At 35.3% G+C, this 72,089-nt stretch overlaps 2 pseudogenes; both read left to right on the forward strand.

Moving 5' to 3' along the window:
- Positions 1-28,939: 28,939 nt before the first annotated feature.
- Positions 28,940-30,580, forward strand: LOC131162753 (cytochrome P450 81C13-like; annotated as a pseudogene).
- Positions 30,581-35,476: 4,896 nt separating this feature from the next.
- LOC131162063 (cytochrome P450 81C13-like) lies at positions 35,477-37,196 on the forward strand (annotated as a pseudogene).
- The last annotated feature ends 34,893 nt before the right edge of the window (positions 37,197-72,089 follow it).

A 72,089-nucleotide genomic window follows, 5' to 3' on the forward strand; every position in this document is an offset into this window, starting at 1 on the left:
TATCCTAATTTAAGATTCAGTCCCACATTTTAGAAACACAACCCGACAATAGTTTACTATAACTTTCCTGAAATCATCATCTCAAGAAAGACACAAAAATCACCACAGAAGTCCTACCTCCAACTGCTAAACAAAACTTCAAATCCTTTTCCTATACTCAAGTATTATTTCCACTACACTCTAGAGTTCACAGAACCTGACAACCTAAGCTCTGATACCAAACTTTAACGACCTACCTAATTTACCATATATTTATTTTTTTTCCACATAAAGCTAATATTAATAATTCTATCATCCAACTAAACTGTCACAATCATGATCAACCTAAACTCATGCTACTGGGGATATATCTGTCATACAACTCTGATACCTAAGTAGTGGGAAACATAAAATCATATACATGTCATTAAACACCAGAAACCATAGCAGAGTTCTACTAAATCTGTAATATATATACAGTCATCCATCAAAAAGACCAAAAAGTATTCTTAGGGTCTCAATCCAAAAACCCACCATACCCTAGCTCATCCACTTGCCCTTCAGACAGGGTAACTCAGCCCACTTCTACTGCTACAGGGCTCTATCCACCACCCTACTTGGATTTCTTGAAATGTATGTAATGCTGGGGTGAGACACTTCTCAGTAAAAGAGAGAAATTAATATCAGTGTGTGGCAACGTGATTATTTTTCATGATATACTTATAAAAAGTACATAATTCATATCAGGTATAAACAGTTGTATCATATTTGAATAAAATATGATTTAACATAACATAGTTTAACATACTAAGTTCCTATACTGAAAATCATCATATATAAACATAACATACTTAAATTATTACCCAAGATAGATAGATAGTAAGCTATCGTCATATCTTACCCCCCCACCCAAATGACAGGGTTGTGCAGCCCGAAGGCTGGACCTAGCAATGGCTGGTCGACCTTGCTAAGTCAATATCGGTTCTAATGTTAGAACAATAGGCCTGTTCCACCTGTGCCGGACTACCAAGGGAACTAAGATACTCCCATGAAGCCACAGTGACTACCATCTCCCACACTCTACATAAGATGTGTGGTAACACTTAACATAAACGTAAACGTGAACATACAACTACAGCACCGTGCTTCGTGAAACTAAACTAAGCTATCCAGGTTGTGATAACATATAATATATTTCATGAAATTGAACATAGAAGTTTCATATATCAAAGTAAAACATAACATGATAATATTTTCTTGAAACTTGACATAATATGCATAATTACAACATTTTATGTCATTATATCATAACATAAAAATCATAATACCGGCGCTGGCATAACATGACGTACTTTTACATGAAATTTTTGCACTTGTTAGCAAAATATTCTTATAATCATAGTTCTTGTACTGTTTTTATGGTTTTCCAGAAAGCTGCTATAACATGCTTATTTTGGGAAAATCATAATATTTCAATATAACATAAATTTCATGGAAATATTATACTCATGCCACACAAATATTTATAGCCTCATAAACTCATAATTTATGCTAAAATTATATTTCCATATAAAATGTGTTAAAATCATTTCTCTGTTCAACAGCAATATTCCCAAACATAATTCTATATCACACATATTTTTCTGAAAATAAATGTTGTTTAATTCATAATAATTTCATCAAAAATACTGACATAATTTATCCTCTTACCTGGCTTACTAAAAATCCCACAAAATATTCCAAACCTACACCCGTGTCTTCCCCATCTCAACACCCTGAAATTGCATTTTCCCCAATAAAAGTTCAGTATTATTCTATCTAAAGTATTTTCCTCAGTTCAGAAACAGAAAAGAACTTATAAAGCCTAAAATAACAAACTTACCTAGATTTTGGGATAGTATCCAAGTTGGTCTAACCAACGAACTACTCCAGCAGATTTGAAGAGAATCTTACCAGGAGTAGCGTGGCGTCTTTCGATCGTCGAACTAGCGAATGATGAAACTAGAAACTTAGAGAGAAGGAGAGAGAAATGGGTTTAGAGAGAGAGAGAGAGAGAGAGAGAGAGAGAGAAGGATTTTGCATGAAAATCTCGCCGAAACCTGAATTTTGCATATTTATATAGGCGGCTTCATCGACGAGACACGTCACCTCGTTGACAAGTCTAGGAAGGAATTTCGTCAATGAACTCCTAACCTTTGTGAACGAATTTCAGGCTCTGCTATAACCTCATTCGGTATTTTCCCGTGGACGAGACATGTGGCTTTGTCGACGAAGTAAAGAAGGTGGTTCGTCGATGAAGAGAACAAATTCGTCGACGAACCCTGCTTAATCTCCTTTAAATTTATCCTTCTTCTCAATTATTTAATTATTAAAATTTTCAGGTCTTTACAATATATATTTATTATTATGATATTTTTTGTATTTTAATAAACATGGTATTATTTATTTTGGTCACTTTAGTATTTTGGTATTATGTTATTATATTATATTTTTATGGTATTTTATTATGTTTATATATGGTATTATTTGTTATAACATTTTTGGTATCTTAGCATATATAGTATTTATGGTGTTCTTCTTTACTTATTATGGTAGTTGTAATATTTTAGTAGATATTTATTATTATGAATATTGTGGTATTTTAGTATTACATCTATGTTTTAGCTTATTATTATTTTTTTATCTTTTATGTTTATTATTTTTAAAAACCCTAGAAAGTTTTGAAAGTATTATTTAATATTTAGAAAAATTCTATAAATTTTTTTGAAATAAATATGGGAGCTATTTTCATAAAATATATTCATGATATTTATCCCTATGATTTTAAAGAAAGGGTATGAGCTTTTTAAAGTTTCCCGTACCCAGTTCTAAGGGAATATATAATATGTACATTTTTGTGTGATTTATTTTTTTGGATGTGCATTTCATAAATTCACGAAAGGGAGTAATTTTAAAAACTTATCAAATTTAATTGTTGGAATAATTTTTAATTAATTAGGTACCGTTTGTAAGAACAGGCGCATAGGGGGCTGCTCATAACTTTCCCTCACATAACCGAACTCACAATCCCTACTTTGATAACATAGACCGATTCTACCCTTAATTGGGTAGTAATCAAGTGTTTTAACTATACTAAAAGGTTAGTGGCGACTCCAACCATTCCTATTTTTTTCGTAAATAATTAAACCATTTTTATTTCACCACCTCAGGGCACCATTGTGCCTAAGATGTCACGACAGCTTGGCGACTCAACTGGGGAAGTTAGAGAGTTGAGCTAGTATTCAATTAGAAATTATCTCAAATTCAAATTTAATAAATCTTTTAATTACTCCTTATTTTGTTAATTGTAAATATTTTGTGTCCATATTTTTTGAATAAGCATATTAATTGTAAATATTTTGTTTTAATATCTTTTGACTAAACATATTAATAGTAAATATTTTGTTTCCATATTTTGAATAAGCATGTTAATTGTGAATATTTTGTTTCCACATTTTTTGAATAAGCATGTTAATTGTAAATATTTTGTTTCCATATTTTTTGAATAAGTATATTAGTTGTAAATATTTTGTTTCCATATCTTTCGAATAAGCATATTAATTGTGAATATTTTATTTCTATATTTTTTGAATAAGCATATTAATTATGAATATTTTGTTTCCATATTTTCTTTGACTAAGCATGTTAATATTTTGTTTCTATATTTTTTTGAACAAACGTGTTAATTATAAGTATTTTGTTTCCATATTTTAAATAAACATGATAATTGTGAACATTTTGTGTCAACATTTTTTCAGATAAGCATGTTAATTGTAAATATTTTGTTTCCACATGTTGTTTGAATAAGTATGTAATCAATTGTGAATATTTTGTTTGAATAAACATGTGGATGAATGTGAGGTAAAGGGATTAGGCTGAGCTTGTAATAACTCGAAAAAAAATATTATTAATTAAAATTATTAATCAAATAATTAGTTAAACATTATTAAAATAATATATTACATAAACAAATAAAAAGGAATAGTATAAAAGAAAAAAAAATTTGAATAAGGATATATATATATATATATATATATATATATATATCAATTATGAAGCTTCTTCAGGAAGCTAAGTATCCAATAATCAATTATAAAGCTTCTTTAGGAAGCTAAGTATCCAATTTCAAATTGGATTTCATTCTGCTCTCATCTCTCCAGTACACTCTCACGCCTCAAGCCTCACACCTCCCTCCTCCGTCTTCCTTCCCTCTCTTCTCAATTTTTCGGCGAATATTCAGTCAATTAGAAAAGGGAAGGTGTCATTAGATTCCTAACTCCGCCACCGACATTTCTACTAGAACGGATTTGTCGTGGAAGCGGCGTAGGCACCATTTATGGGGAAAGGTATATTTGCTCTAAATCCATAGTTTCTCCTTAAATATGCCTTAAATTGACGATCAGGGACCACTAGGGGTCCTAGATGCGATCGTCATCTTTTTGGCATGAGTAAATTTTTAATTGGGGTTTTCTCCGCTCCATTCCAAATTGAGAGTGAGATTCGGGAAATTAAGTAAATTGGTTATATTTGGAGATATAACTATTTATTTATAATTTATGGGCCTAAGAAATGTTAAAATAGTATTTTATTTAGGGTTGATTTAATGGAATTAGGATTTTTTATTTAGGGTCCGGGTGAGCGCCGCAGGTATTTTTCAGGGTTCCTATTGGTATAGTTCAAGAAATTAGGTAAGGGAAAATTTTATATTAAATTAGGTTTTAAGAAATTAAAGATAATAAATTATGTTATACTTATGTATATGTTTTGGTATGGGTTTAAAAATGTCAACCATGCAAATTATGTTTTCTGAGCCTAGAACCATTTTTTTAGCTATGTATATGTGGAATTGAACTCATGAAAGTGAAAGGTATTTTTTGGGAAATTATGTAAGAAATGGAAATTATATTTTTAGTATTTAAATGCTAAATGTGGGTTGGCTTATTTTTAAAAGGAATATGTACGAATTTTATTACTAAATTGTGTGACATGAGTAAATTTAAATTTTGTGCAAATGTACGTTATATGTATGAGATGCAGGCTAAATAAGTAATGCATTGAGAATAAAATATGAAATGACTTATGATGCTTGTGTATGTTAATGCAACAACCATGTAAATATATGACAGCTGAAAGTCGTATTAGCAAATTCTAGCACATTTCTATGTGGACTAACTGATGATGGCTAAAAGGAACTATGTTAGCGGATTTTAGTGCATTTCTATGTGGACTAACTAATGACGGCTAAAGAGCGGTTGTAGTACGAATGGATGAAATGAAAATGGAATGAAATGGAAATGAAATGACAATGGAATGAAATGTGAAATGTGAACGATGTAAATAGGAAAGAGTCACTTAAAGTAAAATGTAATGCAATGTTTAAGCTATGAACATGAATAATTGTGAATAGTTGAATAATGATAGAAAGAATATTGTATTATCATATTATAAGTATCTATGCTCGTAGAACATTTTACAATTGGGTAGGGCATACTCTTTACTTGAGGGCTTGCTGAGAAAGGCGAGTGCACTAGTAACTTCAGATATGGCAGTAGCTGCATAACCTACTAGGGTAGAGGGAACCTACTTGTATGGGCAGGAAGATTTCCTTATCCTTGGGGCCTTCGCTTGTACACCTTTGTTTGAACTAAGTGAGTATAAGGTCAATCAAATACTTGAGGGCTTACTGAGTAAGGTGAGTGTCCTAGTATGCTTCAGTAGTGACCCTAGAGTTGCCTAAATATCAGAGCAGAGGGGTGCTACTTGTATGGGCGGGTAATCACCCCTATCCTTGGGTAATCTCGTGGGTTAAATCATTTGCATGTGTTTGGTTAGGCTCAGAGAATGATTTCAGTGTTTATGATAACGTTTTACGAATGTCATTAAAATGATATTTATATAATTATAAACCTCATATTAGCGATACGCTGTTTTAATATATTATCTCTTCCCTTACTGAGATGTGTCTCACCTGAATATGAATTCATCTTTTTCGAGTTTTTCACGTGATCGAGCTTAAAGAGCTCGAGGTTATTATAGCATTTTTTGAGTTATAGAAATAAAAGGTATAATGTTGATGAAATTTTTGGATGTATAAAATTTATAGTTTATGTTTTATGTCTTATGCTTTAAGTCTTCTGAGGAAATGGTTAGTTGTGAATACTGGTGTTTGTGAATACTGAATGTTTTTGGAGATATGTGTATATATGAGAATACAGGTGATGAATAGTTATTTTGGATTATAGATAGAAATAGTAAACCCTGGTATTATATGATTGAGGATTAGAATTATGTTTTCCACTGCGTACATGATATTAGAATGTGGATTATTAGGTAAATGAATGGATTAGTAGCACTCTGGGCCCACAGAGGGGGTCGGGGCGTTATAGATGGTATCAGAGCAATGTCCAAATGGAAGTGTGATTAATTTCACATCGCCTAAATATGGAAATATTAGAGTATTAGGTTAGGGATTGTTTATACCAAAGTATAGGATTGAGTTGCGATAAGGATAGGAATGGGTAGATTAAGATACCATTAGGAATTTTGAGTTTTGTTTCGTAAGCTTGGGGGCAGAAATCCCTTGATAGTCTTCTGTTTTTTTCTAAAGAAGAAGCTAGCTTCAGAAAATCATGGTAAATCCATCAATGGTGATGTTTTCGAGCAGAGAAATAAGAACTTAGGATTTGAACTCGAAGGTTAGGTTGGTTGAATGTGGGGAAAAAAAAAACCTTTGAAGGAGAATAATTTCGGTGATGTGATTAATTAGTTTGTGGTCAATTTGGGTGTTTGATATTTAAATTGGAGTATATGGAAATGTGTGATATGAGGTTAGCTAGTTGATTTCAGAGGTTATGGTATTGGGGGAATCCAGCAAATAGCTCTAGGTAGAGGTGGATCAGCACGAGTGTACTCGTTAATCCTGACTGAGCCAGATAATATCAGGGGCGCAAGTATAAGTTATGTTTAAGATAAATGATAGTTTTATTTAATTATGTATAATGTACAAATTTATATAATGATATGTACTAAATTGTGTGAGATAGTTAGTTGATAAAATTTAGAAATATGAATAATGACCAGGTAGTGAATTTCGAGGATGGGATTCTTTTAAGAAGGTAAGAATGTAATAACCCGGGAAAAAATTATTAGTTAAAATTATTAATCAATTAATTAGTTAAACATTATTAAATTAATATATTAAATAAACAAATAAAAAGGAATAGTATAAAATAAAAAAAGTTAGAATAAGGATATATATATCCATTAGAAAGCTTCTTCAGGAAGCTAAGTATCCAATTTCAAATTAGATTTCATTCTACTCTCATCTCTCCAGTACACTCTCACGCCTCAAGCCTCAAGCCTCATGCCTCCCTCCTCCATCTTCCTTCCCTCTCTTCTTAATTTCTCAGCGGATATTTAACCAATCGGAAAATGGAAGATGTCGTTGGATTCCTAGCTCATCCATCGACATTTCTATTGGAGCGGATTTGTCGTGGGAGCGGCATAGGCACCACTCCTGGGGAAAGATATTTCCTCTAAATCCTTAATTTTTCCTTAAATCTACATTAAATCGACGATCAGACACCACTATGGGGTTTTAGACACGATTGTAGTCATTTTGGCGTGAGTAAATTTTCAATTGGGGTTTTCTAGGCCTTACTCCAAAACAAGAGTGGGATTTGAAAAATTAGGTAAATTGGTTATATTTGAAGGTATAACTATTTATTTTTAATTTATGGGCCTAAGAATTGTTAAAATAGTATTTTATTTAGGGTTGATTTAATAAAATTAGGATTTTTGAATCAGGGTCAGGGTGAGCACCATAGGTATTTTTCAGGGTACCTGTTGGCGTAGTTCAAGAAACTAGGTAAGGGGAAATTGTATATTAAATCAGGTTTTATGAAATTAAAGGTAATAAATTATATTATACTTATGTATATGTTTTGGTATGGGTTAAAAATGCCAACCATGTAAATTATGTTTTCTGAGCCTAGGACCATTTATTTAGTTACGTATATGTGAAAATGAACTGATGAAAGTGAGAGGTTCTGGGAAATTATGTAACAAAAGGAAATTATATTTTCAGTATTTAAATGCTAAATGTGGGTTGGATTATTTTACAAGGAATATGTATGAATGTTATTGCTAAATTGTGTGGCATGAGTAAATGTAAATTCTATGCAAATAAACGTTATATGTATGAGATGCAAGCTAAGTAAGTAATGCATTTAGAATAAAATATGAAATGAACTATGTTGTTTGTGTATGTTAATGCAACCATTTAAATGTAAGACAGCTGAAAGTCGTGTTAGCAGATTCTAGCGCATTTCTATGTGGACAAACTGATGATAGCTAAAAGGAGCTGTGTTAGTAGATTTTAGTGCATTTTTATATGGACTAACTGATGACAGCTAAAAAGTGGCTGTAGTACGAATGAATGAAATGAAAATGGAATGAAATGACAATGGAATGAAATGTAAAATATGAATGATGTAAATGGGAAAGAGTCACTTAAAGTGAAATGCAATGCAATGTTTAAGTTATGAACATAAGCAGTTGTGAATGGTTGAATAATGATAGAAAGAATAATGTATTATGATATAAGAAGTATCTATGCTCGTAGAACATGTTATGATTGGGCGGGGCGTATTCTTTGCCTGAGGGCTTGCTGAGAAAGGCGAGTGTGCTAGTAAGTTCAGATACGACAGTAGCTGCATAATCTACTAAGGTAGAGGAAACCTACTTGTATGAGTGGGTTGATTTCCTTATCCTTGGGGCCTTCGCTGGTAAACCTTTGTCTGAACTGTGTGAGTATGAGATCAATCAAATACTTGGGGGCTTACTGAGTAAGGTGAGTGCCATGGTATGCTTCAGCAGCGACCCTAGTGTTTCCTAAGTATCCGAGCAGAGGAGTGCTACTTGTATGGGTAGGTAATCACCCCTATCCTTGGGTAATCTCGTGGGTTAAATCTTTTGCATGTGTTTGGTTAGGCTCAAAGAATGATTTTAGTGTTTATGATAACATTTTGCAAATGTTATTACAATGATATTTATAAACCTCTTGTTAGCCACCGCTATTTTAATATATTCCTTCTTCCCTTAGTGAGATGTGTCTCACCTAAATATGAATTCATCTTTTTTAGCTCTTCCACGTGATCGAGCTTAGAGAGCTCGAGGTTATTATAGCATTTTTAAGTTATAGAAATAAAGGGTATAATGTTGATGAAATTTTGGGATGTATAAAATTTATGTTTTATGTTTTATGTCTTATGTTTTAAGTCTTCTGAGGAAATGGTTAGTTGTGAATACTGGTGTTTGTGAATACTGAATGTTTTTGGAGATATGTGTATATATGAGAATACAGGTGATGAATAGTTATTTTGGATTATAAATAGAAATAGTAAACTCCGGTATTATATTATTGAGGATTATAATTATGTTTTCCACTGCGTGCATGATATTAGAATGTGGATTATCAAGTAAATGAATGAATTAGTAGCACTCCGAGCCCACGTAAGGGGTCGGGGCGTTACAAAGCTTGTGAAATGACACACTCTCACATGCTATATACTTGGGCTTTACTTGCTGATAATAGAAAGGAGTCCAATACCATTTGTCCCCGCATGGCAGGGCTTTTGGGGACTCGAAAACCACTCCGCTCAGTTTGATCTTTGTCCAAACCCCTTTTATGCAAGGATGGTGGTAAGATTGGGAGCCTTATTGTCAATAGAGTTAGAGCCTACCCACATATACTTGTCTATAGTTTTCCCTAACTAGGATAGAGCCATGAAGAAACCCTGTAAAATAGGTGCATCTACCTTGGGTTGGTACACGATCATCATCCTTATCTATGTGATTTAATCCAGTCCTTTGTGTATATGTTTTTGAAATAATTTGTGTTATTTCATGCATTTTGCATTTATTTTGGACATGTATACTACTTATCCAATGTTTTGGAAAATCCTGATAGTGAGACGATGACCCATTTTTCAAAAATAAAGCACTTGGCCTAGTCATTTTAAAAGTGGATCAGTCCAATCCTTTTTGGGCCCAAGCCCATACCCATGTTTCGAAAAAGGGGGGGGGGGGGGGAACCCATATTTCAAAAGGGGGCTTCGGCCCTATTACCTAAAAATCCAGGCCAACATTTTTTAAGCAATCCAAGCCCAACTCTCTTTAAACTCGGGCCTCAACCCATCATAAAATAGCTTGAAGCCCATATTTTAAAGTACTCAAGGTCCAAGTGCACATTAAAATCCACAAGCCTGCATTGAATAAATCTAATGGGTCGACTGGCTTAGGTTAACCCCAAACTCGAATCATAATCTGATGCTTCGCAGGATCTAGGGTACATGGACCATTACTAGGGAAAGGAATTGAATTGAAAATGGCCATCGAATCTCGGTTTGATTTCAAAGTCTTGCATTAGTTGAAAAGGTTTTTTTTCAAGAATTCTTGCAAAGTGGTTGTTTAGGTTGCATGGCATTCATGCATAATCATGCTCACATATCCATGTAGGCATAATCATCTCCAATAAGTTAGTAATCACATCCCAAATTTTCTGTAAAACAAGTGTGCCAAGGTGGTGAAATCGAGATTTGGGACTCCAAAAGTAGGCAAAGCAAACAGTCTCTCTATATCCTTTTAAATTCCTGATGAAGGGTTAGAGTCATGTGGAAGCATCTAGAAGGTCACATAAGATCTCTTGAACAAAATCATTAGAATATCTATCAATATGTTTGAAAGATTGAGGATCAAATGGATAAGTTATTGGAGATAGCCCCCTCCTTGAGCAAAACTACGCAATCTCTAGAAACATGCGGTTGAAAGCAAGCCTTTGTTTTCACCACGACCGATGAAGTTGTTAGCTTATTTGGGTCCAAGCTTACACACATTTATCCTAATGACTTAGGACCTGGGATTTCAACTAAAGAAAAATGTCCAGGCACCGCTAGTCATCAATCTTGATATTTGAAAAGGGGAAATAGCTGAAGAAATGAATAAAGAATAGACACATAGTGTAGAAATGAATCATAAGAAGGAAGTATGGGAAGAACAGTTGCAAACTATGAAGGAAGCAAATATGTTTAGTTTTTTAGAGGCTTTCAATCCTTGTTTGGTGTCGAATTTTATCTTATCCCCAAAGCTCAAAATCCTGAATTTTAAGAAGTTTAGTGGGTCTGAATGTCCACTAGCTCACTTGGGGATGTATTTATAGAAGATGGTTGCACATTATGGCAATGATAATCTACTTATCCATTATTTTTGGATAGTTTGACTAGGGAAGCCCTAAGATGCTATGTTGACTCTATGAGTCCAATCCGGTTTTTGATAATGACAAATCACTTGATATTTGATCTGTGCATTGAGTTTGTGAACAGGACTTACACTGAGCATGCACGGAAAGATAACGAGTCATGGATGCCATAAAGTAAAGCTTATACATATTAGAAAGTACCATGGAACTCAAAGAGTATGAGAATCAAGATGCAAGCGGCAAAGTTCAAGAATGTCTTGGGAATGGGTATTTAGAACTCATGTATCTACATTTTCGTATGATTTATCTTGAGGCTTAATATAACTTAGAATGATTTTAGGATTCATGCATTTCATGTACATCATTATAGTACTTACATAGGCTTAGAAATGTGTTTAAAATCATGAAAACTTGTTTTGTAAAAGACCCAAGCAAAGAAGCAAAGTAAAATTTTAAACTGGAAATAAATATGTGTGAAAAAGGGGACTTCGGTAGCCTGAAGTTAACCTCAGGCGCCTGAAGAATTTCTTCGGTAGCCTGAAGATTAAGTTTGGTAGCTGAAGAATTAAATGGGAAAGACAGAGCCTAGCAAAGGTATCTTGGTCGCCTGACCTTGGAACCTTAGGCGCCTGAAGTTGACACTTCAGGAGCTTGAAGTCGAGTTTGGTTGCCTGAACTCGTGGGAAAGCCTAAAAATCAGTTCTTTATTAAAAAGACACGCGAGGTATCTTATTGATCCAATGGCTGAGATCAATTCTAAGGGTAATATACTATATATTATGAATATCTAAACCCTAGAAAAGAGAGACACACACAAAAAAAGAGAAGAACACACCTTGTTGCAAGTTTGTTGATTATCCACTCTTAGTGCTATTCGTTTGCCTATACATCAATCTCATATCTTCAAGCTTGGGAAAATCAATTCAGGTTTTCAAAGGGAACTTGTTTACTCTACTGTACTTCAATCTAGTATTGAGGTTTGATCTTTCAAGTTATTAGTCCTGTGATTTTTGCATATCATCTCATTGTTTGTTCTTGACTAGTATTGAGAAGTATTGATCTTGAGTGTGCCTTTCGTACAAAAATTAATTCTAAGAGATCATTACTTGAGAAAGTTTATCTAACTTGGTAGATTAAATTTTGGTTCAAGAGCATATAAATATACATATTTTGTCTCAAAGGGCTTCTTATTGAAAAACTTAGTTTTTGATTAAAAGAGTGATCTTGAAAGTATCTTTATATATACCAAGCTATTTTAAACAAGATCATTATTTGTTTTATGCTGTGTGACTCATTGAAAGGTTTGATTCAAGTGTGTGGTTTCTAAAAGGAACTATCTTTAGATACATTAGAACTTGATTTAATATCCTTGATACCTATAAATATAATTTTAATTGAGGGATATTTTTCTGCAATTTAATATATTCAGTTTTTTGGTTGAGTACTTGAAATAAAACTTTATGATTTTGATTAAGTGTATATTCAAGACAAAGTTTTTTCCAACAAGTTCACTTCAATTATATAAGTGTGCATTTTTGCAAAGTGAACCAAGAACCCTTGATTATTCCAAAACGTTTTGAATTTATCGTTACTTGAAAGTTTTTGTTAAAAATGGATTTGTACGTTGAGGCATATCATACATAAAACGATTTTATCATTTTCATTCATTCGTGAGCTTAAAGTTATATCATATGTCAATGTTTTAGGAATTTGAATTGTACTCACCAGATTTTGTTAGAAGCATTGTATTTGAGTGTATTTTCCAGATTCTATTGTATACACTGTTCAGTGTGTGAACCGGTGTGAGAGGAGAGAGCTGTATCTCTTGTAAGCAGCGGAGTAGGAGGAAGTCGTGCCTCTTGTAAGCAGCGGATTGTAAGGAAAGCTCCGTCCCACTTTAAGGAGCAGGGTTAGTGAATCCTTGAGTGGTTGCTCAAGGCAAGGACGTAAGCCAAGTAGGCTGAACCTCATAAAATCATGGTTGCATTCTCTCTTCCCTTATCCTTTTATTTTTCGCATCGTATTTCAATTTCCAACTTGCTTGTGTATGTTGAATAATTTCACACCAACTTGATAAGTGACTAGTTAAACTTAGATACAGGGATTGATTGGTAAATAGGTTTCAAAGAATTTTTAAAATACCCAAATCACCCCCCCCCCCTCTTGGGATTACACCTTATTCAACATGGTATAGTTGAATAAAGATTTGCACATTGATGGATTTAGCTCACGCTTTTATCACTCGGTACAACAACAATATAGCTTAGACAAGTTAACTTTACTGAATATGGGGAAGAAGGCGAGCATATACTTTTATCAAGAAAAAAATATGACAACACAAAGGTATCCTTAGGTTGGAAAAGGAAAAGCAGTTTATCCATTTGACAACTTTTTTAAAGATCTATGTGTTGACCCCTTTATTAGAGGTACTCCTTAGAAATTTTCTGATTTGGGAATCACCGAAAAGCAGGTTGAAGAAGCAGTCAAAATAAGAGATGTGTAGTATACAAAGCTAGAACAAAGTTCTTCGAAACATGTTGAAAAAAAGAAAGAAAAGTGGACAAGAAATGTAGCACAAGGGGGTGCATGACCACACGTGAATCCCTTTGGTCCTTCATGAACTTTGGAGCAACGTAACTTACAGATGCCAGCAACACATCCAATGGAAAAGAAAAAAAAAAAGGGAATTCAACCTATCCCAATGGCCTACGCAGAATTATTTCTACAATTGGTTGAAAGGAATTTAGTTGCACCTACGTTGGGAGTGTCGATGCAACCCCCTTACCTAAGGTGGTGCAACCCAAATTCTCGAAGTGAATATCATGCGGAGGCAATAGGCCATTCAATTGAAAAATGTTGGTTGGCTATCAATGATAAGCAGTCAAGAACCGAGAGCAATTCTCAACCCAATTATGGGGAGGGCGATTAGCATGTTGGGAGAATATTTGGAAGATGAGATTAGGCAGAGGGGCATATCAATTATAGATCTAGGAGATTCTATAAACAGCCCAAAGTAATGGGTTTACCTATCAACCGTAGGGGTCGAAATACTGAATTGGAAAACTTTTGACTATCCAATCCTCTTCATATGATGTTTTTGTTTCCTTTATTTTTATTTTCCTTTTGTAAATCCATTGATGCCTTTGTCTCAGAAGTTTTCTTTCATCAATAAAATGAATTATGCATTTCCTTACGTCACTTGTGTCATGAGTTTAGTTGCATGCCAAAAATTTTTTTGATGATGTGCAAAGATAAGGAAAATAACAATACCAATATTCATGAGCTAGAAATTTATGTTAAAAACCTAATCCGGGAGGCGAAAGTATAGGAAGATGAAACAATTTTCCTCATCGTATGAATTCAAATGTTGCGAAGAATCTCGAAGGAATTCAGTAAAATATCTATGATGTACCAAGAATTTCATGTCAATTTGCTATTTATGTTTTGATCAAATGATAGATGGTCATCTTTGGCCGATCAGTTTTCCCATAAAGAACCAAACATTGATTTATCACTTGTTAAACTCTTTGAGCCTAAGTCCTAAACCATTTTCTTCTGAAGTCATTTTCCAAAAGTCTAACCAGGTTCAGGATTTTAAGTGTTTGACAAATCTTATAAGGCAACAGTGAGCTATCAAAAGGATGACAGACCATTTTTCTACTACCCAAAAAAAAAAAAATCCCTTGCAAACCCTTTTGAGCTTAAATAATTTCAATTCTTAATTAACCCATCAATAGATCACTCCTCACACTGGGGCATTTTTAAAAAGATTAATTCCAAATGGAGTCCAAATCAAAATGGAGTTAAGATTCCTTCATGAAAAGAAAAGCAAAAGATGCAGAAAAAATAGGAAAAAGAAGGAAAAAGAAAGAAAGAAATAAGGGGCATACTTCATATGTTATCTTTGACCAATTTACCCTTGATAAGATCGATAATTTTAAGCCTTATTTAAACTTTTCTTTTTTAACCTATACCCCCAGCCTACATTACAGTCCAAATAAATTTCTTGACCAGATTGGTATATGTTGTTGTCGTTAAAGATTTTTCAGACTTGTTATTGAGTCTGAACTACGCAATGACCTGATCCTGAAAAGGTACTTAGGCATCTTGTTCAAATGACAAGTTCGGTCAATATATTGCACGCTCCTCAATGTAAACTGGGGCAGAAAATGTCATTATGGATGAGATTTTTAAGCATTAGTTTCCCTTCACTTCTGAAAACCGGTATCCCTAAGCCTATGTTTCGTCTCGATTTTTAAAGACCATCTTGAGATCAAAACATGGACTGAACTTGACTAAACTAAAGGCAACAGTCAAACAAGATATTTTCATTGGTTTCACAGTAGAATGAGACAAAAGAGGAGAATTGGCCCTCGATAAAAATGGGGCAAATGGTAAAAGAAAAAAAAAAAAATCATTCATTGAGTTTGATAAATTAACATCAATGTCATATGAATATCAAGTATTGGCATGTCATTAAGTTTGATAAATTAACATCAATGTCATATGAATTTCAAGTGCTGGCATAAATTTTCCTTATAACAGTATTGAAACATGGTAAAACATTTATTTTGTGCTGGTAATCATTTGACTTAGAAAATTGATGTCATAATTGCATGATCATTCCTTGGCAAAAAAAAAGGGGGGGGGAGATGAACAACAACTTACTCTTTGAAACTTCAAAATGGGATGGATGCTCAAAGGGTTTTAGAATCACCAGTATGCTTCCTGAAAAGAAGGTTCCCATTGGAAAGGAATGATACGAGTAGAATTAGTCACAAAATAATCTAATTGAGGCAAATGTCATGAAAAGTTTCAGGAGAATCGATTCAGAGACTTGTTTACTCAAGGGGAATTTAACAACATGACAGTAAGCAATTACGGATGCATTTAATTGGGGGCAGATTCCATGTTTAGGTGCTCTCATATCATAGTGTAAATTGAAAACATGAGCGTGATTGTATTTTGATTTATTGATTTCAAGCTCATTGGAGGGTTAACACGTCATCAAGAATTACATAAAAAATTCATACATATCCCAACATGCATACATATAGCAACATGCATACATATCATCTAACATGTATCATTATGCATACATATGTATAGCAACATAAATAACATCATTCATTCATACTTGTCTTACTTTTTTCATCCTTGTCGAAACAATCCATGTTTCGCTAATGTTTGAATATTGGGGCAGATGGCCCAAGACTAAGTCAATCCATTTACTCTGAAACTAGGGCAACTAACCCTGGTACAAATTGACTCATCTACTTTGAAACTAGGGCAACACGCCCAAGTTTGAGTCAAGTTGTCTACCCAAGAAACTAGAGCACTGACCTTTAGGTCATAGGAGACCTTTTTCAAAAATACTGGAGGTCCTAGGCCTTTTAAATTCAAATAATATTGTCTAAATTTGGATAGATACCTTCCGTGAACTATAGCTTGGGTTCCTATACCCAGTGCAAGTCACCCTCCATGAAATGTAGTTCGGGTTCCCACACCTAGTGCAAGTCACCCTTCGTGAACTATAGCTCGGGTTCCCACACCCAATACAAGTCACCCTCCGTGAACTATAGCTCGAGTTCCTACAACTAGTACAAGTCACCCTCTATGAACTATAACTCGGGTTCCTACACACGGTGCAAGTCACCCTCTGTGCACTATAGTTTGGTTTCACATACCCGGTGCAAGCCACCCTTCGTGAACTATATCTCGGGTTCCTACACTTGGTGCAAGTCACCCTCCGTGAACTATAGCTTCGGCTCCTGCACTTGGTGTAAGTCACCCTCCGTGAACTATATCTCGGGTTCGTACACCCGGTGCAAGTCACCCTCCGTGAACTATAGCTTGGGTTCCAACACTTAGTGCAAGTCACCCTTCGTGCACTATAGCTAGGGTTCACACACTTAGTGCAAGTCACCCTTCGTAAATTGTAGTTCAATTTCTTACCCCGACACAAGTCATCCTCTGCAGCTCTTATTGACCCTTTGCAATCCAACTCTAACCAAGCCTTTGGGATCCAAGTGGACACCTTTCCATTCACAATTTTTCTAAAACTCCCAAATTGTCATAGATTACTCTTCTATCATCCTTGATTAAGGGAAGGAAAGAAATACATGATTAATTTGAAAGCCGTAGGTAGTTGTGTGGCCTAGCTAAAATAAATGTCTTTTATGTTTATAAACTTTTTGCTAAAGATGATATAGAAGAGCTCCTACTGTTACCTTGAAGCAACAAAACTTATAAAGAGGGGCAGCTATAGACACCCCAATTTTATCCAGGCCAAGTTAGGAACACCCTTCTTAATAAAAGCCGACTTTGCATCCTAGGAATAGGAGGATCCGGTTTGAGTCCAATTATTTTAAAATTAAGTTAGAGTTTTTTTTAAATGAGTCCTAGTTATTTCAAAAATCAAGTCCTTTTGTCTTCAATTTTGAGTACCAGTTATTTTTAATCGGGTCCTTTAAGTTCAAAATTGATTTCTTTTATTTTTAAGAGATTGAGTCCTGGTCATTTTAAAAATCAAGTTCGGGTCATTTAAAAAATTAAGTTTTAGTCTTTAAAAAAATAAAAATAAAAACAAGTAAAATTTGAGTTTTAACTTCTTTGTTTTAAAAAAAAAACGAGTTCCGGTATTTTTAAATCAAGTACCATTATTTTTAAATGTGAGTCCTCGTCATTTTAAATAGAGTCCCGATTATTTTGAAATTGAGTCCTGGTCATTTAATTAATTTGAGTCTTTGTTATTTTAAAATTAAGTCCATTTTTTCCAAGTCTTTTAGTAAAATTTGAGTCTGGGTCCTCTTATTCCAGGTGTCAAGTTCCATTTTTATTGGGCCTATCCTTTATTAATTTTTTAGGAAGAATAAAATTAGGAAATTCAAAGCCCATGCAAATTAAAAGGAGGGGCTGTCGGCAATCTAAGGAAAAGAATTTTAGGGTTTTCTTAAGGTTTTAACAACTTATAAAAAGAGAAGAGAACACACACAAATTTCACAGCCGCTGGGGGGAATAGCATCGACGCACAATTTTTTTCTCTCCTCTCACGGTCGCACAAGGGAGTCTTCATACTCTCACGCATCTCCCTCATGACTCCTTTACTTTATCCATTACTCTCTATCTCCCCTATCCCAGAGCCTTCATTGTGGCCTCTCTACTCTCCCCATCTCTCTTACTAATCCCTCTACTCATCTCTTTTTTACCCTCATCTCCATCACCCTCCATCTTCCAGCCCCACCATTCCCTTATTCTCCACCGTCTCAGTAAGCCCATGCCAGACCAACAGTCGAGCACCCCCATCTTCAGCCATGCAAGCCACTTACCCAGCTTCCCAAACCCAACAGCTTTGACCACGAATCGTCAACCACCACAGCAACCTTTGCAGCTCTCACGTCTTTGACGACGACAACCATAGTCGCCTATGATTTCCACCTCCCATTGTCGTAGCTGGAGTCCATACGTAGAACCCCACACTTCATGTAGAACCTAGCTCGCTGCCTCCAACAGCAATGAGCACAAGCAATAGCTCCAGCCATAAGCAACCCTCACCATCACCGTCTGCCCTCGACCTCACAACAACCATCCTCAAGCACTGTCGTGGCCACCTTCTTCCCTGCAAGTTCATCCTCACGGCCACTCCAAACAACAATGGCAACATTGCTCAGTGTCACGATCCGACCATTTTCACAACGTTGTGAAGGGCTGTGCAGCACTAGCTAAAGCGCACTTGCTTAACTAGCCAGCTTATCGTTTACCAACATTCATCCACGAAGAACTTTCATTAACATTCATTCAGATAGCAGCGGAAACAGTAATAAATTCATGAAAGTCATGGTAAGCAAGCAATAAACATTGAAGCAAACGTAATTCATTAACAAATCCTCCGTTGACATGGTGTACTTAGCGAGGGAGGCAAGTAGGCTAAGCACATTGACAATTGCTACTGAGTTTTACAATGATTGATGAACCCTCATCCTCCCCTAAAAAGGTTTTTATGTAATTATCATCCTGACACTAGGAAACATCAAAGTGACCGAGGAGTCATACTGCCTTATTTGGCTTACAAAGACTCTACTAGCAGAAAATAATCGTACACTAGTATTTACATGATGGAAACTCATCCCAAGCACACGAGATAAGTGGTCACACGCAAGCATAATGCCCTGAACAAGCTTAACTCGTTACACTCAGGGACACTCCAGATAGTAGCAGCAACATCACTCACGACCACTCCAGACAACAGCGACAACACCACTCACAACCACACCAACACACATAGTTAAACACACTACACACACAACAAAACACACACCTTAAACACACAATACATATGCATAAACGCACACTGCACACACAACACACAACAAAAACATACGCTTTAAACACACACACTACACGCAAACAAACACACGCTGCACACACACACTCCACTGGTTTTATGATATATATATTTTTTTCTTTTTTCTTCTCAATAACTTTCAATATGTTGGTTGTTGTATATTGTGTTTTGTTGGATTTTGTCGTTTCTGTTGAGACTCTCATTTTTTCCATTTACAAACATGCAAGAATTCAATGAGAAACCTCTTAATGAGAGGTGTCTCCTTCTTCCTAAGTTCATCAGTTCCAGAGCACTCCAGGGAGTACACAACTACTGCTCTTTATTATTATCTTTATTTCGTTTATCTTTTCCCAAAAGCCTCTTTCGATAGTTAATCAGAATCTATTGTTATTTATTATTTAACATACGATTATGCAAATTAATAATGCAAGAATGCAATAAAACCCTCTATTTTTAATGCTATGTAGGTTCGTACAAGTCTTTCAATCTCTATATTTACCTACGCTAAATTATTCAAGATCTATCCTATAATCCTCCATTTCGGTAGTAAATTACAAGATTAAAATCATTTAATTAATGACTAGTAAATTAAAAGTATTAGACACAGAATAACTCAAACAAACATTAATGAAAACTAATTTATTTATGCATCAAAGAGCAAGCATAGTTTAAAACTGGGTTACATCGTTTTTCTACGATACAAAAAATTAGTTCATTCCGAAAATTAAATCCAATAATAAAAACTTCACCATGTGCTCTTGTATTTGGAGAGTAGAGGAAAAATCAACACTCGCAGCTCTGCCGTCGCTCGCCGCAAACACCTCGAGCGCCACCGTTGTTCGCCATCTTCCAATTCCGAAAATATTTCAATTTGCTACGCACCGCCATCTCTTCTTTGCTGGTCGTGTATGTGTCTTTGCAGCACCCCAAAAGAAAACCACAAGAAAGCTCCTAAAAAAATAATTTTTCAAAAAAACTTTGCGTGGTGCGGCCTCTCATCTTCAGCGGGCGCATGCCTCCTTCCGTCTTCGCACCTTACACCCGGCTCCCCACCAAAGAAACCATACTCTCCACCTCTTCTTCGCACGGCCTCCCACACAAGCAGGCCCTCTCCTCCTACCCGTGTGCGTCACTTGAGCCCAGCGCATGCATGCGGGCCTTGTTATTTCATCACCCATTTAATTCCAAAGCCTAGCTCGCCCGAGGCCCTTCTCTTCACGTTGGCTTGCCGCAGGTGCTTCCACTTCTTTCTTTGATATCTTTACTTCACAACTCACGCACCCACACCCCACAAATTTGGACTTTTCAATGTTGCCAAGCCACCAATTTTGACTTTTCCAATTTCATATATATATATATATATATATATATATATATATATATATTTCAAAGCCCACTATCTTTGACTTTTTCAATCGCATCTTTCCAAACTATTCAACACACACACACACACACACACACACACACACACACATATATATATATATATATATATATATATATACATATTTATTTTTCTCTTTTGATTTTTCTTTAAATGTCCAAGAGAGCCTTTGGTGCATACTTTTGGTGCTCATGTACACGACACCTCTTCATGCTTACGGCCCTCATAGTACATGTGACGATCTTGATTCGGACTCCAACTCACATACACACGTGCATTTTTATTTTCGGCTTTAAGATCCAAAAATTGTCTTACAATAATAAAACATGAACATCCGTAAATTATCGACAAAATAGGATAATTATCTCAAATGAACTCAATGTTGAAATACCGAATATGATTAGGCATTTTAATTAAAATAGTAATCTTTAATGCATGACATTAAAGTCATAATTAAGCAACTGTGGCGCGTAATCACACCCTCCAATCAGCGTTTTACTAGTCCTTAGTAAATAACGTGAATGCAATTTAGGGCGATATCTACAAATTTCAATGAATTAATGCACATGCAACACAACCATCCATTTCACATAAAGGAATATCACCAAAGTACACAAGTTCATTCATACACAATTCATACAACTTTAACGCTAGTCACTCATGTAGTTTCATCGTTATATAGCCATTAAGAAAAGTATACTCATATAAAACTAACCAGCAATCACAATTGAGAATTAATGTAGTCATATAAATTCGAGTATAAATAGGCAAACTCTCTAGACATGTGTAATGTGTATGACTCATTACACCTAAGATATCCGTGGACACCTAAAGGACTATCGCTTTGACTTGGTCTAACTGGTATACTCTCAAAAACACTCAAAAAGGATGAGTTCACTCGTCATATGTGAGGAAGAGTGTTATGATCAAACATCCCACATATTGTAAGGAATAAACGCTAAATGTACAGAGTTGACTAGTCTGAAAAGGATCCAGCCTATTTACAAGGTGTCGGATCCTTCACCCTAACATCTTCTCACCTACTCGTCATATCCAACCAAGACCACCCTAGATCAACTTATTCACAAACTAGGCGTGAATACATATGAGGCATTCGGCGGGTGAAGAGTCTTCATATGTGGAAAACATATGTCTTGTCCTTGACTTTTGTTGTAGTTGTGTGGAGTAGGTATTAATCTTTCACCTCTGCTGGGGTATTTCTATTTCTATTTTTCTTTCTTCTGTTCATTTTTCAAATTCTTTCTTTTCATGGTCTATTAGGACAATCATAACACTTCTTTTATTATTTTCATACCACTCATGTGCATTAAGCTCGAACAAGAGTCCATGAAATAAGTATATTTCTATGGGTGGCTCAGCTTTCACATCTTGAGTAAGTTACAAGACTTAAGTTTCTATCTCCCCACTAGATATCACCTATAGGCTAGCAATTCAAAAACCAAGACTAGTGTACAAAGAATATCCAGAAAAAATTGGGAAAGTTGAGTTTCATGAACTTTGAGTTGACATCAAAAACTCAAAAGAACGATAAATGGCTCAATAGTACCTCACAAGGTGTAATAACCCCAAAAAGGGCTATAAAAGATTAGTGGAGTGATTCTCAAAAAAAATATATATATATATTAATTAATTAATTAAATTTATAAAAAATAATAATTATTAAAATTTATTTTATTTTTATTAATAAAATATATTATTATTAATATTAATTAAATATTATTATTATTATTATTATTATTATTATTATTATTATTATTATTATTATTATTATTATTATTATATAAATCCAACCATCCTGAAGCTTAAAGCTTCAGGATGTGTGTAGAATTGGCGCCCCCTCCAGTTCTCTCTGAACATTCTCTCTCTCTCCCCTCTCATTCTCTCTCCCTCTATCCTTAGTTACGTGGCGGATTCTCGCCCGATCGAGAATCAGAAGATACCGCTGAACCCCATTCTCCGCTACCGTCATTTCTACCGGAGCGAATCTGTGGTAGGAGCGGCGTAGATGTATCTCCTGAGGTAGGCTAATTTCCTTTTTTTTTTTTAATTTCTTGTAAATTATAAGGTTGGTTGACGAACGGACACCACCATGAGAATCTAAGGATGATTCTCTACAAGTCTAGCGGGACAAAATTCTCATGGGATCGTCGTGGGCATAACCCCAAATTTGGGGTACAGGGGTTATTAAGGGGCTTATTTTTAATTAATTAGGATTAATTTAGAAATGCTAAAATGTTGAGCATCTGGAATTGAAGTAGAATTTTCAGAATTTAGGGTCTGGGTGAGCGCCGCAAGTGTAATTTTGGGACCTGCGGGAAAAATTCAGAAAATTAAGTGAGGGTATCAAATATTGGTTTAAATGTTAATTTGGAGTACATGGGGCCTAGGGAAGGCTAGATGGGTATTATTTTGGAGAAATGAATTAATTAATCTGGGAAAAATGTAAATTGCATGAGTTGAATTTCGGGCACAAAGGGCGTAGGATCTATATTCTAACGAGACTCTCAGTAAGTCAGGTAAGTGGAATAAATTATAGCAGTATTTTTAGAATTACCTTTTGAATTAATATATATATATATATATATATATATATATATATATGAAAATGAGCATATTGTATTTTTCCTAAAAATTATCATGATATAAATATCAGATAAATTGTGTGGCATTTGAGTAATATTAATTTGTGATGCTTTGGAGTTTGAAATTAATATATTATGAATATTAGATGAAAATTGTGTGGCAAATGACATGTGTTGAAAAATGTGAAATATAACGATGTGTATTTTATGAGAAAATATTGAAATGAAAATGATTGATGTGATATTTATACGTGAGTAAAAATTATTTGCATGAAAAATGAGTTTGTACAAATTATTGATATGAGTATTTTGGAAAATGTGGAAATACGTGAAATATGATATATATATTATTATGAGATGATAAAAGTGCACAGAAAATGATGAGAATATTTATATTGAACTGAATTGAGATATACTGAAATATGATTGATGATATGCTAATACCGCACAATAATTGCAGGTGAGTGGTTTTTCTTTCCTACTGATGTCGTTGGGGGGGTATGCTCAGTATGGAGATTGTGTGTGTGTAGTTCTTATTGATGCCGTTGGGGAGGTATGCTTAGTAGGGAGATTGTGTGTGTAACATTCCTACTGATGCTATTGGGGAGGTATGCTCAGTATGGAAATTGTGTGTGGAATTCCTACTGATGCCGTTAGGGAGGTATGCTCAGTATGGAAATTGTGTGTGTGAAATTCCTACTGATGCCGTTGGGGATGTATGCTCATTATGGAGATTGAGTGTGTGAAATTTCTACTGATGCCGTTAGGGAGGTATGCTCAGTACGGAGATTGTGTGTGTAAAATTCCTACTGATGCCGTTAGGAAGGTATACTGAGTATGGAGATTGTGTGTGTGAAATTCCTACTGATGTCGTTGGGGAGGTATGCTCAGTATAGAGATTGTGTGTGTGAAATTCCTACTAATGCTGTTGGGGAGGTATGCTTAGTATGAAATTGTGTGCGTGAAATTCCTACTGATGTCATTGGAAAGGTATGCTCAGTATGGAAATTGAGTGGTGAAGTTCCTACTGATGTCATTGGGGAGGTATGCTTAGGATGAAAATCGTGAATGGGTTGAGAGTTGGAATTATGTGATCTATTGTATTATGTAAAGTACATAAATGTGAATTTATGTGTACATAAATATGTAATGAGTTAGAATATGAAATGATTATGTGATATGAAAGAGTGTGTGTTGTATAACAGAAATAATGGAAGCAAAGTAAAACTCTCCGCCTGAGGACTTACTGAGTAAGGTGAGTACCCTGATAGGTATCAAATGTAGCCATTCCTGACTGCATAACATGTTAGGGTAGAGCTTTCTTGAAGCCCATGTGCATGCACCATATGATACTTCCGATTGGTCCTGCACACAAACTCATCAACCATTAAATATCAGAGTATTTATCATAATCAAAATGGGATATGACTTATAAGGTCAACACGATTACTTGACTACTAAGTTGGAGATTTAGGTGTGGGAGAATAGGGAACCATTTCGCTTAGGACAAATTGCAAAAAAAAAAAAAAAAAAAAAAAAAAAGAAGAAGAAAAAAAGAAAAGGTTGATTGAGGGAGATCAAAACTCTAATTTTTTCCATATAGTTATCAATCAAAGGTAGAATAAGGGTCGTTTAGACCGTATGGTTTTGAACGATGGGAGGATATTGGATCATGTGGAAGTAATACACAATGAAGTCGCTGCATTTTTTTTTTTTTTTTAGAATTTTCTCTTAGAGTCTTCAGTGGTTAAACCTTGTGATCTCTCCGAGTTAATTCAAAAGTAGATTTCAGATGGTGGTAATAATTTTCTCTGCGCTGATCCAATGGAAAAAGAAGTTAAAAGAGCAGTGTTCTCTGCTCCCAAAGAATGCAGTCCGGGTCCAGATGGATTTGGCTCTGAATTTTATATATCTTGCTTGGAAATTGTAAAAAAAGATGTCTTAGATGTGGCAAAGAATTTTTTTCAAGGCACTCCTCTTTCTAGGTTCTTTACCTATTCGTTTATTGGTTTAATTCTGAAGGTGGACAATCCTTCTAGTTTTAATAAATTCTGGCCTATTAGTTTGTGCTCTGTGACTTACAAAATTTTTTCCAAGATTATTGCTTTTAGGCTAACTAAGATTGTTGATAAGTTGGTCTCGCATGAGCAAGATGCTTTTATTCCCGGGCGTAGTATTTTTGAGAATGTTACACTTGCACATAAAATAGTTCATTCTTTGCACAAAAAAAATGGCTAGAGGCAATGCGATGGTAAAATTGGATATGGCTAAGGCTTATGATAGAGAAAATTGGAAATTTCTTCTGAAGATTCTTAAGGCTTTTGGCTTCTCTTAGAGATTTTGCAAGCTCATAAAAAATTCTATGGAGTCCTCGTGGCTTTTCGTTATGATGAACGGAACATTTAAAGGGTTTTTTCAATCAACTAGAGGCTTGAGGGAAGGGGATCCACTTTCTCCTTATTTATTCATCATAATGGATGAGGTTTTGACAAAGTTGCCTAGGAAAAACTATGAGACATGTCGTATTGGACAATTTAATCATCCCATTGGGGCCCCTATGGTTTCGCATTTGCTTTATCCGGATGACATTCAAATTTTTGTAAATGGTGGGAAAATGTCTATTAGAAATTTGGTTTACACTCTCGAGATATATGAGAAGTGGTCGGGTAAAAAATCAACAAGACAAAGTATGTGTTATTCCTTTCGAAATACATTACTCCTGCTCGGAAACATGGTTTATTGAGAATCATGGGTTTCATGAAAGGTAAATTCCCAGTTATGTATTTGGGTGCGCCTTTGGTTTCTGAAAAATTGTCTTCCATGATCTTGGAGCCTCTTGTGGAGAAGATTAGGAAGAAAATTGTAAGGTGGAAATTTAAGTTGCTCTCGCAAAGTCGAAGATTGATTTTATTAAGACATGTGTTGTCTAGCATGCCAATACATTTGATGTCGGTTATTAATGTTTCTTGCATCAACTCTCTTGTTGCTAATGTTTTATGGGGAGAGGTGAAAGGTAAAAGGAAGATCCATTGGTGCTCTTGGGAAAAAATTTGTAAACCAACCTCGGAAGGGGGTATAGGCTTTAGAGATCCTAAAGAAGTCCAAAAAACTTTTCTCATGAAATTTGCCTTCAGAATGCTCACTTCTAACAATCTATGGTCAGGTATTTTCAAGGCTAAATATTGCATAAATGATCATTTATTAATAAGGAATGGGAGACCAAATGACACTCAGTTCTGGAAATTAATGATGGCCACTATTCTAGAAGTTATGGATGATGTTAAAATTTTTGTTTGAGCTGGGAACTCTTCTTTTTTTGTTCTATAGGTGGCTTACATTAGGCTCGTTAGCAGTGCGCACTGAGGATATTTCAAACAAAAAACTATGTATTAAGGATTGCTGGCTGAATAACGACTGAAACTCTGATTTATTAATGGAATTGGTTAGGGCCGACAAAACAATGGAAATATTGCATAATGTGCCGACTGGTAAAAGAGGTCAGGATATATTCATCTGGAAGTCTACCCCTGATGGCAAGTTCTCTACAAAAACGACATGGGAGGAAGTGAGGAGCAAAAGTGATAATTTTGAGTGGAATGACTGGTTTTGATATTCTTTATTGCCTAGAAGAATCTCAATGTGTTTATGGAAAGCCTAGTTTAGATGCTTGACAGTAGATGATAGAATTCAGGCCAAAGGAATATCGATGGCTTCGGTTTGTGATTGCTATGTGCATTGAAGCTGGGAAAACACTAATCACATTCTTTTCTTAGGCGAGGTGGTTTTAGAGGTTTGGTGTCGGGCTAGTGGGGTGTTGGGGATTCCTTTCCAATGATTCCTTCCCTAGAAAAAAAGAATTGCAAACTAGTTCCACTATGCTCGAAAATCATCTATTAAAGGTATTTTAATCAGTCTGATTTCGTGTTTGATTACATGGTGCCTTTGGAATCGAAAATGCAAAGTGAGAATAGAAGGAGTTTATCAAAGTGCGGATTAGACGTGGAGAAGTGTTTGATATTGGGTTATTTCTTCAGCTGGGAGTTCTAATTCTTTTTGAAAATTGAAGATATCGGACATTACAATTTTGAAAAAGTTTCAAATTCAAGATCAGGGAGTTTGCACCAAGCCTAGAAAAAATATTTCATGGGTTAAATCTCCAATAGGGTGGATAAAACTTAAATGTGATGGGAGCTGTAGGGACAATCTGGGTATTTCAGGAAATGGAAGAATTATTCAGGACTGTCATGGCATAGTGAAAGCGGCTTTTTCAAGCTACTTTGGCAATGGTACAAACAATAGTGCGGACATAAAAGCAATTCTGGAAAGAATTCATTTATGCAAGCGACTTCATTATTTTAATGTGATTATTGAAAGTCACTCACGAATTGTTGTTGATTGGCTTCAAAAGGGTATATGTACCTTATGGTATCTTTGTGATTTTTGGGAGGACCTCGTGGTGGAGTTAGAAGGAGTGAACTTCATGGTGATCTATCAATATAGGGAAAGCAATAGTACGACTGATTTTCTCGTTAAAGAAGGAGAAATGAGAAATAATGTAATCTACGAAAAACATCTTTTACCACGTTCTCTGAAATGTATCATTTGGATGGATAGGTTGAGTCTCATTTCTTTTCGCCATTAGTTCAATGTCTCGATTTTTGTTTGGTAGATATAGATTTTTTGATTTTATTTTAATTTATTATTTTTGTTTTTGATAGGTCTGTTTAGATTTGTTTTTAATTTAACTTTCTTTAAATTTGTAGTCATGTTTTTGGTTGATTGTTGGTACTGTTTTTGGGAGGCTTTTAATATTTTTATCTGTAATCTCACAATGCTTATCTTGTAACCATGGTATTCTTCCGCCAAAAGTGAGTGCATATCAATAAATAAATGGGGACGCCGCCCTTCTTATCTAAAAAAAAAAAGGAAAAAAACTAATCACTTTTAATATTTTAATTTTTTTAATAAAAATTGACATTTTACTAGTGGATTATGTTCATTTTTACAAACATATCTATACCTACCATGTATTTATTGTATTTTATTTTAAATATTTCACTTGGGTACAAATGTTACACGTCTTCAAGTAGGTTTAGGCTTTTAGTTTCAACCATGTTGGATCACAATTGGTAGAGTATGACCCGGAAGCATTCGCAAGTCTCAACCTGCTCAAATGGAGGGATCCTTGATTTCTTGGCGATGTTTGAATAATACTTGTCAATATGCCTATATAACAACTCGCACCTCAATTGTTAGGACAACTCTCCTGGCCCCTTAGCTTCCTACTCCCACCACACACACTCTCTCAGGGCACTAACATCTTCTGCTACACCATGGATATCTTATACTGTTATCTTGCTCTCTTCTTGTCACTTCTCATTTTCCGACTTCAACTTCGTCCCCGCCGAATTTCACCACTGACCCCATTTGCTCTTCCAATAATTGGCCACCTTCACCTCATTAAGAACCCACTCTACGTAGCACTCGAGAGACTATCACTCCCATACGGTCCCATACTAAATCTCCGACTCGGTGTCCTGCCTATCGTCGTCGTGTCTTCTCCCTCTGCTGTTGAGGAGTGCTTCACCAAGAACGACATAATATTTGCAAACCGACCGCAATCTCTTGCTGGGGATGTACTTAGTTACGATTATACATCCCTCACATTTGCTTCATATGGTCACCTTTGGCGAAGTGTTCGTCGCCTAACAGCCAATGAAATGTTCTCCTCAAACAGCATCCAGAAAATTTCTGCCATCCGTAAAGAAGAAGTTCGTGACTTTCTTCGCCGACTTTATGAAGTCTCAAAGAGTGGAAGCCAAAAGGTGGAGCTGAAGTATTTTTTCTCCCTTCTAACGTTCAATGTTCTCATGAGGATATTTGCCGGAAAGCGCAGCATTGAAGGAGAGGCTGCAACCACCGTTATGGGAATCAGGCAGCATCTGCAAGAACTCAGAGAGATTTTCCTTCCGTCCCAGTCAATGAACATGTGTGACTTCCTGCCAATATTGAGGTGAGTTGGGTACAAAGGATTGGAGAAGAATATGGTCAAGATGTATAGGAAAAGAGATGAATTTCTGCAGAATTTGATAGATGAGGTTCGACAAAAGAAAGCTACTAATTCATTCAATTGCACTCCCAATATGGAAAGCGGAAAGAAGATGACAGTGATTGAAAATCTATTGTCCCTCCAAGAATCTAAACCTGAATTCTATTCAGACAAACTCATCAAAAGCATAATAGCGGTAAGAGCTATGTAACAAACACTTCGACGTTATTTTTTACACTTTGCTTGCACACTTACCAGGAAGGCGTTGATGTTTTCATTCTAGCATTGACTAGCATATGTGGTCCAGGTTATGTTTGTTGCAGGAACTGATACATCAGCCCTCACTTTAGAGTGGGCAATGTCTCTTCTACTGGATCACCTAAAGGTATTAGAGAAGGTGCGAGCGGAGATTGATAACCATGTCGAACATGAACGCTTAATTGACGAGTTGGACCTTTCCAAACTTCCTTATCTCCGTTGTGTAGTATATGAGGCTCTTAGATTATATCCTGCAGCGCCGCTATTACTTCCCCATTTTTCATCTGGTGATTGCACACTCGGAGGATACGACATACCGCGACGGACAGTCCTGTTGGTGAATGTTTGGGCTCTTAACAGAAATCCCAAAGTATGGGAGGAGCCCGAAAAGTTCAAGCCAGAGAGGTTTGAGGACACTGAGGGGGACAGAGAAGGGTTCAAATTTATTCCTTTTGGAGTGGGGCGGAGGGCGTGTCCGGGAGCTGGCATGGGCATGCGGACAGTTTCATTGGCATTGGGTGCAGTGATTCAGTGTTTCGAGTTGGAAAAGGTTGGGCAGGAGGTGAACATGAGCTGTAATTTTGCCACGACTATGGCCAGGGCTGAGCCTTTGGAGGCTGTGTGCGCCCCACGCCAGAATTTTTTGAAACTACTATCCCAACTATGAACTAAAATCGTGCTACCTTTATCTATTATTATTATTATTATTATTATATCTGGGGTTTGTATACTCTTATTTGTCTTACTTGCTGTCTCTGAGTGATAATAATAAATACTCTTTGTATTTGATGACTTTCAAGTTTGTGTACAAGATTATACTGACTGGATCACATTGATAGCATGCAGCAACTTAAAAAATTATGAAGACTCGACATGTATATATATCATTTGTTGTAATATTATTGGATCTATAATAATTTAATTTCAGGGATTTGTAATAATTAATGTCCTACTTGCATGGTAGGATAGATAAGTTCAAGACCATAGATGGACCTTAGGGGCACCATTTGGTCGACCGAAGGTCAACTAACGTCAGATTTTTAGGGTATATGCTCAAAAGCCTTAGATTGATCATAAAACCCATAATATTACATGAAAATGGCCCCCATAATCTTAGTATATCATATGAATAGGGGTAACTTTATAAAAAGAAAAATACCAAAATGCCTAAAGATTGCATGTTCGGTCAACCGAACTCAGTTACATTGACAGACTCTAGGTTGTGTAATACTGCAAATGTCTGGTAAAACCTAGAGAGAAATTTTAAATACTCAATTTACCCTCTCTCTTGGGATTGCACCAAAACTAACAAAATACTTCATTCTAATTGATTAAATAAGAGAAAGGAAACTCTTTCCCTTTAAATCACTTCTTTGAATTGTATTTTATAAAATAAACATATATATATATATATATATAGAGAGAGAGAGAGAGAGAGAGAGAGAGAGAGAGAGAGAGAGAAGAGTAGATCCTATCATATTCTTTTTGAATATCATTAAAAGTGGAGAAATAGACATTCAATTTTGACTGGATTGAAATTTTTAAAATTAATTGAAGAATATGAAAGGATAATTGATCAAATAAAGTTAATTGAGGCTTTCTCATCTTGCTCTAGTCCATATTATGTGCAATTTAAAATTGGAATACTCAATTTCACTTTTCGAAAGTACATTGGTTTTAATTGAGTAAATTGTGAAGTGATCTTAAATTGTGATAAGGTTGGACGAGAAGAAAACTTGTTTTCAAATATCCTTATAGGACAAAAAAAAAATTTCTTGCTCTAAAAGAGCATTTTTGAAAGTTGAAGGTTAAGGCAATATCACTTGTTTCTACATAAAAAGGAGGCTATAGCCCTTGGCCACACACACACATTCATTGAACCATGATTAAAGACCCACCTGATGCAATGCTGCTTTTTCTGCTCCTGAGTATGACAAAGGAGGATGACATAAGGATTCATGTTACCTGCTCATAAGCACCTAAGCTTATCAAAAGGGCAACAAAGGACACAAATATTAGACATAAATTTATTTAATTGGAGATTAGGGTAGAAGGACAGACTAACCACATGTCCTAAAAAATTAATCAACTATTTCAAAGGTCTTAAAAACCATCATAGAAAAAAATTATAAAATAATTTTAATGACTAAACATGCCTAAAAGACTTTAAACACTGTCACAAAAAAAAAAATTAAATAAATAAAACAACCTCCATAACTAAAGATGTCTCAATTTTAAGATAATAATTACATGTATGGTTAATGAACAATATCAAATTTTGGTTTTCTGTTTTGGGTCTTCTTGCACTTTTGTATCCTTGGGTCTCTAACTTGAGCTTTGTTTATTAATGAATTCACTCTGTTTTACCTTACAAAAAATTAAAAGGTAATTACACATAATATATATAAGTAGTTGTAAGTATAGTTGTGTGTGTATCTTCTCATGGTTATTCAAAGACCCTTTCATCCCTTCGACTTTATAGGCTACCTTTCAAGTGTGTAACTCAATGGAAATATGTGAACTCAGTGTTTAACTTTAAATACTGACATTATTTTTTTCATTAATTATTGATATTACTACCGTACAAATTGTATAATATTCATAATTATGAAATCTTTGCGAATTTGTTATATCACATAATTATTTTTCCTGATTATACTGAGCGCTAGCTCTCCATTTGTATATTAAATTTTTTTTTTTAATGACTCTTAATTTGTAGGGTTCGCAGCTGTCATAACATCAGCACAATGTCATGCATGCATGCACTACAGTTGTCAAATGCAACTTTTGATAATTTCTTTGTAATTTTTATTGTTATTTGAACAAATGGAATTTTTATATTTTAATTTGAATTTGTACTAGTATTTGTATTTGAATTTTGAATATTTTGAAAAAAAATTTGTTATCTGAACAAATGTTATTTCTTTATTTTAATTGAATTTGTATTTGAATTCAAAATTTTGAATGATTTACGAATTTTGTAGTAATTATGGTTTCAGGTTATGTATGCGAAAATGTAATTACAAATTTTTACATAAGAATTGATGATTAAAAAATATATTAGTATTAAAAGTTTTTTAATTTTTCTAATTATCAGCAAAATATTCAAATTTGTCACTAATACCTTACTATTATTGACGAATTTCAATCCTTCACTAATACCCTACTATTAGTGATGAATTTGTAATTTGTCACTAATACCCTACTATTAATGATGAATTTGAGTTGAACTATTTTATAATTTATAGTGACAGTAGTAGGGTTTTAGTGACGGTTATAATCTATCACTAATACTCCATTATTAGTGACAAAATTTTGAATTTGTCACTAAAAGTTAGTAGTAACATTAGATATAACAACTATTTTAAAACCGTCACTAATACTTATAAATTCATCACTAATAGTACCCTGATTTTTTGTAGTGATCAAAGCTGGGTGTTGGGCTTAGTGGGCTGGCTAGCAGAGTAGCAGAGCAGTAGACGAGTGAGAGTTTGAGAGACGATTTAGATGAGGCCGGATGGCGGACACTCGGCGCAATGGAGACGAGAGAGTGACGAGTGAGAGTCTGAGAGACAACTCAGACAAGGCCGGACGACGGACGCATGACACAACGGAGTCACAGACTCACAACGAGAGTGGAGAAGAGAAGAAGAGAAATGAGGAAGGAGGAGGCAGAGGCGGGCGGCACGCACGGCAGACAACACAATAGAGTTACAGACTTACAGTGAAGAAGAGACATGAGGATACAATCAGAGGGATGAAGAATGTGCCTAGAAACAATTGTATACTTCTCTTGGCATTTTGAGTTTTGAAGTAGTATGATGTAATTTTATTGTAATTTTGGATGCAGTTCCTTGATGGCTATGATGTAATTTTGGATGGGGTTCTTTAGTTCCCCTCTATCTGGGTATGCCCAGTGAATGTTGTACATATCCATTTTGGTCAATATAAGTTTTGCGCTTTATGATTAAAAAAAAAAAAGAAAAAAAGAGAGAGACATGAGGAAGAAGGAAGAGGAGGAGGTGGGAGGGGGGAGGCGGCATGAATTGAAAGTGAAAACTGAAAAAGGTGAAAACTAAAAAAATTAAACTAAAAAATTAAAAGTTAAAAACCTAATGCTGTAAGGCTGCAACCTGTGCCGATGTGCCTATGCCTATATGGCTATATTACATATTATATTTTTACAAGCCATATTTTATATATATATATATATATCTTATATAAATTGATTTTTTGATTTTTTTTGATTCGGTTTCAACATAAAATAGAAACCGAAACCAAAAACCAAAAAACCGAACCCTTTATGGTTTTGGTTCAGTTTCGGTCCGATTTTTGATTTTTTGGTAATTTTTGTACAATGCATTTATTGTATTTTATTTTAAATATTTCCCTAAAAAAACTCGGATATTCCATGTTTTGGTGGTCTATTTGGCTCTTTGCTGTCAGGCGAAAATATGTCTGACACAGTCTCAAAGCCAAACATGGGAGGGCGGTGGTATCATTTCACAAGCTTGCATTTTCCAATTCCCTCTTGAGTTTCAGCAGGAAATATTCCAGTAGTATACTCAGTAGGTGTTAACTTCAAAGTTTTTGTGGAGTCACTATTGCTCTGGTGCTATAGCCAGAGAGCTCGTCCTTAGCAATTTCACAATGTGGCAATCAATGCAAACGTTTAATTTTCATATTACTTAAAGTTGTTTCTGTCTTCAAGCAAAAGTTGTCTATTTCATTTCAGAAAATTGCATCCTACAAACCTAGAGAGATAGGCAGGACATTGAAATTTAAAATCAATGGTGACTAAGAGGGAGAGGGTGCGCACGCTGTGTCTGTGATAAACGCACTTGAGGTGTATATGGTAGAAGTCTAGATGATCGTCTTTGTTTATATTGCCGATCCACTTATTGCAATCCTACCCTCTACCCCATTCACCTTTCCCAGTAATCATTCGGCCAGGAAAAAAAATGATAGCGTGCACCTTAGCCTCTACCCTGCTCACCTCACCTAGTCATCAATCGGCCAGGAAAAAAAATGATAGCGTGCACCTTACCCTCTACCCTACTCACCTCACCTAGTCATCAATCGGCCAGGAAAAAACTGGATAGGGTGGGCTTTGATATTTCATTCACTTGGTTGGGATGTTCCGACATCTTCGAGTAGGTTTAGGCTTTTAGTTTCAACCATGTTAGATCACAGTTTCGTAGGCTGTGACCCCGAAGCCCATCTAATATCATTCGGGGTGGGCTTTGATATTTTATTCACTTGGTTGAGATGTTCCGACATCTTCGAGTAGGTTTAGGCTTTTAGTTTCAACCAGGTTAGATCACAGTTTCGTAGACTATGACCCCGAAGCCCATCTAATATCATTCGCAAGTCGCAACCTGCTCAAGTTGACGGAGCCTTAAAGATCCGTAAACAAAACTAGCTTGGCGATGTTTGAATAATACTTGTCAATATGCCTATATAACAACTCGCACCTCAATTGTTAGGACAACTCTCCTGGCCCCTTAGCTTCCTACTCCCACCACACACACTCTCTCAGGGCACTAACACCTTCTGCTACACCATGGATATCTTATACTGTTATCTTGCTCTCTTCTTGTCACTTCTCATTTTCCGACTTCAACTTCGTCCCCGCCGAATTTCACCACCGACCCCATTTGCTCTTCCAATAATTGGCCACCTTCACTCCGATACGGTCCCATACTAAATCTCCGACTCGGTGTCCTGCCTATCGTCGTCGTGTCTTCTCCCTCTGCTGTTGAGGAGTGCTTCACCAAGAACGACATAATATTTGCAAACCGACCGCAATCTCTTGCTGGGGATGTACTTAGTTACGATTATACATCCCTCACATTTGCTTCATATGGTCACCTTTGGCGAAGTGTTCGTCGCCTAACAGTCAATGAAATGTTCTCCTCAAACAGCATCCAGAAAATTTCTGCCATCCGTAAAGAAGAAGTTCGTGACTTTCTTCGCCGACTTTATGAAGTCTCAAAGAGTGGAAGCCAAAAGGTGGAGCTGAAGTATTTTTTCTCCCTTCTAACGTTCAATGTTCTCATGAGGATATTTGCCGGAAAGCGCAGCATTGAAGGAGAGGCTGCAACCACCGTTATGGGAATCAGGCAGCATCTGCAAGAACTCAGAGAGATTTTCCTTCCGTCCCAGTCAATGAACATGTGTGACTTCCTGCCAATATTGAGGTGGGTTGGGTACAAAGGATTGGAGAAGAATATGGTCAAGATGTATAGGAAAAGAGATGAATTTCTGCAGAATTTGATAGATGAGGTTCGACAAAAGAAAGCTACTAATTCATTCAATTGCACTCCCAATATGGAAAGCGGAAAGAAGATGACAGTGATTGAAAATCTATTGTCCCTCCAAGAATCTAAACCTGAATTCTATTCAGACAAACTCATCAAAAGCATAATAGCGGTAAGAGCTATGTAACAAACACTTCGACGTTATTTTTTACACTTTGCTTGCACACTTACCAGGAAGGCGTTGATGTTTTCATTCTAGCATTGACTAGCATATGTGGTCCAGGTTATGTTTGTTGCAGGAACTGATACATCAGCCCTCACTTTAGAGTGGGCAATGTCTCTTCTACTGGATCACCCAAAGGTATTAGAGAAGGTGCGAGCGGAGATTGATAACCATGTCGAACATGAACGCTTAATTGACGAGTTGGACCTTTCCAAACTTCCTTATCTCCGTTGTGTAGTATATGAGGCTCTTAGATTATATCCTGCAGCGCCGCTATTACTTCCCCATTTTTCATCTGGTGATTGCACACTCGGAGGATACGACATACCGCGACGGACAGTCCTGTTGGTGAATGTTTGGGCTCTTAACAGAAATCCCAAAGTATGGGAGGAGCCCGAAAAGTTCAAGCCAGAGAGGTTTGAGGACACTGAGGGGGACAGAGAAGGGTTCAAATTTATTCCTTTTGGAGTGGGGCGGAGGGCGTGTCCGGGAGCTGGCATGGGCATGCGGACAGTTTCATTGGCATTGGGTGCAGTGATTCAGTGTTTCGAGTTGGAAAAGGTTGGGCAGGAGGTGAACATGAGCTGTAATTTTGCCACGACTATGGCCAGGGCTGAGCCTTTGGAGGCTGTGTGCGCCCCACGCCAGAATTTTTTGAAACTACTATCCCAACTATGAACTAAAATCGTGTTACCTTTATCTATTATTATTATTATTATTATTATATCTGGGGTTTGTATACTCTTATTTGTCTTACTTGCTGTCTCTGAGTGATAATAATAAATACTCTTTGTATTTGATGACTTTCAAGTTTGTGTACAAGATTATACTGACTGGATCACATTGATAGCATGCAGCAACTTGAAAAATTATGAAGACTCGGCATGTATATATATCATTTGTTGTAATATTATTGGATCTATAATAATTTAATTTCAAGGGTTTGTCATAATTAATGTTCTACTTGCATGGTAGGATAGATAAGTTGAAGATCATAGATGGACCTTAGGGGCACCATTTGCTCGACCGAAGGTCAACCGACGTAAGATATTTAGGGTATATGCTCAAAAGCCTTAGATCGACCATAAGACTCATAATATTACATGAAAATGGCTCCCATAATCTTAGTGTATCATATGAATAGGGGTAACTTTATAAAAAGAAAAATACCGAAATGCCTAAAGATTGCATGTTCGGTCAACCGAACTCACTTACATTGACAGGCTCTAGGTTGTGTAATACTGCAAATGTCTAGTAAAATCTAGAGAGAAATTTTAAATACTCAATTCACCCTCTCTCTTGGGATTGCACCAAAACTAACAAAGTACTTCATTCTAATTGATTAAATAAGAGAAAGGAAACTCTTTCCCTTTAAATCACTTCTTTGAATTGTATTTTATGAAATAAACATATATATATATATATATATATATATAGAGAGAGAGAGAGAGAGAGAGAGAAAAGAGTAGATCCTATCATATTCTTTTTGAATATCATTAAAAGTGGAGAAATAGACATTCAATTTTGACTGGATTGAAATTTTTAAAATTAATTGAAGAATATGAAAGGATAATTGATTAAATAAAGTTAATTGAGGCTTTCTCATCTTGCTCTAGTCCATATTATGTGCAATTTAAAATTGGGATACTCAATTTCACTTTTCGAAAGTACATTGGTTTTAATTGAGTTAATTGTGAAGTTATCTTAAATTGGGATAAGGTTGGACGAGAAGAAAACTTGTTTTCAAATATCCTTATAGGACAAAAAAAATTTTCTTGCTCTAAAAGAGCATTTTTGAAAGTTGAAGGTTAATGCAATATCACTTGTTTCTACATAAAAAGGAGGCTATAGCCCTTGGCCACACACACACATTCATTGAACCATGAAAAGGAGCATCCATTCAATCCAAGAGGAGACTCCAAGGAAAAGCTTGTGTGTGTGTGTGTGCGCGCGCGCGCGTGCGTGAGAGAGAGAGAGAGAGCAAAGAGATTCCATTGGTAAAGGGAACTCAAAGCTTGAAGAAATAATATTCAAACTTAAAGAGGAGAATCAAAAATGGCTTTAGTTCTTGGAAGATTCAATTTTGTAAAGGAAAACGAGATAAAAAAAAAATCATCGTTGGTACGAGAATCTTTGTCGTAAAAAACTTTAACTATTCTATAAAATATTATTGTCGCTCGTCATTATAGGCCTCACTATAAAAAAAATTTAGTGTCGACTTTACAAAAATTGTCATTAATGTACAACAACAATTACTTTATTACACCTTAACAATGATGTTCTCACTATTATTTTTTGAATTTATTGTCGGTTCATTTACAATAACATTCATCATTTTCTCGTTGTTAAAAAGAATAATAATTCAAATATCTTTTAGCAACAAAATAATTTGTCGCTAAAAGCTTAAAAATTTGCAAGTAAAAGTTTTTATATAAATTCAAAACACAAATAGTTCTTGTAAGTCATATAACCTATCCAATTATATTATCAGCACATTCAAGAACTATGTATATGCTTATACAAATAAAGTAAACCAAAATTTTGATTTGTTGAATTAAAAGTATGTTATGTGGTCCAATGCAAGAATATCTATGATCAAAAAATAAATTAAATTAAACAAAAATTTAAAATAGTTTTATATATAAAGTTGATATAAAAAAATAAAATTGTACACTTCCTTGTATCAATATTTTTTATATATATTGTGCTCAAGCCAATGTATGACACTTTTCCAAATTTTGACACTCATTGTTTTTTGTCGATGCTAGATTTTGTCTGAAGGTGATGATGAAAAGGGATTGGCGGTCCCCAAATGAGAAAGAAATAATTTTGATGAAAAGGAGGTAAAAACATTTAAAACGAAGTTGGCACCTTATTTATTTATTTATTTTTAAATAGAGAAAAAATAAAGAAAAACCCTATAAGAGGTCAGAAAAAAAACCATATTTTGAGTTCAAGACTATACTTGTGCGGAGGGAAGGTAATCAACCTATCATCTTAGTAATGATTAGTCTCTCTGCACCCCTAACGACTGGCATTTGAAGAATAGTTACTGCAATTATGTATATGTTTCCTTCAAAAAAGAAACCAAAAATAAGAGATAAAAGACCATTTGTGGTCATCCAGTGATAGAAACATTGTCTGAACACTTTGACATAACCTCAAGGAGCTTAGAGCATTGCTCGATCTAAAAGGGGTTGGCCTCAGAACCCTAATTTTTGATGAAAATATTATGGTGATGGTGATTAATGACAAGAAATATGTTGGTTTGAAAAATGTCGAGCTTGTATTACAGGCATGAGAAACTAAAATTTAAGAAAATGGGACTGGGCTTGTATTATCATTATTTGAAAAGAGTGAGTTTGAAAATGAGAAAGAGTTTAGCTGAAATGTGGTGGTATGCATGAGTTTTGAAAATCTAGGGGTTCATGATCGATCTTATAGAAAATCGAAAAACAAAGGAATACACAATTTTTTTCTTGGAACTTTTTGAAAATATATTTGAGAAAAAGGAAGATTGTGACACCACGATTTTTCGTACAATTTTTTTTATAAGTAATCAATAAATATTCAAACATCGGCCACGTCAAAACTCTGATATCATTTAAAAATAACCCTACCCGACCCGAAGTGGGATACTAGGTAATCAATCATTCTTATATAACAACCCTATCAGTGGACATCAATATATACAAATCATCCTGAATACAAATAACCAGAGTACTATACTTCTATATATATATATAACACATTCCCAAAATCAATCAAAACTCTAGGGGAATCCTCTATTCGTAGCTCAAAACACTCACCCTTTCTAATCAGAGTATCAGCTCCCCTCTATCTCGGAGCTCTATCTCCAGGCCTGTCACGGTTCCTTGAAATATTTAGATAATTGGGTGACACATCCCAGTAAGATGAAATAAATTATTTACAGTGTAGCAGTATGAGTTTCATTATATCATAATATGCATGTTGGCCTTACAAGGTTTAAAATCTTGTTATCTTGTTTTGATGCTAACAAACAAGTGGAATTTAACATATTTGTGTGAGTAATGTTATTTCACGGCTCACATAAGAGAAAGTAAGGTCAAAGTGCTCACAAGGATCAAGTATGGATCAAGTGAAATTCAAGAAAAGATCAAGTGTGGGTCATCAAGGAACATTAACTAACCTATGATCCAAAGAGAAACTAAGGCATTTGCAGATAAAGCTAGCTCAAGCAAATATCCAAAGAATTTCAAGAGCAAAGAATGAGAATGATCTCAAGCATGACATATAAAGTCTTAGGAAACATATTGTACGTATTTCAAAGCTAAATATCGTTTGAAATATGTTTTGAAGCTTTTCCAAGAGATTGTGAGGACCTAAAGACCTATTTAGGATTATTAAAATAAGTCTTGTGAAAATCAGAATAAGAGACCAAATCATTTTTAATGGAAAATAATTTTAAAACAACTTTTTGTTTGTTCAGATGACTAAACTTTTAGTTCAGATGTCTGAAGAATTACTTCAAACGTCTGAAGAATAAGTGCACACATCTAAATATTTTTTGGGACAAAACTGAAACAGGCAGTAGCTGTTCAGACATCTGAACTCGACACTTCAGACATCTGAACCCGACACCTCAGACGTCTGAACCCACTCTTCAGTCATCTCACCCTGTGTCCAATTCATTTTTTAAGGGGTTTCAGGAACTTCAGATGACTGAACTCGACTCTTCAGCCATCTGAACACTATTCAACGGGAAAATTTTTTTAAAGCTAATATTTTAAATAATAACCGTTTTGAGCTCCAAATTTTCTAACAACTTGGGAAACTCTCTAAGGAAACTTTTCTAACAAGGAAACTTGTTTGAAAGTCTATAAATACATGGTTTTTGTAAATCAAAATCACACCAAGCATTGAAAATCTCTCATAAGCTCTCTTACTCTCAAAGCCTCAGCTTAATCATCTCTTGCAAACTGAAAGTGTTGTGATTTTGAGATTCTAGCTCATCAATTCCTAAAGTTAGATTATTGATTTCTCATGTGGAGAAAAGGAATTTGGTGAAATCCTTGTTAAGCTTCAAAAGTGTAGTTCTTTCTTGATATTTATCTTTTGAAGTACATAGTTTCAATTTGTATTAACCTGCTCTTTGTGTGAGCATCTCTTGTACATCAGCTTCTTATTATTTCTCTTGTAGATTTTGGACGATTCCAGACTGTTGGATCGTTGACCAAATGAGAGTATATTGTTTGGAGAAGACAGGCTCTAGCCTATGTAAGGAGTGATCGAACAAGGGGACATTGTTTGGAGAAGGCCGGCTCTAGCCTTAACCAAGGAGTGTTGTAAAGGTTTGTTCCACCCGTTAAAGGAATAGGTTTAGTGAATCCTTTGGTGGTTTACCAAAGGCGAGGACGTAGGCTGGATATAAGCCGAACCTCATAAAATCCCCGTCTCACTCTCTCTTTCCCTATTCTTTATTTTCAGTTCATATACAACTGCATAGATGTTTTAAATATCTAAATTATACATACTAAGTATATTTGGAAATCAAGTAAACTTAAAGTCCAATTTTGATTTGGGTTACGGAAACCGAAAGGGAGTACGTTGGTTACACCATATCTTGTGGAAACTATACGGGAGTACGTTACTTGGTTAACATCCCAAAGATAAATTTATCAAGAGTTTATTTGAGTTCTAAATATTTGGAAATAGTGGTTGGATTCATCTATACAAGGTTTTACATCAGTAAGCATAAATTTTCATTCATTACAGGGCTTGCTTCAAATTTCGCTAATATCAGCAAACAATCATTTTGAGTTTTTATATTACGTAAGTGCTGTGTATTGGCTTGGTTTTTTACTTTCTAATTATAGTTGACTGGTTTGATTGAATGATTTGATGTTTGTATAGTTAAGAATTAAATAAAGAAACTAAGTTCTTGAGTGCTTAACAAATTAAACAAATTAGTTTGAGAATTCTACAAAGAAATTAAAAGAAATTTTTAAAAAGACAATTCACCCCCCTCTTGGGAAGCTATTCCTAATCTCAATTGATATCAGAGCGGGGATATAACAAATTCTAACAAGTAGTTGTAAAAAGATCTTAATGGCTAACTTAGGCGTAGCTCCCTTTGGAGAGGGACAATCTTCAACCAGGCCTCCTATCTTTTGTGATTTGAACTACACTTTTTGGAAAAAGAGAATGCCAATCTATCTCCAAACGATGAATTGGAAAGTATAGGAAGTTGTTATAGATAGAGATCAAATTCCCACTAAGATAGTAGATAGAAAAAAAAATCCAAAAAGAGAAGAAAGATATGATCGATCAAGATTATAAAATGCTCCAACCAAATTCAAGCGCTATAAATGCTTTATATTGTGCCTTGGATGCTAATGAATTTAATCGAGTAATGGTTTGTAAATTAGTTAAGGAAATATGGAATAAGCTAGAAGTTACTTATGAAAAAACAATGGATGTTAGGGATAATAGGGTTGATATGCTCACAAGCGAGTATGTAGCCTTTAAGATGAACCTGGATGAATCAATTACAAATATGTTTACTAGGTTCACTCACATAATTAATTCCCTAAATGTACTAGGAAAAACCTACACTACTTATGAAATGATAAGAAAAATTCTTAGAGGGCTACCAACTGTATGGGAACCAAAAGCCACTACCATAACCGAAGGAAGAAATTTGAAAAACACTTCTTTAGATGAACTTATAGGTTCTCTCCTTACATATGAAATGGCAATAAATGAAAAGAAAGGAAAAACCAAAGCCCAAGAATCAATAGCCTTTAAAGCCTTAAAAGAAAACTCAAGTAGTGAAATAGATGAAGATAAAGAAGCCTTCATATCTAAAAAGCTTGCAAGGATACTAAGAAGGAGAAACAAATTCAAGAGAAGAAATCAAGACTCCAAATCAGAAGAAAAAGATATCAGCAAAAAGAAGTCAAAGAATAAAACTCCTAAATGCTACAATTGCAATAAAGCTGGACATTTAAAACCAGAATGTCCACTATTAAAGAAATAGTTTTAAAAGAAAAAACAAGAAAGCCATGAAAGCCACTACTTGGGATAGTAAAAGTAGTTCGGAGAATGAAATAAGTGACCAAGAGGTTGCTTACACGTGCTTTATGGCATGGGATAACGAAGAAAGCTCCTAAACTAAATCTTCAAATAATTCTTGTAATAATGAATCAAGTGATGAGGGTATGCCATCTTATGATGAACTTCAAAATGATCTATTCAAAGTACATAAGATGCTGATGAAAGAAAATAAGCAAAACACCTCATTGAAGAATAAGAATGAAAGTTTAATGAAAGAGTTAGAATTCCTAAAGAATGCTGAAAGAGATAAACACTCAGAATTCAAGCAATTAGAACATAAGTATAAATTAGCAATGAAAGAAATAGAATCTAAAAATCTTGCTGAAAAAGAAAACAACTTGAAAATTGAGAAACTAGAAAGCAAGAATGACCAAATGATAGAAGACCTTCGACCCCTATCCTCTACGGTATATGAAAAAGATATGTATATTTCTGGATTAGAGGATAGAATAAGAAAATTATCTCTAGAGCTATAGAAATCATTAAAGAAGGTTTATAACAAAAAAGACATAAAGTTAAATGATCTTAAGGATCAAATCAAAGATAAGGATAAAATTATTTACAACTTTACGAAAGGAAAGGAAAACCTTGATAAGATGATTGGCTTACAATTAATGTCTCTAAATAAAGAAGGCATTGGTTTCAATGGAATTGAAAATAAAAAGAAAAAGAATTCTTACATGGGATATTTCTCGAAAAAATCCAGAGACTATATTTGCACATCTTCTAATGCCTACACAAACACCATATGCTATCAATGCAAGAAAAATGGGCATATACAGTTTGAATGTCCGTTTAAGAGGCAAGGTGTTAAAATCAAACATGTATAGAAAATAAAAGAAACCTCCCTTGAAAAATCCTCCGGACCCAAGAAAATATGGGTACCAAAAATGAAATAATGACTTCACACATATATAAAATAGAAAATGGCATTGTTGGCCAAAATCATAGGATGACTTTTTACAAGGCTTAACTTAAGAAAATATAAAGAAAATATCAAATCTGAGCTTATTATATAAGCACCTTGATGTTACATGCTACATGCTTACTTGCCTACATGTGATGTGTTGATATGCTACATGTGTATTAATTAACTTGACTTGACTAATATTGAAAAGTATGGCTCACTATGTTGAAAATTGAGAATGAAATTATTAATCTTAAGCATAAATTTTTTATATAAGGATAATTCTTGAACATGCATGATTTTAAATGAATCACATGGATAAACATACTGGTCTTTATCTATGAGCTATGAAAGATATAGCAGCTATATTGGTATCAATGAACTATACATTATGTGATATTAAGCTTTGGTATCTATAAAGTATTTTTGGTATCATATGTCAAAAATTTCAATAGATATCAAATCTAAAAGCTCATTTGGTATCACAAAGTTAAATTATTTATGAGCATGATTATGTCTATGAGCATGATGTTACATTGATGATCTTAGCATGATATTGATATTTGATACATGATATGATTCAATATTTTACATGGGATGATAAAAGAAAAATTAATAACAAAACTAAATGTATTGAATTCAGGGGGAGTGTCATGAATCATTAATTAATTGATATCATGAATTAGATTTTAAATTTTAAATTGGTAAAATAAAAAACTATCAAATTAATTTCAGTTGGCATCTTAAATAAATGCTATGTGCTACACACTACCCTTGCTATATTGAAAAACAATAACTTGAGTGTGTACATATGTTTGGAATACATGGTTACTGATATGCTTAAAATGATTTGTATTTGAATTTAAATCATTTCTTTTCTTTTTGATTGATGTCAAAAGGGGGAGAAGTTGTGAAGCAAAAATTGAGCATAATTGAGCATGAACATTATATCTATTCAAAAGAAGTATTTAAGTATTTAATATTGATTGAAAAACCTTGTAAAACCAAAAGAAAGTGATGAGCATGATTGATGAAATTAATATTGATTTTATTAAGATGAAGATTATTGAAAGGGGTAGCCTTTTTAAGGCTTACTCATATTTTTGCTCCTTGTTTGTCATCATCAAAAAGGGGGAGATTGTTGGCCTTACAAGGTTTAAAATATTGTTATCTTTTTTTGATGCTAACAAACAAGTGGAATTTAACATATTTGTGTGAGTAATGTTATTTTAGGGTTCATAAGGATAAAGTATGGATCAAGTGAAGTTCATGAATGGATCAAGTGTGGGTCATCAAGGAAGACAAACTAACCTATGATCCAAAGAGAAACTAAGGCATTTGCAGATAAAGCTAGCTCAAGCAAATATCCAAAGAATTTCAAGAGCAAAGAATGAAAATGATCTCAAGCATGGCATATAAAGTCTTAGGAAACATATTGTAAGTATTTCAAAGCTAAATATCGTTTGAAATATGTTTTGAAGCTTTACCAAGAGATTATGAGGACCTAAAGACCTATTTAAGATTAGTGAAACAAGTCTTGTAAAAATCAAAATAAGAGAGCAAATCATTTTTAATGGAAAATAATTTTAAAATAGCTTTTTGTCTGTTCAGATGATTGAACTTTTAGTTTAGATGATTGAAGTGGTAACTTCAAATGGCTGAACTTCATGTTCAGATGTCTGAAGAATTAGTGCAAACATTTGAAGATTTTCTGGGACAAAACTGAAACAGGCAGTAGCTGTTCAGACGTCTGAACTCGACACTTCAGACATCTGAACCTGACACCTCAAACGTCTGAAATCACTCTTTAGTCATCTGACCCTGTGTCCAGTTCATTTTTTAAGGGGTTTCAGGAACTTCAGATGACTGAACTCGACTCTTCTGTCATCTGAACACTGTTCAACGGGTAAATTTTTTAAAAGCTAATATTTTAAATAATAGCTGCTTTGAGCTCCAAATTTTCTAACAAGTTGAGAAACTCTTTATGGAAACTTTTGTAACAAGGAAACTTGTTTGAAAGTCTATAAATACATGGTTTTTGTAAATCAAAATCACACCAAGCATTGAAAATCTCTCATAAGCTCTTTTGCTCTCCAAGCCTCATTTTTATTATCTCTTGCAAACTGAAAGTGCTGTGATTCTGAGATTCTAGCTCATCAAATCCTAAAGTTAGATTACTAAGAAAAGGAATTTGGTGAAATCCTTGTTAAGCTTCAAATTTGTATTTCTTTCTTGATATTTATCTTTTGAAGTACATAGTTTCAAATTGTACTAACCTGCTCTTTGTGTGAGCATCTCTTGTACACCAGCTTCTTATTATTTCTCTTGTAGATTTTGGACGATTCTAGACTGTTGGATCGTTGACTAAATGAGGGTATATTGTTTGGAGAAGGTGGGCTCTAGCCTATGTAAGGAGTGACCGAACAAGGGGACATTGTTTGGAGAAGGCCAGCTCTAGCCTTAACTAAGGAGTGTTGTAAAGGTTTGTTTCGCCTGTTAAAGGAACAGGTTTAGTGAATCCTTTCGTGGTTTACCAAAGGCGAGGACGTAGGCTAGATATAAGCCGAACCTCGTAAAACTCCCCGTCTCACTCTCTCTTTCCTTCTTTATTTTCAGTTCATATACAACTGCGTGGATGTTTTAAATATCTAAATTATAAATACTACATATATTTGGAAATCAAGTAAACTTAAAGTCCAATTTTGATTTGTGTTGCGGAAACCGAAAGGGAGTACGTTGGTTATACCATATCTTGCAGAAACCATATAGGAGTACGTTACTTGGTTAACATCCCAAGGATAAATTTATCAAGAGTTGTTAGAATTGGTGTATTCCCAAGAGGGGGAGGGTGAATTGGAAATTTAAAATTTTCTCCTAGGTTAATCTATCCAATAACAATATATATACAACCTACGGTCTGTCTATGTAATTTCCAAATGCGTAGATAAATATGATGTGGAAATTAAATCAAAAGCATCATTCACACCATAACATACATGTGCGGTAAATATAAAGTACAAAAATATAAACAAGGCACACGATATGTTATCGGGGTTCGGCCAACTGTGCCTACATCCCCTCCTCAAGCTCGCAAGCCCGAGGATTCCACTAATAGCTCACTTAAGGGCGGAGCGACACCGATTACAACCAGGTCAAATTAACACAAGGCTGACCTCAACCTTAACCAGGTCCATTAGCGGGGCTGGCCTCAACCTACACGCCTTAACAGGATGACGCACCTAGCTTTCCTAACCGGGTCTAAGCCAATCCGGGACTATTCTAGGGCTAGTCTCCCTCTTCAGGCCTGTGCCTGGAAATACAAAAAATGTGTATATAAACAGATGGTACAGTGATTGTACTTTTGTGTACAGCAAATATGTACCCAAATGCACGCAATAACATACACCACAACATGATTGAATATGTAAGTTTAATGTGGTCTAAATTGTTCAACTCTCAAAGGTATTTTCTATCTGTGTAATGTGTACGTGAGAGTGACAAACAAGCAATCTTTGTATCACAAGATATTCCGCAAATAAGTTCACACAAAGATGTCAAGTCTCAAGTATTTCAATCAGCAAGATATCTCAAGCATGTAAGTATCAAAAGATGTATATGCTTGGTTTGCAAAAGATGTGTAATCTTTGTATTCAGCAAATAATGTATGAGTGAGTGAATATTGCAACAAAGATCACTATCACAAACACAAATATATTTTCACAAATATATCAATATAAATCACACAAGATATTTGAGTATGTTTTAAAAATGATTTTGCAACCCAAAGACAAATACAAGTTTCCTAAGATTTTGCAACACAAATGCAATACTCAGAAGCTGAAGCAAGTCTTCTTAGGATAGGCTTATTAGCGAAAGCCCCCTAAGAACACTTAGGTTTAGCTCTCGTAAAAATCAAATCAATTAATCAAGAATGGGAGAGCAAACCTATTTAGACTAACACTCAATCAACTTACAGAGGGTTTAATTAGTGTGAGAAGGTAAGTATGACTGTAGGAGGCTCAAGAATGAGTAGTGCAGGCTTTTGGATTTTCAGAGAATCCTCCCTTAATCAAAGTAGCTAATTTGTTCTAATTTTCTCAAATGATCTCATATATATAGGCATTGGAGAAAATATGATCGTTGGGGACCTATTGAGTATTATTAGGGAAGTTTAATGATGTTTAAAACATTTAAACCCTATTTAAAAAATATTTAACTATATTAAAAATCAGGGCAACCCAAGAGTTCCGGTCGACCAGAACAAGTTCGGTCGACCAAGTCTCATATGGTTCGGTCGACCAGGGAACTTTTGAATTATGGGCTCGGTCGACTAGGAGAGGGCAATTTCTCAATTTTCTGAGGTTTGGTCGACCAGGCCATTTTGAACTGACTAGTTCGGTCAACCAGACCACTGGGATTTCTCCCGAGGACCCTCAGTCGACCAGGTAGTTGGAGAACAAAACTGGCTCGATCGACCAGATGGTCAAAGTATTGACCCAACAAGGTTTCGGTCGACCAGGGCAGAATGAACTGCCTAGTTCAGTCGACCGAAAGTGTACCAAGTGTACATTTTAGTCTCGTTTCGAATCAAACAAATCCTATTGAAGTGCCTAACAAACATATGTGCAAATATGTGTGTCCTAGGGTCACTTGGGGTCCAATTTGAAGACATCAAAAAAGTTCGGTGTCGGTCGACCGAAGGGAAAACCCTAAGGTCTTTCTAAGATCCTTTCTCATTCATGGTTTGTTTGAGCTTACGTATTATCATAGATGTGATGTGTGTGAGCTTATTACAAACCAGAGCCCTATTTACTATTACAGACCAATTTTCACAAATAAATTGTGTTACAATAGAGAACGATAATTGGTCTTCAGGCTTTGCTTGCTTTGTGCCCATCTTGATCTTAACATTTCTTAGTTCCTACACAAAAACTTAAACACCCATTAATTGCAATGAGTATTTGTCATAATCAAAACCGAGCATGACCTATAAGGTTAACAAGAGCTTATTTGAGTTCTAAATATTTGGAAAGAGTGATTGGATTCATCTATATAGAGCTTTACATCAGCAAGCATAAATTTTCATTCATTACAGGGCTTGGTTCAAATTTGGCTAATATCAGCAAACAATCATTTTGAGTTTTTATATTACATAAGTACTGTGTATTGGTTTGGTTGTTTGCTTTCTAATTATAGGTGATTGGTTTGATTGAGTGATTGGATATTTGTATGGTTAAGAATTAAATAAAGAAACTAAGTTCTTGAGTGCTTAACAAATTAAACAAATTAGTTTAAGAATTCTACAAAGGAATTAAAAGAAATTTTTAAAAAGCCAATTCACCTCCCCTTTTGGGAAGCTATTCCTAATTTCAATACATATACATTTCAATGATAAAACCTTACGAGGAAAATGTACCAATTCCACATTCATAATCGTATAGATATTAAACACAAGCTTTTATAAGCTTTATTCCATTTCTCAAATTCATTCACATGCAACCTATATTTATCAGCGAAGGTTCCCGTTGATAAGGGAGATTACATGCTCATACATGTAGCTCCTCTCTACTCTGATATCATTTGTAACCCTGTTCGAATAACTCAGGTACGGCTACAACCGATACTTATCAGAGCACTCACCTTACTCAGTAGGTCTTTAGTCGGAGAGTTTTACTTCGCCCTAATTATTTATATTTTTAAACTCACGCTATTTCATTTTTTTTATTTCCATGTTTCCATTTGCATTATCATTTCCATTTCACATCTAGCTCATGAGTGTCCTTAGTAACCATTACATGCGCGTCTGTAATTCATGGTTGCTTTGAGGATATTCTCCACGCCATGCTTCACCCCATGGTCGAGGTTGTGCTACTCTGAAAATATTCTCCATGCCATGCTTCCCCCCATTGTCGAGGGTTTGTGGCCCGAAAGCTGGATCTAACTGTTGTTGGCCTACCCGGTTACATCAAAATAGGAAATCCATCCATACGTCTGTAGTACGATTGACCTGCCATAACCATGGTGAGGACCTAGGGGGTAAAACTACCCTTCTCAATGGCTCAATCAACTGCTTACACCACACTCATCATGGGATTGTGTGGTTGCACTAACACCTCACTAACAATGGTACCGTGCTCAATATCAACAATCGTCCATCAGGGTTCTCATTTCCACATTTTATCATTCACATTTTACATTCACAGTTTAGTATTCATATTGCAGCATTCACATTACAATATTCACATTTTTATATTCTTATTTTAGTATTCACATTGCAGTATTCTCATTGCAATTTTCACATTTCCTGTATTCACATTTCTATATTCTCATTTCAGTTTTCACAATTCAGTATTCCCATCTCAATATTCACATTTCAATATTTACATTGCAGAATTCACATTACAATATTTTCATTTTCAGCATTCACAATTCATCTCATCATATCAATGATATTTTCATCTCAAAGCATTTCACTTTATTCAACATTTCTCAGTAGAGCCTTTCCATATTTCATCATTTATCAGAAGATACTCTTCAGTACATATTACTTTTCAATGTTTCTCAATAAAGAAATTCTCATATCTTTATAGTTTAGTATGTAAACATGATTAGTTTCTCTTATATTCATTACTATACAAAACATTTCCATATATGTTTTTATCGTATTCTCATTAATCTCCACGAACATTACACAAGCCAGTTTCTCTTATATTCATTACGCCAATTGTTAGCTTTACCGTGATCCTAAGAGGGGGAGGGGGGTGAATTGATACTTTTAAAATTAATCCCCTAGGTCAATAACCTAACAACAGTATATTCACAATCCTATGGTCAATCTAATGCAGGTAAAGTAAATCAATTATAATATGTACCAGAAAATAAATAACGTAATTTAATTAACTACGCATGCACCAGAAAGTAGCAAAGAGAAGTGACATGCAGAAATGTTATTGAGGTTCAACAAACTGCCTATGTCCCCACCTTGGCTAACAAGTTCAAGGATTACCACTATAATGCTCACTTAAATGGGTGGAGCGGCATCTAAACAAACCAAGTCAATTAGCACAAGGTTGACATCAACCTTTACAACCAATCCTTACTGGGCTGGATTATTGCCCCCTTAGGCCACACCTAGAAACACAACAGTATGTTCACAATAATGAAATTAGTATAGTGATTATGCTTTCATATAAAGCATATGTGTACCCAATCTAAGCAATCACAGACACTACCAAATGATATAATGAAGTAAGCTTAATGTGGTCTTAGATGTCTACTCTCAAATATTTATACAAGTGTTGCAAACAGTGTGCGAAAGTGCAAATATTATGATCTTTGTATCACACAATATATTCAATCACAATGCTCAAACAAAGAGATTAGCAACACTTCAGATATCTCAACGAATAGTTTTTCTCAACGTATAAAGCTCAAGAGATGTATACATTTTGTTTGCAAAAAGGATTTGATCTTTGTGTTCAACAAATAATATTACTCAAGGAATATTGCAACAAAAATTTTTAGCACATAAACAAATATCTTTGAAAGAAATTTTCTCAAAATGAAACACACGAGATATTTGAAAATGATTTGAAAGTATTTTAGCAACCAAACTCAAATAAGAACTTCTTAAGATATTGCAATGATAGTGCAATACTCAAAAGCTCAAGTGAAGTCTTCTTAGGAAAGACTTATTAATAAAGTCCCTTAAGAAAACTTGAGGTCTTGCTCTCCAAAAAAATAATATAAAACAAGCACAAACTTGAGAAAGCAAACCTTTAGAACAACAACACTCAATTCAAACTTACAAATGGATTTTTGGCAATATGGCAAGGTAAGTATGAGTGTAGGATACTTGGAAGCGAGAGAGACTGATTTTAGAATTGAGAGAAAAATCACTAATCAAGTTTTCTAATCTCATACTAATCATTCCAAATGAAGGGGTATATATATAGACTTCCCCTTTATTATGACCATCTAGGACACACAAGAAATTATTATAAATGTTTTAATATATTTTAAGCAAATTAACCCCGTCTAAATATTTTAACCATAGTAAAAAAAATGGGGCAACCTAAGAGCACCAATCGACCGAAGGAGGTTTAGTTGACCGAGTTGTGTAGAGTTCGGTCAACCGAATAAGAAATGAACTAGAAGTGCGATCAACTGGTCAAAGAGGGTCCGGGGCGTTTTGGTTTTTTAGTGTGATTCAGACGACCGGGAGCTTTTGAACTAACTAGTTTGGTCGACCAGACTATTGAGTTCTCACACATGGGAACTCGATCGACCAAGGCACTAGCATGCAATTTGGGCACAGTCGACCGTAACGTCAATTTGTTGACTCCTAGGGATTTTTGTCGACTGAGTGGAATATACTGAGCCGGGCTTGGTCGATCGGGCAGTGGTCAAAGTGTTGACTTGGTCTTGGTTTGGTCGATCGAGAGATATAGAACTAGAGTAGTACGATCGACCGAACATGCAACTTAAGTGCATTTCGATTCTATTTAATCATGCAACCACCCTATCCCCCATATATATATATATATATATATATATATGCATGTGTGAGTGTCCTAGGGTCATTCTAGGCTTTTTTTCTTTTTGAGTTTACCTATCATACCATGCAGATGATGCATATAATTATCATAGTCCAGACCTAAAATAAATGAAGAAATTAAATACAACATAAGTAGGGTCTTCAGGGCCTTCAACTCCTCCTTGTGCCATCATTTTGATCTGCCAAGTGTATACCTGTGCATAACCTCAAACACCCATCAAATACAACAAGTATTTGTCATTATCAAAATCGAGCGTGACCCATAAGGTCACCAAAGATTCTACCTCGTGGTCTTCGTGAGCCATCAGACACAAATTTCCAATTTCGTCATCACTATATTCAGATTCTGAACTACTGGTATTGTGAGTCTCCCAACTGAACTTTAGTGCCTTCTTCTTCTTCTTGGACGCTTTCCTCAGCTGGGGGCAGTCTAGCTTGATATGCCCAACTTCTTTACAGTTATAGCATATAGGAAGATCTTCCTTTTGCTTTGTTCTGCTTGTTTCTCCCTTTTATGTTTTTGAGCCCTTGAATTTTTTGGTGTATTTCTTGTTCTTTCTCATGAACTTTCCAAATTTCTTAGTGAGAAGAGTCATGTTATCATCTGATTCTGAATCACTTCCTTCACTGGAGCTGTTAGATGATGCCTTAAGTGCTGTAACTTTCCTTACTTTATCGGGCTCATTTTTCCTCTCATTTATTGCTAGCTTATAAGTGATGAGCGATCTGATCAGTTCATCAACTGACATCTCCTTCAGATTCCTTCCTTTATCTATTGCAGTAGCCTTAGCTTCCCAAACTGGCGGTAGTCCGCTGAGTACTTTCCTGATCAACTCATAAATAGGGTAAGCTTTACCAAGAACATTTAAAGAATTCGTGATGTGTGTGAATCTAGTGTACATGAATTGAATATTCATCAGCAGTCATTTTAAATGTCTCATATTCAATAGTAAGCATGTCTATCCTACTATATTTTACTTCCTTAGTACCTTCATATGTAACTTCTAATTTTTCCCAAATATCTTTAGTAGTGTTATAGGCCATCACCCTATTAAACTCATTTACATCTAGTGCACAGAATAACAAGTTCATTGTAGTAGCATTTATTTGCACATATTTCCAATCTTCTTAAGTATACTCATCTTCAGTTTTGGGTACATTTATCTTATCAACTACTTTCATAGGGACATGGGTTCCTTTTGAAACTATTTCCATACTTTCCAATCTACATTCAATAGATATATACTCATCCTTCATTTCCAGTAGGTGTAATTTACACTACAGAAAATTGGTGGTCTAGTGGACGAGTGTCCCTCACTGAATGGGGTTACACCGATGTGTGCCATGTGATCTTTTTACAACAATAATGGTTAAGTCTAAGTAAATCTGGCTTTCATACCAAATGTGAATTATGGTGTTATACCAAGAGGGGGTGAATTGGGTATTTTAAAAACTAGATCCTTTAGTTTCTAATTTTGTAAACGATAATTTCAAACTTGCATGCTACCAATTACTATTTCAATCAATTTTATTAATCAATCCAATGCGCAATTTTAAGTGTCTTTATCAAGCATACAATGTTACCCAATTATTCAAAAATACACCAATTGATCAACACATACACAATATGTAAAGACCCGGAAATTTAAAAGGATTAAAATAATTTGAAAAAAATAATAAATAAAATAACAGATAAATAAATAAAAGGAATGGCATGGGAAAAAAGAAAAAAAATTAATTAAGAAAAAAAATAAAATTAAATTAAGATAAATTAAATAATTAAATAATTAAATATTAAATTAAACATTTTTACATTGGTTTAAAAAAAACTAACTAATTGAAATAAGAGAAATATATATATACACTTATATAGTAAGTTAATATAATATAAAATATATATATATATATATATATATATATAGTGAAAGAAGAAAGAAGAAGAAGAAAGAAGAAGAAGAAAACGTCGTAACAGAATGCACCCCCCCCCCGTTGAACGTCAGTCGTGCCGCATGCTCCGCGTCCGTCTCCATCTCTTTCTCTCTCAATTTCTCGACGAGTTTGCAATGGATCGGAAATCGGAACGTGCTGTTGGATTCCTGGTTCCGCTATCGACATTTTTACTAGAGCAGAGGAACGACTTAGGAACTGCTCCTGAGGAAAGGTAATTTTTTCCCATTTTCTTAATTTCACTATTAATATGCGATTAAATCGATGATTGGACACCACCACGAGATCTTAATCATCGTCGTCGTCATTTTGGCATAGGTAATTTTTCAGTTAGGATTTTCTAGGCCCTACTCCAAAGTGAGAGTGGGATTTAGGAAATTTGGCTATATTTAAGGGTATTATTATTTATTTAGGAATTATAGCCCTAGGAAATATTTAAATAATATTTTATTTATGAATAATTTATTGGAACTAGAAATGTTATTTCAGGGTCCAGGTGAGTGCCGCAGGTATTTTTCAGAGACCTTGTTGGCGTAGTTCAAGAAACCAGGTAAGAGGAAAATATATATATTAAATCAGAATTTTTATGAATTTAATGAAAAAATAAATTGTGTTATATGTACGTGTATATTGATTACGCACCGAAACTGCGTAATTGGACGTTTAACCCGAGCTTTACGATTTATATGTTTAATTAAATGTCCAAAATTACCCAATATTTTAATAAAGTGCCAAAATTATCATTCTTGAATTTTATTGTGCAATTTATGAATTTTTGGTAATATTTTATCGCCGGAAAATTTCCGGGAATAAAAATCAACACCTGTTTGTATTTCATGCATAACTTTTCCGTTCGAACTTCGATCGAGACGATTTAAATTTTTGAAGAACAAGAAAAGGACTATCTACAACTTTTATGTTTTGAATTTTACAATAAATGGGCTCCAAGAGGGTCATATTTGGCTGAGAACACAAAGAGCAAAGTTGAAAAGAAGAAAAAAAAAAAATAAAAAAAAAAAAAAATAATAATAAAACCATGTTTTTGATGTGACCCGACCATGCATGGCCGGGTCGGGTTAGCTACCAGCGGGTCATAGGTTTTTTTTCCCTATCCTATTTATACCTTCTTTCCTTCCCCTGTTCGGTGTGCCTCCGCTGCACCCTCTATACTCCCTCTCGTTCCCTCACCCTCTCTTCTCTTCCACGGCCTCCCTCGGTTTCCTCTGCTGCAACTCCTACCCGCAGCCCCTGCTAGCCAACCAAACACCAACAGACACCTCTGCCGACATACTTGCTCCAGCCAGCACCAGCAGCCTCCTCTGCATCTCCACCTTCTCAGCCCTCTCTCGAACTCCCTGCATCTGCTGCGTAGCCACCAATCCTCTAGCTCCGCCCACCCTGCAACAAAGCACAACCAAATCTCCAGCAGTCCTCTTCAACGTCTCCAGTAGCCGAGACCCCCTGCTACAGCAGCAACCTGCTAGAACCTGACCACACCAGCAGACAGCTCCGGCTTCCTTCCCCACCACTCCTGCTCAACCTGTTGCAAGACCCGTGAAGCACCCTCGGCTCTTCTTCCAGACCAGCAGACCACTACTCTCGGCCAGTCCAACAAGTCCCACACTAGCACCACAACAAGCAAGCTGCCTCTGCACATCTTTCCGACCTGAAATTTCTCTGTTCTCTCTCTCTCTCTTATCTTTTCTTTTTCTTTTATTATTACTAATTAATTAGTTGAATATTGCTAACTTTTTATTTGAGCTTATTGTTATTTTTAGATTTTGAACATTATTTGGGGTGATTCATGATTAGTGAAGTTTAATTTTTTTCCTTTTTTATTATTCTCTTTCGGTTAAATTTTTTTTCCCGTAGATTAGTTTATTGTTCCAAGTTATTTAATTAATTTAGTTAGGGTCAGTTTCGTCAAACTTCAATTTTTTTTTTTTTCAGTTTTGTTAAAGTTCATATTTTTATTTTTTTGATATCATTCAGAGTTTAGATTTTTGATGTGTTTGCATTTTTGTTCGAGTTCTTGGTTTGAATTATTGATCCATATTAAAGGTTTGATTTTTAGTGTGTGTGTGTATGTTTGATTGAGTTTCCATAGCATGTTTTAATTCCTTATTTGTAGTTGCCATCTTTACTAATGCGTGTTTAGGTATTTCCTTAAGTAGACTAGGATTTCCATACTTGTTTTTTTATTGCAAGCATGAGTGGCTAAGTTCGGTAACTCAAATTGTGGGTCGATGTTGTTTGGGTTCCTTGGTTTATTTGTTTCCCTAAAATATTATTGCTAACCTTTTATTTGGTTGAAACTAAAAATTTAAGGCATCGTTGATAAATCGCTAGCTCTTATTTATTGTTTTGTTGTTGACGTTGGGCACATCAAAACCTTGATTTAATCTAGGATTTTCATCAACTAATTTACACGACATTCGGTTGATGCTTAATGAGAGTTTGTATTTTCTTCCATTTGGATGTGGCAAATTTACTCCAGCTTAGTAATAAAATTTCATCTTATTAATGCCTTGATTGGATTAACAAGAAGAGGAGTAAGGCCTAGGGAATTAGTAGATGATGGAAGCAAGCAGACATTGACCCGTAATCCGAGTATTTGGTAAATTGTTTCAGTTAATCTGTTTAATTTGATTGCATTAGTAGGTTTACATTTTTGGAGAATTAATAAAATTTCAGTTTCATTTTGATAGTTTACTCAAGCTTCTCTCACTTGGTTTACTGTTTTCAAAATTGTAAAAGATCAAAAAGATTTTCAAACCCTATTTGACAGCAACAGGAGTTCGCTAAACTTACATAAATACTTTGATACTCAGTGGTCCCTATGGAATACGATCCTGGACTCATCCTTGATACAACTTGACACTTCTGCACTTGGAAGCATAACTCAGAACGAGTCAAGTTTTTGGCGCCGTTGCTGGGGACTAGTTGGTGTCATCGAAGTGTTTCTTAGATTTCAGAGAGGTGTTTTAGGGCTGTGAAGGGTGATCTCTATTTCCTCTCCTTTGACTTGTTTGCTTTTATTGCATTTATACTAAGTTTGTATGACTGGTTGGGCTAGAGATAACACATTTAGACTAGTCAGGACAGACTCATCCATCTCATCATCGAGTGAACCTGTTTCACTTGAATCACTTGAGTCACCATCTAATATGTGTAGCATCATGGCTGAAAATGAACCTCACGATATGGAGAACCCTAATAGGACACTCAGAGAATATTTGCAACCTGTTAGGACCAACACCCCATCCTGCATTATTCTATCTTTGAATGCAAATGCTTTTAATTTTAAACCTGGGATGATTCCATTGTTACCTCATTTTCATGGCATTGAATCTGAAAACCCATATTTGCATATTAAAGAGTTTGAAGAAGTTTGTTCCACATTCATGGATAGAACATGCACTGAGGAGGTAATAAGATTGAAATTGTTCCCATTTTCTTTAAAAGGCAAAGCAAAAACCTGGTTGAATTCCTTAAGACCAAGGTCCATTAGGACTTGGCAAGAAATGCAAACAGAGTTTTTAAAGAAATTTTTTCCCATGCAAAGAACTAATGCTTTGAAAAGACAAATCATGAATTTTTGCCAAAAGGATGTGGAGACATTTTATCAGTGTTGGGAATGTTTCAAAGATCTCTTAAATGCATGTCCTCACCATGGGTATGAAAATTGGAGGGTCACCAGTTTTTACTATGAGGGATTGCAACGAAAGATGAGGCAATTTATAGAAATAATGTGCAATGGTGAGTTTTTCAATAAAGGGCCTGAAGAAGCTTTTGATTATTTTGATTACTTGGCTGAAAATGCCCAATCTTGGGATGTCTCGGATGTGTATGATAGATCTGGAAAGCAAAAATCCATTGGTGGGGGTGGTAAGTATCAATTGAAAGAAGTTGATGATTTGAATGCTAGGCTTGCATTGATGTCTAAAAGGTTAGAGTCCATTGAACTTAAGAAGGTAAATGAAATGCACGTTTTGCCATCATCTTCTGAAAAATGCAGCATATGTGGGGATCTAGGGCATGTGACTGATGCATGTCCAACTATTCCTGCTTTTAAGGAAGTTTTGCTTGATCAATCTAACCCAGTGCATATGGTGTCTAAGAATTTTTCTAGACCTTATTCTAATACATATAATGCAGGTTGGAGAAATCATCCTAATCTCAGTTGGAAAAATGACCAAGTGGGGCTATCTACGCAGGGACCAAGTCAGTATAATCCTTATGCAGCCGCTAGCCAAGGCTTGGGGCCACCTCATTTTCCAAATCAGCCACCCCAAATGCAAAGAAGAGGAGTGGAAGACTCCATACAACAGCTAACTGTTAGCTTGCAACAGTTTATGCAGAGTCAGAGCGCGATCAACAACCAAAACTCCCAGGCCATCAATGACATTAGAGGGACTCTCACTAAAGTAACCATCACTTTGAGTAACCAGGAGAAAGGAAAGTTTCCAGCTCAACCCCAGCACAATCCACAAGGGCACAGTCAATCATCTCAGCATTCAGGTGAAGGGAGCAATGTGAAATCGGTGAAAGCTATTACAACTTTGAGGAACGGTAAGGTTTTTGGTGACCCTGCCCATAGTACAGGAAGTTTAGGTAAAAATGCTAATCCTCCTCTTAACAGTGGTGAGTCGAGTACTTTAAATTCACATAATGATGCATGTTCCATACTTGCACCGTTTCCACAACGTTTGGTTTCTTGGCACAAGGATAAACAGCATGCTGAAATCTTGGAAATTTTTAAGCAAGTTAGGATTAACATTCCACTTCTAGATGCTATAAAACAAATTCCTGCTTATGCTAAATTTCTAAAGGATTTATGCACTGTAAAACGCAAATTGAATGTGCAGAAAAAGGCCTTCCTCACTGAGCAAGTTAGTGCTATTATTCAAAATCACACACCACCTAAGTACAAGGATCCTAGGTCACCTACTATTTCATGTGTCATTGGAAACTCTAAGATAGGGCAGGCCTTGCTAGACTTAGGTGCGAGGGTCAATTTGCTACCTTATAGTGTGTATGAACAATTGGGGCTAGGGGAATTGAAGACCACATCCATTATCTTGCAGCTTGCTGATAGATCCATAAAAATTCCTAAGGGTATCATTGAGGACGTCTTGGTCCAAGTGGATAAATTTTATTACCCTGTGGATTTTGTGGTCTTGGATATGAAAGTGTCATCCCGCGCAAATTCTTCACCACCTGTGATTTTGGGAAGACCATTTTTAGCAACTTCTAATGCCATAATCAATTGTAGGAGTGGTGTTTTAAAATTGATTTTTGGAAATATGACTTTAGAATTGAATATCTTCAATTTGTGCAGGCAACCTCCAGAACATGAAGAAATCCAAGAAGTCAATTCATTGGAATCTTTAATTGTAGACACTCCTTGGTTAAACTATGATTGTGATGAGCAGTGGGAGGAATTAGAAGATTCCCTTGATTTAACTGAGTCCACTGACCATTTTTCTTCGCTATGTGTTGCAGGTTGCAGGTGACTCAACTGAGATGCAATGGAAGCTTAAATTTGAACCATTACTGGCAATACAAACCCCAGCACAACCATCCGATGAGAAGGCACCAGTGTTAGAATTGAAGCCACTGCCGCCGGAACTAAAATATGCCTACCTTGGACCAGAGAACTCATTTCCAGTGGTGATTTCTGCATTGTTGACTCCTGACTAAGAAAGTAAGTTGTTGAGAATTTTGACATAACACAAATCAGCCATTGGTTGGTCCATTGTCGACATTAAAGGTATAAGTCCTCTCATTTGTACACATAGGATATATTTGGAAGAGGATTCGAAAACCTCTAGAGAGATGCAAAGGAGACTAAACCCCACAATGAAAGAAGTGGTAAAAAAGGAAGTTTTGAAATTGTTAGACATAGGGATCATATATCCAATTGCTAACAGTAAATGGGTTAGTCCAATACAAGTTGTCTCAAGAAAATCTGGTATAATCATTGTAGAAAATGATAAGGGAGAATTGGTGCCTACTAGAGAGACCACAGGTTGGAGGATGTGTGTAGATCATAGGAAATTGAATGCTGCCTCTAGGAAGGGTCATTTTCCTTTGCCTTTCCTTGACCAGGTTTTAGAAAAAGTGGCAGGGCATGAATATTACTGTTTTTTAGATGGATTCTCCGGTTATTATCAAATAGAAATAGCTCCAGAGGACCAAGAGAAGACTACCTTCACTTATCCCTTTGGAACTTTTGCCTTTAGGAGAATGCCATTTGGACTATGCAATGCCCCGGCTACTTTTCAAAAATGCATGTTAAGTATTTTTAGCAACTTGATTGAGGATAGTGTAGAGGTATTCATGGATGACTTTTCAGTTTTTTGAAAAACATTTGATGCATGTTTGTCCAATTTGCAAGTTGTTTTGAAAATATGTGAAGAAAAGCAATTGTTGTTAAATTGGGAAAAATGTCACTTTATGGTCCAATAAGGAATAGTTTTGGGGCACATTGTATCCTCTCGAGGCATAGAGGTGGATAAAGCTAAAATAGACTTGATTTCAAATTTGCCTGCACCTAAAAATGTGAAAGATGTTAGATCATTTTTAGGGCATGCTGGTTTTTATAGAAGATTCATAAAGAATTTTAGCTTTATTTCTAAACCTCTTTGCAAACTTTTGATGCATGATGTTAAATTTGAATGGATCCAAGAGTGTCAAAATGGTTTCGATGAATTGAAAACATGTCTCACCACTGCACCTATCATTCGATCTCCTGACTGGTCACTTCCTTTTGAATTAATGTGTGATGCAAGTGACTTCGCTATGGGGGCTGTTCTTGGACAACGAAGAGATAAACTGCCATATGTTATATACTATGCTAGTAAAACTTTAAATGCGGCACAAAAGAACTATTCCACCACAGAAAAAGAACTACTAGCTATAGTATTTGCATTGGATAAATTTAGATCTTATCTTCTGGGTTCTCCTGTCATAATATTCACTGACCATGCAGCTTTGAAATTTCTACTATCAAAAAAAGACACTAAGCCAAGACTGGTAAGATGGATACTTCTGCTTCAGGAATTTGATCTCACAATAAAAGATAAAAAAGGAGTGGAGAACGTAGTGGCAGATCACCTTTCTCGGCTTCAACCAGAAGTTTCTGAGAAGTTTTCTTTAATTTCTGATAAATTTCCTGATGAACAATTATTTGCCGTTGAATATTTACCATGGTATGCTGATATTGTAAATTTCTTGGTTGCAGGGAAAACTCCACCTCGTTGGAATGCTCAAGACATAAGAAGGTTGAAGACTGAAGCTAAGAATTTCTTTTACGATGATCCTTATCTCTTTAAATATTGTTCAGATCAGATCATTAGAAAGTGTGTGCCTAACAATGAAATTTCTAGTGTTTTAAATTTTTGCCACACCGAAGCTTGTGGTGGACATTTTTCCGCCCACAAAACAGTGGCTAAAGTTCTTCAAAGTAGGTTTTATTGGCCAAATATGTTTAAGGATGCTTTGAGTTTCTGTAAAGCTTGTGAACCTTGTCAAAAATTAGGGGGAATCACTAGGAGAAACATGATGCCTTTGCAACCTATACTAGTAATTGAAATTTTTGATTGTTGGGGTATAGATTTCATGGGACCATTTCCTTCTTTTTTTGGCTATTTATACATTTTGCTTGCCGTTGATTATGTTTCCAAGTGGGTTGAGGCAGTCCCTTGCAGAACTAATGACCATCAAGTGGTTATGAAATTTTTGAAAGAAAACATTTTTGCAAGGTTTGGCATGCCTAAAGCCATAATCAGTGATCAAGGCACGCACTTTTGCAACAAACATGTTTCAGCCTTATTGAAGAAGTATGGTATCCATCACAAAATCTCTACTGCCTACCATCCTCAAACCAACGGGCAAGCTGAATTAGCAAATAGGGAAATTAAACACATCCTTGAGAAAACTGTTAACCCAAATAAGAAGGATTGATCTTTGAGATTGTCTAATAGCTTGTGGGCCTATAGAACAGCTTTTAAAACCATTTTAGGCATGTCTCTATATAGATTAGTGTATGGTAAGGCTTGCCATTTTCCTGTAGAGTTGGAACATAAGGCGTATTGGGCAATTAAACAATGCAATTTTAACATTGATGAAGCTGGTTGCGTGAGAAAATTGCAGTTATCTGAATTGGACGAGCTGAGGATGGATGCCTACAATAATTCTAAATTGTCCAAGGAGAGAATGAAGAACTTTCATGATAAACACATTCAGCGTAAGACTTTTGAGCCCGACCAACAGATGCTATTGTACAACTCTCGCCTACACTTGTTTCCTGGTAAGTTAAGGTCTCGGTGGAGTGGACCTTTTGTGGTGAAGACTGTTTTTTCTCATGGTGCTGTAGAGATTCTGAATCCTCAAAATGGTAATGTTTTTAAGGTTAATGGTCAAAGGCTCAAGCCTTTTATTTCTAACTTTGCACCTGAGGAATCTACTCTACATTTGCTTGATCCCACTTAGTATAGTTCATTTTCTTTTCTTTTCTTTTCCCTTTTTTTTTGTGTTTTTTTTCTTCTCATTTATATTTTTATTTTTCTCATTGTTTCCCTTTGTTCTGTAGTTGTTATTTCTTATTCTCTAGCATTATATTCTTTTCAAAGCGGTTCAGGTACTTCTTCTTTTTCTCATTTATATTTTTAGAGTTGTTTTGCTTTACGTTTAAATACTCTCTTGGGTAAATTCTTTCAATTCTCCTGCATCATTGGGGACAATGCTACATTCTAGTTGGGGGGTGGAAGAGAATTTACCATGTGGTTTGCGTGCTTTAAACATATGTGGTTTGCCTTGGAAAAAAAGTGTTATATAAAAAAAAAAAACAAACAAACAAAAAAAAAAAATTCAAAAATCAAAAAGAAAGAGAGAAAGAAAGAGGAGCATTGAAGATTTACACTGCATTATCCCATTTTTAACATTGACTCGTACCCTTCACATACCTGCATATAACCTAAGAACTACACACTTGAGTCATTTATGCGCAGTTTCTCTTTATATGATTTATGACTACATGAATAATCGATTGGTAGTACATTTGTGTTAGTTTGACTATATAATTTCCTATATCTACATGCATCTCACGAGGCTAAATAAACACATTTATGTGATTCATTGCACTTAGGGTTCCTTGTGAGCACTGAGAGAACACCCATGGAGACTATGACACCTTGTGAGATATTCTTGAGCTATTATCGTCCTTTTGAGCGTTAATATCAAATCAGAGTTCATGGAACTTAATTCTCTTTTTTCTGGATGATTCCTTGTACACTAGTCTTTGTCTTTGATTTGTTAGCCTAGAGGTGACTTCTAGTGGGGAGATAGAAACCTAGGTCTTGTAGCCTACTCAAAATGTGAAGGTTGAGCCACCCCTAGAGATAGACTTAGTTCATAGACCACTATTCGAGCTCAATTTCCATTGATGGTATGAAGATTACAAAAGAAGTGTTAATATTGTCCTTATTGCTCAAGAAAAGACAGAAAATAAAGAATGAGTAGAAAAAAGAATAAGCAATACACATGCACATGAAATAAAATGTCAATGCCGGCCCAAATACATATCACAAAAAGTCAAGGACGACACATATTTTCCACGTATGAAGATGCTTCAACCAGTTAATGCCTCAGATGTGTTCACGACAAGTTTGTGAATAAGTTGACCTAGGGTGGTCTCAGTTGGATGTGGCGAGTAGGTGAGAAGATGCTAGGGTGAAGGACCCGACACCTCATTGTTAGGCTAGATCCTTTCTAGACTAGTTCACTCCATATACTTAGCGTTGTTCCTTATAATATGTGGGATGTTTGATCGCAACACTCCTCCTCACATATAATGAGCGAACCCATTTCTTTCTTTTTGAGTTTTTTTGAGGGTATACCAGTTAGGCTGAGTCAAAGCGACCATTCTGTAGGTGTCCACTGGCGTCCTAGGTGTACTGAGTCACAAACATCACACACACCTCGAGAGTTTACCTGTTTATACTCGAACTTATATGATTGCATTAACTCTGAATGTGCCTCTGATTAACTTCATGTGAGTATAATGCTCTTAAATCACATATAAACGATGAAACTTGCATGAGTGACGTGCATTGGAGTCGTGTGCATTGAATATGAACAAGCTTGTGTGAAATTCAGTTATGTTCTTGTATGTGAAGTGGTATAATTATGTCGCATGTGCATTGATTTCATGATTATTGGAGTTTGTAGTTGTAGGCACCATCCTGAAATTCATTCACATCATTTGCTAGAGACTAGCAAAACGTTAGTTGGGGGATGTGATTACGCACCGAAACTGCGTAATTGGACGTTTAACCTGAGTTTTACGGTTTATATTTTTAATTAAATGTCAAAAATTGCCCAATATTTTAATAAAGTACCAAAATTATCATTCTTGAGTTTTATTGTGCAATTTATGAAATTTTGGTAATATTTTATCGCAGGAAAATTTTCGGGAATAAAAATCAACACCTGTTCGTATTTTATGCATAACTTTTCTGTCCAAACTCCGATCGAGACGATTTAAATTTTTGGAGAATGAAGAAAGGACTATCTACAACTTATGTGTTTTGAGTTTTACATGAAATGGGCTCCAAGAGGGTCATATTTGGCTGAGAACGCAGAGAGCAAAGTTGAAAAGAAGAAAATAATAATAATAATAATAATAATAATAATAATAATAATAATAATAATAATAAAACCATGTTTTTGATGTGACCCGGCCATGAATGGCCGGGTCAGGTTAGCTACCAGCGGGTCATAGGTTTTTTTTCCCTATCCTGTTTATACCTTCTTTCCTTCCCTTGTTTGGTGTGCCTCCGCTGCACCCTCTACACTCCCTCTCGTTCCCTCACCCTCTCTTCTCTTCCACGGCCTCCCTCAGTTTCCTCTGCTGCAACTCCTACCCATAGCCTTTGCTAGCCAACCAAACACCAGCAGACACCTCTGCCGAGAGACTTGCTCCAGCCAGCACCAGCAGCCTCCTCTGCATCTCCACCTTCTCAGCCCTCTCTCGAACTCCCTGCATCTCCTGCGTAGCCACCAATCCTCCAGCTCCGCCCACCCTACAACAAAGCACAACCAAGTCTCCAGCAGTCCTCTTCAATGTCTCCAGCAGCCGAGACCCCCTGCTACAGCAGTAACCTGCTGGAACCCGACCACACCAGTAGACAGCTCCGGCCTCCTTCCCCACCACTCCTGCTCAACCTGCTGCAATACCCGTGAAGCACCCTTGGCTCTTCTTCCAGACCAGCAGGCCACTACTCTCGGCCAGTCCAGCAAGTCCCACACTAGCACCACAGCAAGCGAGCTGCCTCTGCACATTTTTCGACCTGAAATTCCTCTGTTCTCTCTCTCTCTCTTATCTTTTCTTTTTCTTTTATTATTACTAATTAATTAGTTGAATATTGTTAACTTTTTATTTGAGCTTATTGTTATTTTTAGATTTTGAACATTATTTGGGGTGATTCATGATTAGTGAAGTTTGATTTTTTTTCCTTTTTTATTATTCTCTTTCGGTTAAATTTTTTTTCCCGTAGATTAGTTTAATGTTCCAAGTTATTTAATTAATTTAGTTAGGGTCAGTTTCGTCAAAGTTCATATTTTTTTTTAGTTTTGTTAAAGTTCGTATTTTTATTTTTTCTGTATCATTCAAAGTTTAGATTTTTGATGTGTTTGCATTTTTGTTCGGGTTCTTGGTTTGAATTATTGATCCATATTAAAGGTTTGATTTTTAGTGTGTGTGTGTACGTTTGATTGAGTTTCCATAGCATGTTTTAATTCCTTATTTGTAGTTGCCATCTTTACTAATGCGTGTTTAGGTATTTCCTTAAGTAGACTAGGATTTCCATACTTGTTTTTTTATTATAAGCATGAGTGGCTAAGTTCGGTAAATCGGATTGTGGGTCGATGTCGTTTGCGTTCCTTGGTTTATTTGTTTCCCTAAAATACTATTGCTAACCTTTTATTTGGTTGAAACTGAAAATTTAAGGCATCGTTGATAAATCACTGGCTCTTATTTCTTGTTTTGTTGTTGACGTTGGGCACATCAAAACCTTGATTTAATCTAAGATTTTCATCAACTAATTTACACGACATTCAGTTGATGTTTAATGAGAGTTTGTATTTTCTTCCGTTTGGATGTGGCAAATTTACTCCAGCTTAGTAATAAAATTTCATCTTATTAATGCCTTGATTGGATTAACAAGAAGAGGAGTAAGGCCTAGGGAATTAGTAGATGATGGAAGCAAGCAGACATTGACCCGTAATCCGAGTATTTGGTAAATTGTTTCAATTAATCTGTTTAATTTGATTGCATTAGTAGGTTTACATTTTTGGAGAGTTAATAAAATTTCAGTTTCATTTTGATAGTTTACTCAAGCTTCTCTCACTTGGTTTACTGTTTTCAAAATCGTAAAAGACCAAAAAGATTTTCAAACCCTATTTGACAGCAACAGGAGTTCGCTAAACTTACATAAATACTTTGATACTCAGTGGTCCCTGTGGAATACGATCCTGGACTCATCCTTGATATAACTTGACACTCTGCACTTGGAAGCATAACTTAGAACGAGTCATATATGTTTCGGTATGGGTAAAATGCCAACTGTTTAAATTATATTTTTTTCGAGTTTAAGGTTGTTTATTAGATATGTATATGTGAAAATGAACTGATGAAAATGGAAAATATTTTTAGGATAATTATGTAAGAAATGAAAGGTATTTTCAGTATATAAACATTAAATGTTGGTTAGCTTATTTTACAGGCAGTGTATGAATTTTTTTGCTAAATTGTGTGGCATGAGTAAATAGAATGTTGTGTGGAAATATATGTTAAATGTATGAGATGCAGGTTAAGTAAGTAATGCATTGTGAATAAAACATGACATGGACTTTGTTGTTTGTGTGTGTTAATGCAACCATATAAATAGCTGAAAGATACTGGATAAAACAGCTGAAAGATGCTGCGTAAATATACAACAGATGAAAACCGAGTTAGTAGATTTAGCTCATTTCTATGTGGACTAACTGTTAGCAGATTCTAGTACATTTCTATGTGGACTAACTGATGACAACTATAGAGCGGTTGTAGTACAAAGGAATGAAATGAAAACGTTATGTAATGAAATGACAATGGAATGATAATGCAATGAAATGAAATGTGAAACGTGAATGATACGAATGGGAAAGAGTCACTTAAAGTGAAATGCAATGCAATGTTAAGTTATGAATATTAACAGATGTGTATGATTGAATAATGATAGAAAGAATGATGTATTATGATATTAGAAGTATGTATGTACGTAGAACATCTTATGATTGGGCGAGGAGTACCTTTCGCCTGAGGGCTTGTTGAGTAAGGCGAGTGTACTAGTAGCTACAGATGTGGCGGTAGCCACATAACGTACTAGGATAGAGGGAACCTACTTGTATGGGCGGGTAGATTTTCCTATCCTTAGGGATTTTTTCGGTAAACTTTTGTATGAACTATGTGAGTACGAGATCAATTTATCACTTGAGGGCTTACTGAATAAGGTGAGTGCCCTGGTATGCTTTAGTTGTGACCTTTGGGTTGTCAAATGTATCATAGCAGAGGGGTGCTATTTGTATGGGCGGGTAATCACCCCTATCCTTAGGTAATCTCGTGGGTAAAATATCTTGCATGTGTTTAAATAGGATAAAGGAATGATTTCATAAATTATGTTAATGATTTTCAAATGTTAAATAATATGTCATATTTAAACTCATGTTGGCCACACATTGTTTTAATATATTGTTTCTTCCTTTACTGAGATGTGTCTCACCCGAATATGAATGTATCTTTTTTTTTTCAAGATTTCCCCGAGATCGAACTTTAAGAGCTCGAGGTTTTTATAACATTATTGGGAAATAGAAAAAGAAAATGGTATATTTCTATGTTAATTTTGGGATGCAAATATTTATGTTTTACGTCCTTATATTTTAAGTCTGTGGAGAAAAGAAAGTTTGTGAACATACTAAAATGTTTTGGAGATATATGTATATATGGAAATGCAGGTGTTGGATGGATACTTTGGATTATAGATAGAAATTAGTAAACTCTGGTATTATGTTATATGGAGATTTTGTTTATATTTTCCGCTGTGTATGTTATGGATCATGATTTATCAGGGATATGATCAAGTATAATGCACCAGACCTGGGTTTAAGGGTTCGGGGCATTACACAATATGATTATGTGAAATTTAATTAGAGATAAGGGTAAGAGAGATGCAAACTCGATTTTACGAGGTTCGGCCTACCCCAGCCTATGTCCTCGCCTTAAGTAACCCACTCAAAGATTCCACTAAATAATCCGCTCCTTTAATTAGGACGGAGCTTCCCTTACAATCTGCTACTTACAAGAGGTACAATTTCCTCCTACTCCGCTGCTTACCAAATGCATAACTTCCTCCTCACGTGGTTCACAACCTGAACCGTGATTACAATATAGAATTAGAATTTTGCACAAACTCAATATTACTACTCCATAAGCAAGTGAGTACAATAGAAATCCTAACACATAATCATATGATAAATACTTGAAACTCAGCATGTATGTAAAAATATGACTTTTATAAGTCGAATGATATGCTTCACAAATATACCCTTCAAGCAATATCTCCCAAAAATTAGTTTTTTTTTTTTTTATAAATAAATACTTTAGAGATCTTGGATTTTGATTTTGAATCACTTTATGCAAGAATATCAAATAAGATCCTTAAAAAAATAGACTTGAATATTATGTAAATCTAAGTTTATGCTATCAAATAACTTGTAAGATTAAATCTTTGAGTAAACAATAAAACTTGATAGTTTTTCAAAGATTTGAACAATATTTCTCAAATACTTTTTGTACAAATAAAGTAGGTCTCTTTAAATAAAAATATACTTTTGAATATTATAGGGTTTCAACACTTTAGAATACTATTCCCAAAATATTTTTTTTCCCCAAATAATGATCTTCACAAAATGTATATATAATAAATCAAGATCAATCTCTCAAATACAAATATTCAAGAATACGTTTGTTAAAAAAAAAAACTTTGAGAATAAACCAACAAGAAGTTTGATCACCAAACCTCAATACCCATGTAGTTTGTGCAATATTTGCAGGAATGCCTTTTGAGAATCAATGTAACCCAAGCTTAGATTTGATGTGACTGCTTTGAAAACACAGGCAAGGGCTTAGCAATGTGTTCAATGCTTTCCAAAATGTGTATATGTTCAAGGCTCCCAATAATATGCAAAAAGTGAGGCACTGGGGTTCTTAGGTTAGTTTTATAAGTGTTCTCGACCCTAGATTTAATCCTTGTCATTGGATCAAGTCAAAAACAAGAGTTTTCTTCTGTGTCCATGCTGAAACGTGAATCAGCGTCCCGATCTTCGTCGCCTAGTGGGTAAGTTCGTCGATGAGTGTATAACACTTGTTCATCGACGAGGCCATGAGTTTGTTAATGAGATCACTGTATGAACTTTTTAGGCTCTTGGTATTTGTTCGTCGATGAGACAACACTATTGGTCACCAAGTGGCCTTCATACGTTCATCGACGAGGCCATTAAGTTCGTCAACGAGGCCTCTTAAATTTGCCTCAAAAAATTTATTCATCCTGGACTAATGTAAATGAATTTTTCATGAATGCATGAGTCCTAAGGTATATTTGAGCTTCAAAATATATCATATTACATGTAAATACATTTAATTCTAAATATCCATTCCCATTGACTATCTCAAACTTGAAGCTTGCTTCTCCATTCATTTATTCTTCTAAATCCATGGATTGAGCCAAGTCATGTGTATTTTAGGTTCCTCGTGGCTTCCACCTCAAGATCACCATTCGTGCATTCTAAATCATGATCTTGTTCACAAAATCAATTGCATAGGTCAAATACGAAGTGATTTGTCATTATCAAAATAGGATTGGACTTATAGAGTCAACAGGTCTCATACGCATGAAATGCTTAATCGTGGAGCTCCGCTCCCCTAAACCTCTAGCCCTTGTTGCCATCACTTGTTGGGTGACACTACGTAATACTGTATCAGGGTCTCTACCATCCATACTAGAAGGCCCAGCATTGTCACTTCCAGTATGTGCACTACTACTCCCTAGATCCATCCCTGTAAATAATATAAAACAACCTTAGAACTTTATCATTTCACATCACTTAATATACTCAACAAACAAAACTCATAAAATATTCCTCTATAATCATCCATCTCCAATATCCTAGATCCCAATTTAAAATTCAGTCCTACTACTCAAAAACAAGAACTGGTGATTGATAACTCGTACCCAGATGAACATGAGTACCATAGTGATTGATAACTCTTACTAGGATAAACTTAAGTACCCTAGTGATTAATAACTTGTACCAAGATGAACCCAAGTACCATAGTGATTGATAACTCGCACTAGGATGAACCTAAGTACCATAGTGATTGATAACTCATATCAGGATAAACCTCAGTACCATAATGATTGATAACTCGTATCGGGATGAACATAAGTACCATAGTGATTGATAACTCGTAGCAGGATGAACCTGAGTACCATAGTGATTGATAACTCGTAGCAGGATGAACCTGAGTACCATAGTGTTTGATAACTCGTACTAGGATGAACCTGAGTTCCATAGCAATTTGGAAAATTTTAGAAAAGATCATTGCAATGTTGAAGACATATTTTGGGATCCGAAGACCTGTGTCCCTATCTCAAAGTGGTCATTCTATGTCAGGGTTGGCTGCCTCGGTTTCAAAGCATGTCATTATGTGCTTGGGGTCAATTGTCCCAGTTTCAAAGGATGTCACTTTATGCTTGGTCAATTGCCCTAGCTTCAAATGTGCGATTCTCTACCTGGGTCAATTGCCCTAGTTTCAAAGCATGTCATTCTGTGCTTGGGCTCAGTTGCCCCAGTTTCAAATATTCTCAAGACAAGAATGACTCAATAGAGGATGTCAAAATATTATTCAAAAAGCCTATTCAATAAGACAAGTATGAATAAATTGTGCTTTATTGCTATATGCATGCATGTTGCTAACTATGATCTAGAATGCAAGGACATATGCATGTTCAATGATACAATGTTTATGCAATGTATATTTACTTTTCTTATGCAATGCATGAAATGTATGTTGAAGCATGA

Source organism: Malania oleifera, chromosome 8, assembly GCF_029873635.1.
Source record: "Malania oleifera isolate guangnan ecotype guangnan chromosome 8, ASM2987363v1, whole genome shotgun sequence".
NCBI lineage: Eukaryota > Viridiplantae > Streptophyta > Magnoliopsida > Santalales > Ximeniaceae > Malania > Malania oleifera.